Source organism: Diaphorina citri, unplaced genomic scaffold (assembly GCF_000475195.1).
Source record: "Diaphorina citri unplaced genomic scaffold, Diaci psyllid genome assembly version 1.1 scaffold348, whole genome shotgun sequence".
In the NCBI taxonomy this organism is placed as follows: domain Eukaryota; kingdom Metazoa; phylum Arthropoda; class Insecta; order Hemiptera; family Psyllidae; genus Diaphorina; species Diaphorina citri.
Window position 1 is genome coordinate 165,898 of NW_007377783.1, and position 71,082 is coordinate 236,979.

A 71,082-nucleotide genomic window follows, 5' to 3' on the forward strand; every position below is an offset into this window, starting at 1 on the left:
TTGCGTTCGGGACGATAAGACCTTGGCATTTTCAGTTCCCCTAAGGGGCAAACAGTCCCAAAACCAAAAGATGGATTATCTATGAACTCACAGATGGTTGAGGAGAGAAAAATGCTATCAGTGATCACAATTTGAGCAAAGAATTATTTACCAGTCCACTTTCCGAAGTGAAAATGACCACTTCAAACAAAGGCACATTGTTCCTGTCTGTTGTGGAACCGTTGAGGGTTTCAAAGAAATCATCAACAAATGGCCTCTTCTTGAATCGCCAGCCTGTATTGTATGTCCATTCAGGGTGCACTAGGAGATCTCTGAACTCAAGAAGTAATGTGTAGGGGGGCTGATAGTATGGAAATGGAACAGGGTCAGGCAGCAGCTTCTCTCGTGAAGGTTCTACTATCATCTGGAAAAAATAATTTCATTTCATTAGAATTATATTATTGGATTTACAATAATACCCAAAAGTAAGTAAGTATATGCCCACTTTACTATTAAGTGCCTCCCTACATACTCCCTATTTATCTGAAATTGATACCTATATACTTTCCTAGGAATCTAGGAAACCAATATAAGATAACTAGATGAATACTTACTTTGTTGTATGTGACCATTTGCTTCCATATTCTTTTACTGTATTGTTGTACAATAGGTAAATCCATGAATTCATCATGGATAATATTGCCATTGAAATATGCTAGCAGTGCTCCAGTACTTGCTCCAATCACTGTGAATCCAAGTTTCATGGATCTCCATTGAGCTTCTCGTTTGGCATCATCTTCTGATGAAGAAGTTGGTGGTGGAGATGGGGAGAGTGGAGACGATTTGAGTGTTGGAGGTGCTGGGGACAGTGGTGATGAAGGTATTGATTGAGCTGGAGAGATGGGAGATCCTGAGAAAAAAAAATATGTATTATTACTTTTTGGTTATGTCTTGTAACAATCAGTAATTTGAAAAATACCAAGTAGTTTTCATAAGAAAATATTATGCCTACTTTAGTTGTATTTTCCTTTCAGAATTTCCCTATGTCTGAAGCTTGTTGTCCCTCTTTTAATGAGTGTCTGTACTAAACCAAAGGAAATCCAAGAGAGTGTATCAGAATGAGGTAAATTTCCAAAAGGAACTTCATTGACTTCATGAATCCTCAGTTTAGGTAATAGCAATAGCATGCAGTGTCTAATGGAACACTCAAGTTAAGAAATGTTGTGCATGAATAGTACCTACCTGGATTAGTGACCAACCCAGCCCATTCTGCCTGAATAGGTCAAGACTTGTGAGGACCAAGGTAACTTGCCCATGATAGGAAAAGCATGCATGCAGATGAACTATTCCCAATGACCCCAACTGTATCCCTACTTACCTATGTGCTTGACTGTTTCATCATCCACACAATACAACAGAAATCCCACCACTTACCTTTGGTAGAGTTAAACCTCCTGGAGATGTCTAGAACAGATAGTCCACAAACCAGGGAAGATACTTGATACTTTGACAAGTCTTTTATACAGCTAGGTGTTGTTCTTGAAGACTGGAACACTGAATGGCAGACATTGGGTACCCTGCACAAATATCTTGTTGCCATCATATTGACTGAGGAGGATCACTCGGTGTGGGTGTGATTATATTACGACTTCATTTCACACTTGACTGTTGACCAATGAAATGATAATGAGGAGAGACAGTGATAAGGAATAAGGATAAGTGATAAGAAAGTTCACTGATAAAAAAAAAGTTGCAACTTTTGTTTTTGAAAAATCTCATTTCAAATTTTGAGGTTAGAAATCGCCGGTGTTATTGATTATCAGTTTAAGCAACTGTAGAAAAAAAATATACATTCTGATGATAATGAGGAGAGACAGTGATAAGGATAAGTGATAAGAAAGTTCACTGATAAAAAAAAGTTGCAACTTTTTTGTTTTTTAAAAATCTCATTTCAAATTTTGAGGTTAGAAATCGCCGGTGTTATTGATTATCAGTTTAAGCAACTGTAGAAAAAAAATCTACATTCTGGGGTCCATAGGTCCTAATATATCTTGGTAATAAATTCAAATCAAGAAGAAGAAAGTAAAATATATTAAGGTACATTTCGATAGTTGCCATTATAGAATATAGACCAGGGGTTCCCAATAAGCCTTGGCTGGCGGACCACTTCCGAAAATCAGGATCACTTCGCGGACCACCCCCCCCCCCAAAAAAATTCTGTAAAGAGGGTATAATAAATAGAATCAAAAAAGACCAATTAATCCAGATTCTTATTTATTGTTACATAACAAATATGTATCAATTGATACATGGTTTCATTGAATTAAATTGATCATATAGACAAGATAAACCTTTGGCCTTGACAAACAGAATGTGCCTAGAGGCATGTAATATGTCCCGATACATCAACATAAAAATGTCTGTTTTTAAAAATTCTGCAAATAATAAATATTACATCTGCAAGAATCAAGCCAAAGGCAAGTTTCCAGAGAGTTCAGCAGAATCCTTTCCAGAAATAGGCTCATCCTTATTAGTGGGTGGCCCAACGTCAAAAAAGCTGCATTTCGTCAGGAAAGCACCAAATTTGGCATGGACCTTCATTTGGACCATATAAACTGTCTACACCAAACACCTACCTACTTTGATTAGAGATTATGATTACTCAGTGAGCTACATGATTAGTTGTTTTACTTGGAACCTCCCTGACTCATTATGAGTCACCTTTTCCGTTTGAAGTACCTATGCACATTTAAGTTGACAAGATGCATCGCAAGCAATATTCCAAGATACTCAAGAGGAGTAGGTACACACAGAAATACTTGGATTAATTGACTTGATTACATAGAGCCATGGATAAGGGTCTCATGGCCTTCCATGATTTTGTTGCATAACTTTGCATCAACTTCCGTGTGATAAGAAAACTTACCATGTCTGATAAGTTACCATTGATAAAAAAGAATGTTGAAAGGTAGGTGGTGAGCCGTGAGACGTCATGATAACAATAATACTAGAATCGTAACAATAATAATTCGTATTGTTATAAAGGCCGTTTGTTCCCGCACTTTGAACTTTTCATGTTCTTCTTTCACTCGTTCCCACACGCGGCTTTTGGTGCGCGTGCAAAATGGTGTTAAGGCTCGTTCCCACTTATCTTTCGGAAAAAAAAAATCGTGTGGTGTGTAACAGTAGTGGGAACATTCTCATTTAAATTACATTGCCTACAGGACACTCGGGAAAAAGTCGGATGAAACTTACGACCAGTGGGAACGCGCCTTTAATATTGCTAAAAGCCACCTGACTAAAGATGCACCTTTTTAGTTCCTATAGATACGTCTCTTAGTTATAAGTTCTTTTTAATGTACCCAACTCTATGTTTGCAAACTGTGAGCGATTAATCAAGTAGTAACTTTGACCCATTATCCAATGGCCTATGATTTCGAATGCATTTTAACTATGAAATTTAATTCCATTTTTCAGACAATGGCGACTGTTGAGAGATTACTGAGTCAAGTGGCGCTCTCTGGTGACATCAAGATACGTCTCTTAGTTATAAGTTCTTTTTAATATACCCAACTCTATGTTTGCAAACTGTGAGCGATTAATCAAGTACATAGTAACTTTGACCCATTATCCAATGGCCTATGATTTCGAATATATTTTAACTATGAAATTTAATTCCATTTTTCAGACAATGGCGACTGTTGAGAGATTACTGAGTCAAGTGGCGCTCTCTGGTGACATCAAAGATCACAAGGTCACAGTAGTGGGGGTGGGGCAAGTGGGGATGGCGTGCGCCTTCAGTATACTTACCCAGGTACGAAAGAGGAAAAAATAATTTCAAGATCCCCAAAAAAATTATAAAAAAATTAAATTTACGGCATGCATGTTAACAAAGTTTGGGGGAAAATATGCCAAGTAATCTCTCAAACAAAAGATTAACCTCCAACCTATACTAACTTGACAAAGTCGAGGAACCTATAGAAAATAATTTTAGGATCCCCAAAAAAATTATAAAAAATTTAAATTTACGGCATGCATGTTAACGAAGTTTGGGGGAAAATATGCCAAGTAATCTCTCAAACAAAAGATTAACCTCCAACCTATACTAACTTGACAAAGTCGAGGAACCTATAGGTAGCAGTTTTTTTTTTTTCCAAGAGTTGAGCTAAAAAAAGTCTTTACGATACCTACTGAGTGACTTTAAGGATCAATACATATACACAATCATGAAGGACTTGAACTTAAGGTACCTGCCAAAAGAAAAGAGAAAGATCAGTGGTTAGGGAGAAAGAGCTCCTTCAGCAGAAACCTGGGACTTACGAAAAGGCAAGAAAAAAAAAAAACTTCCTCTGAACGCATATAATACTCACAGTATAGGTCCACACATATTTACATTACAAGTTTAATTTTCTTTGTTTTATCCTCCACAGAACATTTCCTCTCACATTTGCCTGATCGACGTGGATGAAAACAAAACCAAAGGCGAAATGCTCGACCTTCAACATGGGGACAAAGTAACACAATAAAGAGATAAGCTCCAGAAGAGTTGGGAGCTCACAATAAACATTTTTTGTGTTTGGTGCTTTGGTGTTGAGTGCAGTTTGTAAAAACTACCTTCAAGCAGAACAATTCGTTTTTACCTATTATTTTTATTTTACTCAACAAACAAAATTTGATTCTATGCTCATCAGCCAAAAAATAACTTACAATGCAATCAACATGGGTCACCGTTCTTGAAATCCCCGAAAATCGAAGCTGGAACAGGTAAGTTATTTCAAACGGAAACTCCCAGCCTGAAAATTGAAAACAATAGACATAGGTTAGCACAGAAATTGTAGATAGTAAGTACGTACATAGTTAGGTTAGGTTACAATGCAATGTTCAGATGACAGAATGTAATTTTCTAAATGTCTTTCTTCTTGTTATGACTGGAAACGTGGAAGTGGAAACTATCCTACGTCTGACTCAACGTATATCACCATTTATCACTGTTAAAGTGTTAAATATCTGTTAACTTATCTCTTATCTACTAATGATGATGATGATGAACAGGTTTTTGTATAGCGGTCACATGTAACTGCACAATATCCACTTCAGCTGGGGCTTGATGAACATAGAGAAGCGCTTACAAGGCAGCCGCTCTACCTTCCAAGCTAACTAGGTTGCCCAAAATTTAGCTTTAATAAGTTAAATAGGTTACACCTCAATAGTTTAGCACACATAGATCTGATTTTACTTATACAATGTACATGTACCTAATGAGAGTAATGAGTAATATCTAATATACCTATTATTTTTAAAACAATCAAATTGTCAACGCTGTACCGTCCCTTTCGAAGGTTGATTTTATCATTAAAACGGAAAATAAAAATTGAATTCTCGACCTTTTACAGTTATTTTTTCGGAGTTTTGACCTCAGATTTGGATTTTTCCCAACTTTTTACATAGGAATCGACCATTTATTCATAATTTTTACCCATTTGCAACTGCTCCATTGTTTTTGAGAACTTGATGCAGAATTTTAAGACTCCTTCAAAGTTACATTGGTATCACAATACCTACCCCTATTGGCCCTATCACATACCTACCCCTGTTTGTATATTTCAATGTTGAAATTATAATTGACTTTTTTGTTTGTAAAAATACTAGAAAATCGTTCAAGTTTTCCTATTTTTATTTTTAAAGTCCAACATTTAAGACCAACTTACCTGTATCAAAGTAGAAATGGCATGTATTTTGTTTGTATTATTGAGCAGAGTATATGTGAGAGAAGCAATGCTCAGCCCAATGGCCCAGGATGTGTAGCCTTTCAGACGAATAATTTCGTATGCACTATAGAGAACAGAGGAAAAAAAACTAGATTTTTTTTTTATTTATTTATTTTAATTTTCATCATTAGGTACTCCCATTTTTAAAGCTGAAAATTGTCCCATTAATACTCGTAAGTCCTAGATCTATCAGACGGTCCGAGTGTGAGTGGCCGGCATAACAAATTATCAAGGTGTATCTACACATAGTCGACGGCCGTCGATCGACCCATCCATCGCATCGATGTGAATTTATTGTGGAATCGATGTGGATGAACGGCCCTTCGACTATGTGTGGAGTAGTGTGGACACACCTTTAGGTTTTTAATTTTGTATGTAGGTCTACCTTACTGACTTCCTATTTGCCCTCAACCTTTCTCTCTCCCTTACCGTTACCCTCTCCCGTAAATAATGGAACTTAAAGGGGCAAAATTTAGATACAAAAGAACAAAAGGGTTCATAAATGCCCTATTTTGAACTGATTTTGGGGTTGAAATAATATTAGAGAGTTGAAATAATCGAGGTTCTACTGTACTTATCCATCATCCATCGCGTGGAATCGATGTGAATTTATTGTGGAATCGATGTGGATGAACGGCCCTTCGACTATGTGTGGAGTAGTGTGGACACACCTTTAGGTTTTTAACGACTGTGTGTGGAGTAGTGTGGACACACCTTTAGGTTTTTAATTTTGTATGTAGGTCTACCTTACTTGCTTCTTGCTTCCTATTTGCCCTCAACCTTTCTCTCCCTTACCGTTACCCTCTCCCGCCTACCTCTATTTTCTCACCTATTGACAACATCGGTGTGCAGTTTGCCAAATTCCTCCGTGCCCTCTCCCGCCTACCTCTATTTTCTCACCTATTGACAACATCGGTGTGCAGTTTGCCAAATTCCTCCGTGTCCCCTTCGGTCCCGATGGCCGGATTCACCTCCCTCAGATTCACTCCGGCTACGTTCACTCCGGACCAGACCGGCACACTCGAGTCTCCATGCTCGCCTATGATAAACCTGTGGCGGTCACAACAACATACAGCACAAAATATAATCTTACATAGAAAACGCAGGTTCTCGTTTCCTCACAATTTCCATCTCGTCAGGGTCACCAATTTAGCCAACACCTGAGAGCAGCCTAAGCGTTTCGTTCTTATTGGAACTCATCAGTTAGACATAGCTCTCAGGCGCTGGCCAAGAATTTGGAAGTGTTATTCGACCCCCTAAAGGATTCTAGGGGGGGAGTATTGTGGTGGTCCTGAGTTCTCGTTTCCTCACAATTTCCATCTCGTCAGGGTCACCAATTTAGCCAACACCTGAGAGCAGCCTAAGTGTTTCGTTCTTATTGGAACTCATCAGTTGGACATAGCTCTCAGGCGCTGGCCAAGAATTTGGAAGTGTTATTCGACCCCCTAAAGGATTCTAGGGGGGGAGTATTGTGGTGGTTTTGCAAATTTAAGATGATTTTGTAAACCAGAAAACCAGTCAGTTCTTCAATTAAACTGTCGGTCCTCACGAAAATCTCGATGTTTTCTTCCACACCTTCTAAAGTATAAACAGGATTGTTGTAAATGTCTTAGGTATGTATGTATGTTAATGTCAATCTAAACATGTCTTTTTTTTTAATTTAAACAGGTCTTGTATATTGTTCCATAAAATGTAATGTTATTACCAATCAAATACATAAGACCTTGTTTAGACTGCGAGAGTAAAGGGACTTTTCAGTCCTATGCTGGTAGTATAAACAAGGTATATTCTATTCTATTCTAATCAAAATTCTACTAACCCGTACACACTCTCCGGGGACAGACCCAACTTCTGGGCGAGGAGTACTCTGAACCGCATAGAATCCAGATTGGTGCCCGATCCGATGACACGGTTCTTGGGGAACCCGCTCAGCTTCCAACTGACGTAGGTGAGAATGTCCACTGGAAAATTTCAAATTGTAGTGATTTTTAGATTTTTTTTAGTAATAAGAAGACGCCGCGCCGATTAGGAACACGATTTATTTTAGTATGAGGTGTAGAATGCGAAGATGAAGGAGGGATTTTGAGTAATGATAAAAAACAAGCCTGTAATAGAGACCTCTAGTGAACCAGACGTTCCAAATTCCAGCCTAGTTAGTTTGGAAAGTAGCACGCCACACGCCTGCTTTGTGGGCGGTAAGTCCCGCCCAGAGCAGTTATTCTAAAATTCTATTTTAGTATGAGGTGTAGAACGCGAAGATGAGCAGGGATTTTGAGTAATGATAAAAAACAAGCCTGTAATAGAGACCTCTAAGTAGTGAACCAGACGTTCCAAATTCCAGCATTTCCAGCCTAGTTAGTTTGGAAAGTAGCACGCCACACGCCTGCTTTGTGGGCGGTAAGTCCCGCCCAGAGCAGTTATTCTAAAATTCTAAACAGATAAGGTTCGTTCTCGGAACGACTGGCTCTCTCCTATCTTAACCTCCTTTCCTCTTCGATATCATGACTTCTGTTGGTACAGTTCCCTCTATCGAACCTTTTAAAGGAAGAAGAAAAAATGAATAGCTTATCCCTAAATCGAATTCAGCTAAAAAAAAAAAAAAATCATACCTGGATTGCTCACAATGAGTAGCGTACATTGCGGACTGTACTTGACAATGTTGGGTATGATGCCTTTGAAAATGTTCACATTTCTCTCCACCAAACTGAGTCGCGATTCTCCCTCCCTCTGTCGTACTCCAGCTGTCACTATGACAATGCGGGATCCTTCACTCAGGGCGTAATCTGGAATAAGTTGGGAAAATGGGTACACTTAGCCTTGTGAGGACATTAACTCCTTTGAAAGAAGAGTGATCATTGGTGGTAAGCACCTACAAAAAAAAAGAAGAAAAAGGAAAAAAACTTCCCAAACCAAATTAACCGAAATTTCAAGTACCTACATGGATAGGTACCAACAAATTATTATCCAAATTAACTGGATCATTGACCAAATGATCAATGTTTGTGGCTTCATTGCCAAGACCGCTCACATTGCAAGTCAATAATACACAAAAGTAATTTTGTGAGTACCACCTAACTATGTACGTACTTACTATCTACAATCTCTGTGCTAACCTATGTCTATTGTTTTCAATTTTCAGGCTGGGAGTTTCCCGTTTCCGTTTGAAATAACGTACCTGTTCCAGCTTCGATTTTCGGGGATTTCAAGAACGGTGACCCATGTTGAAGGTCGAGCATTTCGCCTTTGGTTTTGTTTTCATCCTAACTATGTACGTACTTACTATCTACAATTTCTGTGCTAACCTATGTCTATTGTTTTCAATTTTCAGGCTGGGAGTTTCCCGTTTCCGTTTTTAACAGATATTTAACACTTTAACAGTGATAAATGGTGATAAACGTTGAGTCAGACGTAGGATAGTTTCCACTTCCACGTTTCCAGTTATAACAAGAAGAAAGACATTTAGAAAATTACATTCTATCATCTGAACATTGCATTGTAAGTTTAGTTATTTTTTGGCTGATGAGCATAGAATCAAATTTTGTTTGTTGAGTAAAATAAAAATAATAGGTAAAAACGAATTGTTCTGCTTGACAAAACGAATGTTTATTATGTTGTGAAATTTGTGAGTATGACGTATAGCGTATAATGTTTCCGCCAATCTTTGTTAACATATCGTAAATGTAGGTAGATATATATGTAGTCCTCCGATTTTTTTATTATTATTAAATTTTCTGTGGGGTCCTAAATTTACATATCATTTTTTCCTCTTCCGTACCTGGGTAAGTATACTGAAGGCGCACGCCATCCCCACTTGCCCCACCCCCACTACTGTGACCTTGTGATCTGTGATGTCACCAGAGAGCGCCACTTGACTCAGTAATCTCTCAACAGTCGCCATTGTCTGAAAAATGGAATTAAATGTCATAGTTAAAATGCATTCGAAATCATAGGCCATTGGATAATGGGTCAAAGTTATCACATAATTAACCCCTCACAGTTTGCACACATAGGTATAGTGTTGGGTAGGTATATTAAAAAGAACTTATAACTAAAAGACATAGGAGCTAAAAAGTTACGTCTTTAGCCAGGCGGCTTTCAGCAATTAAAGGCCCATTCCCACTTGTCGTGAGTTTCATCCGACTTTTCTTGCGAAAGAACACACCCTGAACTTTTCCAAATACTTCAAATTCAACTGATGTGATATCTGACATTGTGTCACTATTATCCACAGAACTTTCCGGTGGTATTGGAAATAATTTAGCGGTAAATTTACCGTGCAATTGTGCTACCTAGGGAGGACACCTGTTAGCTGAGATAGGAAATAGATAGGTAAATAAATCTACATACATATTTATCTGCAGTTATATAGGTAGGTACATATTAATTACGAGATATGTACTTATCTAAATCTCATAAATGGGCGAATCAGTCAGATCATTCTTCAGTTCTACCTTGAATGGTAATTAAATTAATCATAAAAATCCACACAATCAGCTATTCGTATTGAACGCACGCGTGAAAAAGCACGTAAACTCTCTTATAGCAATAAGTATTAGTATTCTATTATAATAGCTGCTTTCTTTACTTAGAACAGCCTTGATTTGATTGTGTGACTAGGTCAAATGATATGTTGGTATGTTGACTAATATATATGAATCAGACTAAGAGCATCTTGTGTGGTTCTCCAAAATCTGTGACTCAAATATATCAAATATTCAACTAGGTATTTCCCCCCTAAGGACCACAATGGACATACTTATGGACAACATGGAATGAATGAAAAGTGTTGTTGTGACCCTATGGTGTCGGTATTCCGCTCTCAAATTAATCAATTTAAAATATTTCAATCAATGGATTGTACATCGATGACTATAAGGTTATCTAATGGCCTAAATGCCTTGTTTTAATTCAAAGTAGAACCTCGATTATTTCAACTAATTGAGACCGAGGGTAGTTGAAATAATTGAAATTCCGTATAAAATAATGGAACTTAAAGGGGCAAAATTTAGATACAAAAGAACAAAATGGTTCATAAATGCCCTATTTTGAACTGATTTTGGGGTTGAAATAATATTAGAGAGTTGAAATAATCGAGGTTCTACTGTACTTATCCAGTAGGTATTGTAGGTAGGTACATAATTATGCAAATACATGATACTCATCAAGTCATCACTGCCTTACGTCAATGTTTATAAATATTTTTTTCGGCTATTGAACTAAAGCGGCGAAATTTATTTGACAAATTTTCGACGAAAAAAAAAAAGCATTACAGATTAATTTTATTTCTTCTTCTCTCTCCTTCTCTTCTTATTTTATTATTTGTTATTTAAATATTTTTGTTTACTTTTTCATACATATATCTCTAACACCATGTATACATAGGTGGTACCTAATACCCAACATTTTGGTCGCCAAAATTCTGTTAATCTATGTAGATGTATTTCGAAGGTGATCACGATAAACCCCGAATACCCCGATCATTGACACCTCTGTGGGTCATTGTCCTTTTGTAAATAAAAGTTCGTTTTGGTCGCCAAAATTCTGTTAATCTATGTAGATATGTATTTCGAAGGTGATCACGATTAACCCCGAATACCCCGATCATTGACACCTCTGTGGGTCATTGTCCTTTTGTAAATAAAAGTTCATTTTCATGCCATGGCCTCTTTGAGGGCCCGACGTAACATTATTGATTTTTTTCTATACTAGGTATTATACTTGATCGTATGATCGTTCTCTTAGTCAACATTCCTTGAAATTTTCTCCTTGTTTTATGGGATGGATTTAAGTAATGTCAGGTCAGTGTGTAACTGCTAAGGTTTTAAGTATTTTCATAGGTAGGTAGGTACCTATCTTGTCTAGGGTCCTAAAAGTTTCGTAAGAAGTGATTGAATAGTTGCATCAGACCTACCTAGGTGTGCATCTATACTAGGTATTATACTTGATCGTATAATGATCGTTCTCTTAGTCAACATTCCTTGAAATTTTCTCCTTGTTTTATGGGATGGATTTAAGTAATGTCAGGTCAGTGTGTAACTGCTAAGGTTTTAAGTATTTTCATAGGTAGGTAGGTAGGTACCTATCTTGTCTAGGGTCCTAAAAGTTTCGTAAGAAGTGATTGAATAGTTGCATCAGACCTACCTAGTTGTGCAATGTATAGGTCTTGCAACTTTTCTCGCAATAGTTGCATCAGACCCTAAAAATCGACTTGTCAAGAGTGGAAAAAGTTCACGCGACGACGCGACGTTATGGGGAATACACTTAGGTTGTGTTTAAACCTAGATTGCCAGCCTAGTTGGTTTGGTTGGTTAGGTAGCGAGCGCGTCTGCTTTGCAAGCACTAGGCCGCGGTTCGTTTCCCGCCCGGGGCGGATTTTATCCTGAACAGATAATTTTCGTTCTCGGAACGGCTGGCTTACTCTTATCCAGTCTTTCTTCGATTTCGGGATGATAAGACCTTAGCAGCTTCAGTTCCCTCTATCAAACCTATTTTTTTTAATCACCGTTTATATTTACAGATCCTGAAGGCTAAATGAAAATTACTTACCTGTCAATTTTAAAACTTTCAATTTATTTTAAAAAGTCGAAAAATAATCACCGTTTATATTTACAGATCCTGAAGGCTTAATGAAAATTAGGTACTTACCTGTCAATTTTAAAACTTTCAATTTATTTTAAAAAGTCGAAAAAATAAAACCAACACTTGACACTGATATTTTCCTACACTGGCAGCCGCTCTACCTTCCAAGCTAAATGGTTGCCCAAAATTTAGCTTTAATAAGTTAAATAGATTACTTACACGTCAATATTTTAGCACACATATACATATAGATCTGATTTTACTTATACAATGTACATGTACCTAATGAGAGTAATGAGTGATATATCTATTTTATTTTTAAAACAATCAAACTGTCAACACTGTACCGTCTCTTTCGAAGGTTGATTTTATAATTTCCGGTGGTATTGGAAATAATTTAGCGGTAAATCTGAGATAGGAAATAGATAGGTAAATATACATACATATTTATCTGCAGTTATATAGGTAGGTACATAATTACGAGATACGTACTTATCTAAATCTCATAAATGGGCGAATCAGTCAGATCATTCTTCATTTCTACCTTGAATGGTATAATTAAATTAATCATAAAACTCCACACAATCAGCTATTCGTATTGAACGCACGCGTGAAAAAGCACGTAAACTCTCTTATAGCAATAAGTATTAGTATCTTATATTATAAGAACGAGATCCATTCACAGTTCACAGTTCACATTTCATAGTTCACACACTGATCGCTCTATCTGTATTAGTATTCTATTATAATAGCTGCTTTCTTTACTTAGAACAGCCTTGATTTGATTGTGACTAGGTCAAATGATATGTTGGTATGTTGACTAATATGAATCAGACTAAGAGCATCTTGTGTGGTTCTCCAAAATCTGTGACTCAAATATATCAAATATTCAACTAGGTATTTCCCCCCTAAGGACCACAATGGACATACTTATGGACAACATGGAATGAATGAAAAGTGTTGTTGTGATGACTAGGTCAAATGATATGTTGGTATGTTGACTAATATGAATCAGACTAAGAGCATCTTGTGTGGTTCTCCAAAATCTGTGACTCAAATATTCAACTAGGTATTTCCCCCCTAAGGACCACAATGGACATACTTATGGACAACATGGAATGAATGAAAAGTGTTGTTGTGACCCTATGGTGTCGGTATTCCGCTCTCAAATTAATCAATTTAAAATATTTCAATCAATGGATTGTACATCGATGACTATAAGGTTATCTAATGGCCTAAATGCCTTGTTTTAATTCAAAGTAGAACCTCGATTATTTCAACTAATTGAGACCGAGGGTAGTTGAAATAATTGAAATTCCGTATAAAATAATGGAACTTAAAGGGGCAAAATTTAGATACAAAAGAACAAAATGGTTCATAAATGCCCTATTTTGAACTGATTTTGGGGTTGAAATAATATTAGAGAGTTGAAATAATCGAGGTTCTACTGTACTTATCCAGTAGGTATTGTAGGTAGGTACATAATTATGCAAATACATGATACTCATCAAGTCATCACTGCCTTACGTCAATGTTTATAAATATTTTTTTCGGCTATTGAACTAAAGCGGCGAAATTTATTTGACAAATTTTCGACGAAAAAAAAAAAGCATTACAGATTAATTTTATTTCTTCTTCTCTCTCCTTCTCTTCTTATTTTATTATTTGTTATTTAAATATTTTTGTTTACTTTTTCATACATATCTCTAACACCATGTATACATAGGTGGTACCTAATACCCAACATTTTGGTCGCCAAAATTCTGTTAATCTATGTAGATATGTATTTCGAAGGTGATCACGATTAACCCCGAATACCCCGATCATTGACACCTCTGTGGGTCATTGTCCTTTTGTAAATAAAAGTTCATTTTCATGCCATGGCCTCTTTGAGGGCCCGACGTAACATTATTGATTTTTTTTCTATACTAGGTATTATACTTGATCGTATAATGATCGTTCTCTTAGTCAACATTCCTTGAAATTTTCTCCTTGTTTTATGGGATGGATTTAAGTAATGTCAGGTCAGTGTGTAACTGCTAAGGTTTTAAGTATTTTCATAGGTAGGTAGGTAGGTAGTGTAGGTACCTATCTTGTCTAGGGTCCTAAAAGTTTCGTAAGAAGTGATTGAATAGTTGCATCAGACCTACCTAGGTGTGCAATGTATAGGTCTTGCAACTTTTGTCGCAATAGTTGCATCAGACCCTAAAAATCGACTTGTCAAGAGTGGAAAAAGTTCACGCGACGACGCGACGTTATGGGGAATACACTTAGGTTGTGTTTAAACCTAGATTGCCAGCCTAGTTAGTTTTTGGTTGGTTATGTAGCGAGCGCGTCTGCCTTGCAAGCACTAGGCCGCGGGTTCGTTTCCCGCCCGGGGCGGATTTTATCCTGAACAGATAATTTTCGTTCTCGGAACGGCTGGCTTACTCTTATCCAGTCTTTCTTCGATTTCGGGATGATAAGACCTTAGCAGCTTCAGTTCCCTCTATCAAACCTATTTTTTTTAATCACCGTTTATATTTACAGATCCTGAAGGCTAAATGAAAATTACTTACCTGTCAATTTTAAAACTTTCAATTTATTTTAAAAAGTCGAAAAAATAAAACCAACACTTGACACTGATATTTTCCTACACTACGAGTGAAAGATAAATGAAACTCAATCGGATTGTGTGTTTGTGACTTGTTGATTTCTGATACTAATAAAGACTGAACGCTACAACTGGCATGTCGCTAGGGCATTCACTCTTGCACGTACTCCGTGTGATGTTCAGTGGGCACATAGAGAGATCCAGTTTCAGCACAGGCGAAATATTTTGCATGAGTTCAAGGTCAAAATAGGAACGCAACTAATGCCACCCGTAGTAGCAGTTTTGTCACGTAGAATGCACCGGTTTGGGAGGGTGGAAGGGAAGGCTGAGCCTTGTGAGGATAATGAAATGTAAGGAAAGGAGTCAAATTAGCCAGCCTAGTTAGCTTGGACGGTAGCCCGTCCCCCTTGTAAGCATCAAGTCGCGGGTTCTATTCCCGCCCGGTGCGGATTTTATCCTGGCCGGATAAGGTTCGTTCGAGGAACGTCTGGCTTTTCCTATCCGTCTTCTTCGCTTTCGGGACGATTCCTACACTACGAGTGAAAGATAAATGAAACTCAATCGGATTGTGTGTTTGTGACTTGTTGATTTCTGATACTAATAAAGACTGAACGCTACAACTGGCATGTCGCTAGGGCATTCACTCTTGCACGTACTCCGTGTGATGTTCAGTGGGCACATAGAGAGATCCAGTTTCAGCACAGGCGAAATATTTTGCATGAGTTCAAGGTCAAAATAGGAACGCAACTAATGCAACCCGTAGTAGCAGTTTTGTCACGTAGAATGCACCGGTTTGGAGGGTGGAAGGCCGAGCCTTGTGAGGATAATGAAATGTAAGGAAAGGAGTCAGTTTAGCCAGCCTAGTTAGCTTGGACGGTAGCACGTCCCCCTTGTAAGCATCAAGTCGCGGGTTCTATTCCCGCCCGGTGCGGATTTCGTTCCGTCTATCAAACCTCTGAGTTGAGTTACATAGTTAGATACATCCAAGAAGCTTGCTAATCTCGATATTGAAGAACTTTAGGCACCAACTTTCAATATTTTTTTTTTTTTTGACGATTATCAAAGTAGGTACCAAGCACGTGTTTGAAGCTGGGAAGCGAGGCATATTTTTTCGGTTTTCGTTCAAAGTTACAGTTCCCTCTATCAAACCTCCGAGTTGAGTTACATTGTTAGATACACCCAAGAAGCTTGCTAATCTCGATATTGAAGAACTTTAGGCACCAACTTTCAATTTTTTTTTTTTTTTGACGATTATCAAAGTAGGTACCAAGCACGTGTTTGAAGCTGGGAAGCGAGGCATATTTTTTCGGTTTTCGTTCAATGTAAACGAGCCTTTTTATTGCCGGCAAACGGCAAATATTCACGGCCAGTTTCTCACATGTTTCTCACACATGAATCGGTGATTTTTTTCACGTGATCGATCAAAAATGATATCAGCCAATGAAATCATTTGTTCACATGATTCCTCTCTTTTCATTGGTTGAATTCCGAAATATTTGCTGTCTTCACAGAGGTCGCGGCTCATGCGAGTCATGCGGTCGCGCATGTGCAGCTGCAGTGTTCGAGTTCAAGCTGTTCAAGTCTTCAAGATTTCAAGATAAAATTTTCATTTCAGATTTTCGAGTCGTTGGCGTTGGAATTTCCAGGGAAGAATTTTCACGTCGATCGGTCGATCTCTTTTTCATCAGAAAGCCGTGAAGGTTCTCCAACTCGTGGCTTTTAGTTTTATTTGTTGTTTTTAACTTTCCTTAACTCCCATACATCAAAATGGCGACCAAAGTATCAGACATGGTAAGTTTTCTTATCACACGGAAGTTGATGCAAAGTTATGCAACTTTTTCAATTTTCATTCATTTTAGATTTTCGAGTCGTTGGAGTTTCCAGGGAAGAATTTTCACGTCGATCGGTCGATCTCTTTTTCAACAGAAAGCCGTGAAGGTTCTCCAACTCGTGCCTTTTAGTTTTATTTTGTTGTTTTTAACTTCCCTTAACTCCCATACATCAAAATGGCGACCAAAGTATCAGACATGGTAAGTTTTCTTATCACACGGAAGTTGATGCAAAGTTATGCAACAAAATCATGGAAGGCCATGAGACCCTTATCCATCTATGTAATCAAGTTAATTAGTAATCCAAGTATTTCTGTGTGTACCTACTCCTCTTGAGTATCTTGGAATATTGCTTGCGATGCATCTTGTCAACTTAAATGTGCATAGGTACTTACCTCAAACGGAAAAGGCTTCATAAGTGTATTTTGTTGGTGGTTGTTTGATGCCTTGGATTATACCTAATCGGTGACTCATAATGAGTCAGGGAGGTTCCAAGTAAAACAACTAATCATGTAGCTCACTGAGTAATCATAATCTCTAATCGCAGTAGGTAGGTGTTTGGTGTAGACAGTATAATTATTATCTTATCTTATAAGAACAAGTTAGGTAATATAGTGGGTGGCCCAACGTCACAATTTTGGCCAAAAGCTGCATTTATTCAGGAAAGCACCAAATTTGGTATGGACCTTCATTGGGCTGTAAGAAAACCTCTTTTTTAGCCGCCATTTTGGAGAAATCATTACGGTACGGGATTACGGTACATCCTAGAAGAAAAGGGTAAATGTATTGGCCTAAACTGGATTAAAAGAATAGAAAATTAATTTATTTGTCTTATTTAGCCGCCATCTTGTCCATCTGTAATATGGCTTCCTAAATCGCCAAAATATCCATTTTTTTTTAAAGTAGCACACCTGAAAACATGGAATTCAATATGCTATTCCAATATATTGGACTTTTTTTAAGGATTTCTCTATAATAGCAGCAAATCCCGAAAACGCGATCGACCCTTACGGGATTACGGTACATCCTAGAAGAAAAGTGTAAATGTATAATATGTAGGAAATAAAAATACAAACGAAACGAACCGAGCGCTTACAAGGCAGCCGCTCTACCTTCCAAGCTAACTAGGTTGCCCAAAATTTAGCTTTAATAATTTAAATAGGTTACACCCAGTGGCGTAGCGTGGTATAACTCCAAGTGTAGGGCGGACACTAATTTCTATCACAATATCTATCTAATAAGAATACAATAATTATGATTTCTGTGGACACTCAGCAGCTGACACAAGTGCATGAATATCAACATTCACATCTTCGGTACACAAACATAGAAGCTGGATAGGGACTCGTCCGTAAGTTTGGCTCTTTGTTTATTCTTCACAAACTTCATGGTGGAAAACTGTTATTTCTCAACACAAACTGTTATTTCTCATTTTCGTTCATTTTTTTAGGCAAGCCTTCGCGGGCCGCAAAAATGAGCTCGCGGGCCGCATGCGGGCCGCGGGTTGGACAAGCCTGTACTAGGGTATGGTCGAAGGTCGGGACTCCGTTGTGGACGGACGCCTACTAAGGCTCTCAGTCTTGTGAGGAAACTCAATGTCTCCATGGCAGACTTCAACTTTCGTCTCTAAATATATCAAATGTTATTCTGATTAAACCATTTTCCCCCTAAAGAGAACTGGAGATTTGAAAGTAGAGTACCACCCATCTACTTGTTTCAAGGCTGCCACTCAGCATGCTTTTCATTATGTCATCTCTCTAGGAATTATGTCAGCTAATCAACCATTCTTATCTCTCAAACCATTAGTCTAATATTTATCAACCAATAATTGTGAAAGATATTTCATTTTATAATACACACTACCATTGGGGCCATGAGCCTTTAATATTATTTTTTTAGAATCCCTTCAAAGGTATCCCAAACTGACAAAACATATGCCAACATATGTGAGGATTTCTCCCCAAAATGTTTATAATAGCTAGCGTGCCCAGAAAACATCAAAGTATAGGTACATGTGTGGATGATGATTTGATGAATAGTTAAAAGTAATTATAATAAAAACTAACTCAGTCATCATGTCATCAATTATAAATACCTACCTAATTATTTAAGAAAATATCTAAAAGTGATGCACCTCACTCCAGTTCCAGGCCTGTGATGTAATGACAGATTATGTCATGATGTGTAGTGTGTCAATGTCAGGTAGTAATAAAACCCATCCCATGTATCAGATAATAGTTCAAATTTTGATAATCTATTTTCTGTTTGTATAGAGTTTTACTGGGTGATGGTTTGAAGAAAAGCTTCTGAGTAGGTCTTGAATACAGCTTGACATCAGTCATGATTATGATATACATACAAAGACACACAGTATACTTCTTGTCATGCATCTGTCATTATTGTACACATTTTGAAAATTTAAAAGCCACAGAGTATGTTGACTGGTATTTAAGTCATTGTATTCATTCCCCTCTTTTGTTAGGTATAAATATATTCCCTCCCATAGGATAAGGGGTAAGGAAATGAAAAAGTGAGAGAAGTAGCTTTTTTACTTGCTGTTTTTGGTGTTACCATTGTTTTGGGCCCAAATAACTAGTGAGAAAATAAAAATAACAAATGTACATTCTATATTTTTCCCCATTGTGAAAATTTCATTTTTTAAGAAGTCCACACACAATGAATTACTTAATCATGGTATGCATTAATCATACATAGGTACATAGCTGAATCACCTTGTATCGACAATTCAACATCGATGACGAAATGTTGCTGTTAGTCATTTTTTAAGAAGTCCACACACAATGAATTAATCATGGTATGCATTAATCATACATAGGTACATAGCTGAATCACCTTGTATCGACAATTCAACATCGATGACGAAATGTTGCCGTATTTTAAAATCTAAATCCACTCGACCCTGAAATCTACTCAATCCACTGGGCTTTTAACAGTAGCTCTAGATTCCAAGCCTAGATAATATTGAGTCCCCAAGATTTCTCCCCAAAATGTTTATAATAGCTAGGGTGCCCAGAAAACATCAAAGTATAGGTAAGTACATGTGTGGATGATGATTTGATGAATAGTTAAAAGTAATTATAATAAAAACTAACTCAGTCATCATGTCATCAATTATAAATACCTAATTATTTAAGAAAATATCTAAAAGTGATGCACCTCACTCCAGTTCCAGGCCTGTGATGTAATGACAGATTATGTCATGATGTTCCTCTATCAAACCTATTTTTTTTTTTTTAATCATCGTTTATATTTACAGATCCTGAAGGCTAAATGAAAATTACTTACCTGTCAATTTTAAAACTTTCAATTTATTTTAAAAAGTCGAAAAATAATCTGGATAATAAAATGCAAAGTCAGCTGATTTCTTCTTCCATTTGCTAGTTCAAATGCTAATAATAATAAAAAAGTGGATTTGTTGAATTCATGATGTGTAGTGTGTCAATGTCAGGTAGTAATGAAACCCATTCCATGTATCAGATAATAGTTCCAATTTTGATAATCTATTTTCTGTTTGTATAGAGTTTTACTGGGTGATGGTTTGAAGAAAAGCTTCTGAGTAGGTCTTGAATACAGCTTGACATCAGTCATGATTATGATATATGTACGTACAAAGACACACAGTATACTTCTTGTCATGCATCTGTCATTATTGTACACATTTTGAAAATTTAAAAGCCACAGAGTATGTTGAGTTGTTGACTGGTATTTAAGTCATTGTATTCATTCCCCTCTTTTGTTAGGTATAAATATATTCCCTCCCATAGGATAAGGGGTAAGGAAATGAAAAAAGTGAGAGAAGTAGCTTTTTTACTTGCTGTTTTTGGTGTTACAACTGTTTTGGGCCCAAATAACTAGTGAGAAAATAAAAATAACCAATGTGCACTATATTTTTCCCCATTGCGAAAATTTTCAAGTCATTTTTTAAGAAGTCCACACACAATGAATTAATTATAGTATGCATTAATCATACATAGGTACATAGCTGAATCACCTTGTATCGACAAGACATTGACGACGAAATGTTGCCGTATTTCAAAATCTAAATCCACTCGACCCTGAAATCTACTCAATCCACTGGGCTTTTAACAGTAGCTCTAGATTCCAAGCCTAGATAATATTGAGCTATAACCTGCAACATCTGTATTGACATTAGATCTTGGAGAATCCAAGCCTAGATAATTGAGAACCTCTTCCCCATTGCCTCTGTGAATCGATATATTTAAAAAGTAATTATTTTGAACAAGGGCATAGATAATTGGCTGTGTGTTCGTCAGGTAAACGTAGACGTCATTGTGGAAAACAATATTTTGAACAATGTGAGTGCTGAGGAAAGGTGAGGTGAGGTGCTGGCTGCGAGATATAATATTCTGATTAGAACATAATTACCTAAGTACATATTAGCGTTATAAGGGCATAGATAATTGGCTGTGTGTTCGTCAGGTAAACGTAGACGTCATTGTGGAAAACAATATTTTGAACAATCTGAGTGCTGAGGAAAGGTGAGGTGAGGTGCTGGCTGCGAGATATAATATTCTGATTAGAACATAATTACCTAAGTACATATTAGCGTTCAGCGGCGTAGCTTGTGTGGAATGCTTGTAGTACTGTATTAGTAGTATTTTGTACATGGTAGAAGATATCGAAAAAAGACCCAGTACTTATTCATATTAATCATAGTCGTCATACTATTCATATTCATCATACTTAAATACCAAAAGGTATAGGTACTCCTTATTCATACTACTAAATGAAACTAAAAAGTCCTCAACAAACCTAAATAGTTTTGTAAGTTCACTTGGTGAAAATATGCAAGTACCCACAGAACTGAACTGACAGTAGTCACTCTGCAAAACCTCGAAATTCCCTCTTTGTTAAGGTGTGTCCAAACATAGTCGTACACTGCCTCGACAACATAGATTCACCTCTTTATCTCGTCGATCGGACAATGTGGCGACACAACTTTGAACTTTTTTTATGTACCTTTGTACATAAATGTCATCGATAGATTTTAAAGTGAGAATTATGAACAAGTAAATGTGCTCCTTTCTTATGTGCAATTTTTTACACTGATGATGCCAGCAATGGCGAAACATGTCTGCATGTTTCAATAAACAATAAAAAAAACCTCCTCCCAACTGTGAAGAGTAGAAGTTACTGGTGTGGTGTGCTTCTTTTAAAGATGAATATTCACAAAGTCACGTCAGAATCTATCAGCAAGTAAAGACAGACAAACTATGCAGTTATGCAAGTACATATGTGCTGTGTGAGTAATTTTGCTTTAGCTGTATTTTATTACGACTTTTTTTCTCACTCATCATACTATTTTGGACGAAAGGCGCCACCACACCCTAGTTGCATTAGATTATTTGAAATTTAATTCAGTCAAAGTTGGCTGAACCAATAAGATTGTAAGATTTCGCTGTGTTTACGTCCAAAGCAGAATCTCATTGGTTCGTCCATGTTTAACTGGATTAAATTTCACATAATATAATCGAATATAACTCCGCTCACTCACTCACTCCGATGGCGTATTAGGGATATGTGAATCCCGTGCCGACCAGTCTGCTTGTCTATGTTGTGTCAACTCCTCCCAGTCGTTCAGCCCCCATCTGTTGCAATATTACTCCGTTGCCAGTCCAAACTAGTCCAAAGAGAAATTTCGTATGATGACGGAAAAAAAGTCACATAATAAAATACAGCTTTAAGCAAGGTCTTCTGTAAACAACATGCATTGTATTCTGTTCTTATACCCATAAAATACACGAGACCTTGTTTAGACCGCTGGGGTAAAGGGACTTTTTAGTCTCATTCGAGCAGGATAAACAAGGTGTATTCTATTCTTTTGCTGATCGATAAATATGTCGCTTGTGATGTTGCAGGAGCTGGCCTCCGAGTTCCCGGATGTGGTGTTCCTGAAGGTGGATGTGGACGAGAGCGAAGACATCGCCATGGGATTCCCTCTTTGTTAAGGTGTGTCCAAACATAGTCGTACACTGCCTCGACAACATAGATTCACTTTTTAGTCTCATTCGAGCAGGATAAACAAGGTGTATTCTATTCTTTTGCTGATCGGTAAATATGTCACTTGTGATGTTGCAGGAGCTGGCCTCCGAGTTCCCGGATGTGGTGTTCCTTTCACTTTTTAGTCTCATTCGAGCAGGATAAACATGGTGTATTCTATTCTTTTGCTGATCGGTAAATATGTCACTTGTGATGTTGCAGGAGCTGGCCTCCGAGTTCCCGGATGTGGTGTTCCTAACAAGTAAATGTGCTCCTTTCTTATGTGCAATTTTTTACACTGATGATGCCAGCAATTGCGAAACATGTCTGCATGTCACAATAAAAAAAAACCTCCCCCAACTGTGAAGAGTAGAAGTTACAGGTGTGCTTCTTTTCAAGATGAATATTCAGAATCTATCAGCAAGTAAAGACAGACAAACTATGCAGTTATGCAAGTACATATGTGCTGTGTGAGTAATTTTGCTTTAGCTGTATTTTGTCAAGTCAACTGCCAAGGTGAGTCGTGTCAATTATTATTTACTCGAAAGTTTATATGGGTAAAGAGCGTCACTGATTTTCTAAATCCCCTTTGGGGGTGAGCTATTCATTTCTATCCAAAGTCACAACTTTGGGTCGGGGTTGTGTTTTTTGGGTCTCTAGTAAGCTATTCGCTTACGAGGTAGACGCACTACTCTCCAAGCATTTGGCTGACGCCCAAAAATGTCGGTATTTCGCAAAGTAAGTGGTTTTACTTGTAACTGATTGTCTATGATTTCCGTTTCTGTTTCAGGTGGAACAGTTCTCCGGTGCTAACTTTGACAAGCTGAGGTCAACTGTGCTTGCCAACAGAAGTTAAACTGCATGCTGCATCTCACATTCCATGTCATGTTTTTTATATAGGTACTTCTACCTTCTTTACTATGTTCAATATATATTTTTATATTTATAATTTAATGTAAAACAGCCACCGCCGACTTCACCTACTTATTTGAAACTCATCGCGAACAAAAACAAAACTTGCTACACCTGTCAAAATATTTCTTGGCGCCCGCCTACTAAATTGTTTCAATTTTTTGCGAAGCAACTCATGCATTGTCAAATTTCTCTTTTTTTTCCTCTTTCCGAACCATGATTCACAAAGTAATAAAATTGAAACGCTCATTTTTTCTCTTACCGATATATGATTAAAAAAATACTACGCTCAGCCTATTGCCCGCCTACTAAATTGTTTCAATTTTTTTGCGAAGCAACTCATGCATTGTCAAATTTCTCTTTTTTTTCCTTTTTTCGAACCATGATTCACAAAGTAATAAAATTGAAACGCTCATTTTTTCTCTTACCGATATATGATTAAAAAAATACTACGCTCAGCCCATCAATAAGGTAGTAAGTGTACAATGCATCCAATAAGCTTTGAGCTTTTATACTTAAGTGCCTGATTAAACATTGAATCCAAAGACAAAGAATCGCAGTACTCTTTACTTATACTCAAGGTTTTCACACATTGCTGTCTTTATTCTCGCGTTTTATTCTCTATATTTCTCTCCATTTCCGTACTTACATGACTGGTCTGCTTTATTTAGATACGTAAATTACGTGAGGTTACCAATCAATATCCCGCGAGATTTTCTTTTTTATCTTTTTTTTTCGGCTTGATATTTTAGAAAAATATTTTGTTGTTTTATGCCAGCCAAATCGTAATTTGGAAATATTGTTATCGTTCGAAATTTGTGATGAAAGGTCAACCTGTTTGTACGTCTGTAGTTTATCTCAACACACTTGCAGTCCAGTGAACTTTTGGTACTGTTTCTGAATATCTGAAGACTTTGTAACCTGAAGTTGAGGCTCAAATCAAACAAAATGTGATTGAAAGAAGAAATAAAAGCAAAGGTACAAACCACCATCACCACAATGTTTGTATTTTTATTTGTACCCACCTAGAATATTTTTAATTTTTACAGGCTGGTTTTCCTTCCCTAGGAAATATTGAGATGACGATATAGATGAGTAAAAAAAACAAAAAACTGTAGGTATTGGGGGAAAAACGAGACACAATCAATAATACATCTTAGCTGTAATCAAGTGGTTGTGTAGATGTGATACTTGGGGTTTATTTTCCTTGTGGGAAACTGATAACTGCTTCATTCTGTTTCTGCGGAGTAGCGGTCAGTTTCCCAAAAGGAAAAAAAAATACACCTACATAATTATTTCAACAGACCAAGGAGAAAGGAAATACCCATTTATTTTGAAGTAATTTTTTTACCTCTTAGGCATCAGCTCTCTTGTGTGAGAGACGATTTCATGTAAAGGTAAGAAAAATATGATAAACTTTTAAAACGCATCTCGAAAATGATAAAATGTTTCTCTTATCAATAAAATGGGAGGAAAACTCGTCATGCAGGTCAGTGACCCGTGATAACAGTCTTCATCAGGCCCATCTGCCTTCAGGTACAGGACATTTGAAAAGACGTTGCCGTCGTGAGTGTTTTGTTGCCGGCCAGGCTTCGTGTGAACGGATTTTATTCAAATCAGCTGAAGACGCCATCTTGTTTTTGAATATACGGCATCATAACAAAACACATTTTCCCAAAAATTTCCTTCTTTTTTTTTCGTTTTCCAATTTCCACAACTTCTTTCTACTCTTTTTTAATTTCCCCATTTCCTCGAGAGGATTTTAATCTTGAGTGTTAAAGTCAACTATGAACAAAACAATATGGTAGTTTTTCAACATTAGAGACAAAAGTTGAAGTCTGCCATAGAGTCATTAAGGAATTTGTCAAAGTTATAGAAGGTTTTATTTATTCTATAACTTTAACGAATTCCTTAATGTCTCCATGGCAGACTTCAACTTTCGTCTCTAATTATATCAAATGTTATTCTGATTAAACCATTTCTAGAAAATATCTACATAGATAAGAACTTAAAAACTAATTATTACTTAGAACTAAAAAACAAAGTCAACTATGAACAAAACAATAATAACTTTAACGAATTCCTTAATGTCTCCATGGCAGACTTCAACTTTCGTCTCTAATTATATCAAATGTTATTCTGATTAAACCATTTTCCCCCTAAAGAGGACTGGAGATTTGAAAGTAGAGTACCACCCATCTACTTGTTTCAAGGCTGCCACTCAGCATGCTTTTCATTATGTCACCTCTCTAGGAATTATGTCAGCTAATCAACCATTCTTATCTCTCAAACCAATAGTCTAATATTTATCAACCAATTGTGACAGATATTTCATTTTATAATACACACTACCATTGGGGCCATGAGCCTTTAATATTATTTTGATTATGTCACCTCTCTAGGAATTATGTCAGCTAATCAACCATTCTTATCTCTCAAACCATTAGTCTAATATTTATCAACCAATTGTGACAGATATTTCATTTTATAATACACACTACCATTGGGGCCATGAGCCTTTAATATTATTTTTTTAGAATCCCTTCAAAGGTATCCCAAACTGACAAAACATATGCCAACATATGTGAGGATTTCTCCCCAAAATGTTTATAATAGCTAGCGTGCCCAGAAAACATCAAAGTATAGGTACATGTGTGGATGATGATTTGATGAATAGTTAAAAGTAATTATAATAAAAACTAACTCAGTCATCATCAACAATGCCAACATATGTGAGGATTTCTCCCCAAAATGTTTATAATAGCTAGCGTGCCCAGAAAACATCAAAGTATAGGTACATGTGTGGATGATGATTTGATGAATAGTTAAAAGTAATTATAATAAAAACTAACTCAGTCATCATGTCATCAATTATAAATACCTACCTAATTATTTAAGAAAATATCTAAAAGTGATGCACCTCACTCCAGTTCCAGGCCTGTGATGTAATGACAGATTATGTCATGATGTCATAATGAATGAGAAAGTTGTTTGTATTTCTATTTCCTACATTTTTTATATTTACATTTTTTTCTCTAGGATGTACCGTAATCCCGTACCGTAATTATTTTTCCAATATGGCGGCTAAAAAGAGCTTTTGTGACAATAATCCCATGTATCAGATAATAGTTCCAATTTTGATAATCTATTTTCTGTTTGTATAGAGTTTTACTGGGTGATGGTTTGAAGAAAAGCTTTTTAGTCATCATGTCATCAATTATAAATACCTAATTATTTAAGAAAATATCTAAAAGTGATGTACCTCACTCCAGTTCCAGGCCTGTGATGTAATGACAGATTATGTCATGATGTGTAGTGTGTCAATGTCAGGTAGTAATAAAACCCATCCCATGTATCAGATAATAGTTCAAATTTTGATAATCTATTTTCTGTTTGTATAGAGTTTTACTGGGTGATGGTTTGAAGAAAAGCTTTTGAGTAGGTCTTGAATACAGCTTGACATCAGTCATGATTATGATATACATACAAAGACACACAGTATACTTCTTGTCATGCATCTGTCATTATTGTACACATTTTGAAAATTTAAAAGCCACAGAGTATGTTGGTGGCGGTAGCAGCATCAACCGGTATTCCAGGAGGTCTCGGATCCCCTGGACTCAATGGACCCGTCAGCACTGAAGACATCAAAGTGCCTGACAAAATGGTTGGCCTGAGTGAGTACTGGGCAGTTCCCCATTTTTTTTATTTATATATTTACCTATTTGACATAAATATCCAGTGTAATTAGGATAGTTTACATAATTAATAAGTAAATTGGGGAAACATCATAGTTTTGTAATTATTGGAAAGGGATAGAAGACAAAATGACATTGAAAACCGTTTGCAAGATGGACTGCATGCACATTACATACTTGTGTTTAATGAAGAATTCATGGATCCACCAGAATACTAGAAAAATTACAAGAAAGAAAGATTCGTGTAGGTACCTATCTTGTCTAGGGTCCTAAAAGTTTCGTAAGAAGTGATTGAATAGTTGCATCAGACCTACCTAGGTGTGCAATGTATAAATACCAAAAGGTATAGGTACTCCTTATTCATACTACTAAATGGAACTAAAAAGTCCTGAACAAACCTAAATAAGTTTGTAAGTTCACTTGGTGGAAATATGCAAGTACCCACAGAACTGAACTGACAGTAGTCACTCTGCAAAACCTCGAAATTCCCTCTACTTTTGTCGCAATAGTTGCATCAGACCCTAAAAATCGACTTGTCAAGAGTGGAAAAAGTTCACGCGACGACGCGACGTTATGGGGAATACACTTAGGTTGTGTTTAAACCTAGATTGCCAGCCTAGTTAGTTTTTGGTTGGTTATGTAGCGAGCGCGTCTGCCTTGCAAGCACTAGGCCGCGGGTTCGTTTCCCGCCCGGGGCGGATTTTATCCTGAACAGATAATTTTCGTTCTCGGAACGGCTGGCTTACTCTTATCCAGTCTTTCTTGGGGTATTTTATTTATGTGAAATGGAAATTTTTCCTAATCCAAAATATTCCACTGTGGTCACTTTTTTTATCCCCACTGCGTTAATCACACCAAGAAGTATCTACCTGGAAAAGAAAAGAAAAAATCTTTCTTCCTTAAAGTTGTAATAATGTTCTGTTGTTTTCTTTGTTCCCCAGTTATTGGTCGTGGGGGTGAGCAGATCACACGACTCCAGGCTGAGTCTGGGTGTAAAATCCAGATGGCCCCCGACAGCAATGGCATGCCTGACCGCATGTGTACGCTCACAGGGAACGCTCAAAGCATAGCCCGTGCTAAAGACCTGATTGGGTCAATTATCAACCAGCGAAGCCGAGACAAGGGACCACCTGGTGGGATGGATGACATGGGGGGCATGGGAGGAATGGGGGGAGGAGGAGGAGGTGGCGGTGGTGGTATGGCCCATGTGAGTAGTCTGAAAATTTAACTTTTTTTATAATTCTATGAAGATTTTAATGAGAAAACACAAAATGATAATGTACATGACTAGTCAAAACCCATTGCTTTGCTCTGGATTATAATTCTATGAAGATTTTAATGAGAAAACACAAAATGATAATGTACATGACTAGTCAAAACCCATTGCTTTGCTCTGGATTTCTGCTAGTAAATCCTTAAGGCATGGCCGTTCATGTCACTCATCCATTTAGTGGTCTTGCTCGACGTAGCTTAACAAAAACGAACCGGAAAATAGCCTATAACCTTCACAGGAGTGCAAGCAATAAGTTGACAAAGTTTCATAGCAATCGGATGAGTGGTTTGGCCAGGCATAAAGTTTGAACACACACACAAACATTCATTTTTATATATTAGATGAGGGGTGAACCTATTTTTATTACATAGGTATCTAGTGTTTGGTGATGGACCAGATTAAATCTGACTTAAAAGCACAACTGTTAAGGCCCTCTCTTCATATGCAATAAGTTCTGAGTTTAAAAAAAAAAAAAAAAAAACAAAAGAGAAGTTTTGTCTACAGGGCCCTGATGGGATTTTCCCCCCTTGTAGCAGGGTTGTGTTTTTCCAATACCTTTAATAGCATTTTATTTTACACTTAAGATATAAGCCTTTCCTTTTTTTTTCTAAATAAATAACCATGTACCTATAAATAACAAATTTTCCATTGTCTGTTTCTTATTTCAGCATGCCAAGAACCTTGTTTATGAGCTGATTGCAGAGAAAGAATCACAGGTTAGTGAAATACATACTTGGTCCACATGTTGAAGAAAAGAATGGTCTAGCTCTGTCCAAATTTTTGGGATAGAACAAATCATTATAAATAATGTTATAATATTTAAAATCAAACAAAGTTATCAGCCTTAAACTATTGCTTTTAACTCACCATACCAAGAAATCAAAGACGCAGGACATTATTATTCTTAATTCAAGACTCAGGACATTAAGTATTATTCTTAATTCAATTCTATTTATTTTTCCCCCACTTATAGAATTTCAACAATCGAGGCGGTGGCAACAGGGATAGACGGAACAATGACAACTTTGGCAACATGCGAGAATTCAATGAGAATGGAGATGGACGTGGAGGTATGGGAGGTAACATGGGAGGTGATCCAGGTCAGAAATGATACCATGTTAAGGTGGTCTCTTTCTGATCCCTTGTGTGTCACATCCATTTTAGTTTGAGACTGTTGCTTCTGAAAATTTAACCTTTTTTTTATAATTCCATGAAGATTTTAATGAGAAAATACAATAAGATAATGTACATGACTAGTCAAAACCCGTTGCTTCGCTCTGGATTTCTGCTAGTAAATCCTTAAGGCATGGCCGTTCATGTCACTCATCCATTTAGTGGTCTTGCTCGGCGTAGCTTAACAAAAACGAACCGGAAAGTAGCCTATAACCTTTCACGGGAGTGCAAGCGCAATAAGGACAAAGTTTCATAGCAATCGGATGAGTGGTTTGGCCAGGCATAAAGTTTGAACACACACAAACATTCATTTTTATATATTAGATGAGGGGTATGAGGGGTGAACCTATTTTTATTACATAGGTATCTAGTGTTTGGTGATGGACCAGATTAAATCTGCCTTAAAAGCACAACTGTTAAGGCCCTCTCTTCATATGCAATAAGTTCTGAGTTTGAATACCAACAGAGGCATGGAATAATGTGATAAGAGGAATTTATATTAATAAAATAAACATTTCTCTGTTTTGACAGTTATTTACCTGAACATTGAATGTTCCAATTTTTACCTCCTGGTTTGTTCACTAAATGTCCACAGCTTGAAATCATGATCCCCGGACCCAAAGTAGGACTCATCATTGGAAAAGGAGGAGAAATGATCAAACAGTTGCAAGAGAAATCCGGTGCTAAGATGGTGATTGTTCAGGACAACCCAGGCCAGGAGTCAGAAAAACCTTTGAGGATATCGGGAGAACCACAGAAAGTTGAGGTTTTACCTCCTGGTTTGTTCACTAAATGTCCACAGCTTGAAATCATGATCCCTGGACCCAAAGTAGGACTCATCATTGGAAAAGGAGGAGAAATGATCAAACAGTTGCAAGAGAAATCTGGTGCTAAGATGGTGATTGTTCAGGACAACCCAGGCCAGGAGTCGGAAAAACCTTTGAGGATATCGGGAGAACCACAGAAAGTTGAGGTGAGTGACATAGGATATTTTCATTATTGGTATGTCTGTAGGTCTGTAGTGTATTGATATTTTAAGGTTTAACCTCAATAAATGAAATGAAGTCAGCTCCCATAGCGTAGTGGTCACTGCACTCGTCTTGCACGCGGGAGACCCGGGTTCGATTCCGGGCGGGGTCAAGAAATTTGTATCATGCCAATGATTGACCGTGACTGGCTGTTGGAGGGCCCACTCAGCCTTGTGAGGAAAATGAGTAGCTATGACATGTAAATGCATATAGCAACCGGTGCCAGCGTGGTAGGTAAACATTGGATGTTGGGATTATTGAGATATTGGGAAAAATCCTACAATACTGCAGTGAGCACCAAGTGACATAATAACATAAAGAAATTGCAATTACATTTACAATAAATGAAACGAGAAGTTTTGTCTACAGGGGGCGTAGTGGTCACTCCACTCGTCTTGCGCGCGGGAGACCCGGGTTCGATTCCCGGCGGGGTCAAGAAATTTGTATCATGCAAATGATTGATTCCGTGACTGGCTGTTGCGCAGGGCCCACTCAGCCTCGTGAGAAAAATGAGTAGCTCTATGACATATAAATGCGCATAGCGACCAGTGCCAGCATGGTAGGTAAGCATTGGATTTAAGGATTATTGAGATATTGGGAAAAATCCTACAATGCTGCAGTGAGCACCAAAGTTGGGACATATAAACACAAAGAAATTGCAATTATTACATTTACAAAATAACACAGAAAATAGTTCCTGAAAAGTACTAATGCGTACTTACTTATATAGTAAGAAAGACACTGTTTAAGTTATAAAAATAAACCATCATCATCATTATTATTATTATCTTTCCTTTTTTTTTGTAAATAAATAACCATGTGCCTATAAATAACAATTTTTCCATTGTCTGTTTCTTATTTCAGCATGCCAAGAACCTTGTTTATGAGCTGATTGCAGAGAAAGAATCACAGGTTAGTGAAATACATACTTAGTCCACATGTTGAAGAAAAGAATGGTCTAGCTCTGTCCAAATTTTTGGGATAGAACAAATCATTATAAATGTTAGAATTGGCGGGGCGGAGCGCTACCGCGCTCCTTAATATTTAAAATCAAACAAGGTTATCAGGCTTAAACTATTGCTTTTAACTCACCATACCAAGAAATCAAAGACTCAGGACATTATTATTCTTAATTCAAGACTCAGGACATTATTATTCTTAATTCAAGACTCAGGACATTATTATTCTTAATTCAAGACTCATAATTTCTAGGCCCAAAGAGTTTTAGAACGGAGGCCAGCTAGACTTACTTCAGTGCCCAGTGGGCCGAATATTATCGAGACTCAGATGAAAGCTAAGGTGTTTGTTTAATTAAAGAAATTATATCATATAGATATCTGCCCAGAATTTCTAGGCCCACAAGGGTTTTAAACCTCCAATCACTGTGATGCAGGTTCTTTGTCTTACTGACACGGAAAGTTGGATTTTTTGAAAATAGGTTTGATAGAGGGAACTGTAGTGCTAAGGTTACTTATCGTCCCGAAATCGAAGAGAGAAGAAAGACAGGATAGGAGTAAGCCAGCCGTTCCAAGAACGAAAATTATCCGTTCAAAGATAAAATCCGCCCGGGCGAGACTCGAACCCGCGTCCCTTGTACTTTTTAAACAGAAAATTTACCGATTTATTGTATGATGTTTTTCATTGCAGAAATGGTACCCTTGTTTTAGAGAGTACTCCTACTTGAATAAAGACAGTGATTTTCTCAATCGCAATTTTTGTGAAGTTCGAATAAGTGCCTGCATCCAATTTCAATGAATTTCACTGTCTAAATCTACTTTTTTCTCTTCCTTTATGACTGGTGTTTTCATTCTTCTTCTTAACTTGTGCTTTCTTTATTATTTTTCCTGACGCTTTAGATTTTATTTTACACTTAAGATATAAGCCTTTCCTTTTTTTTTCTAAATAAATAACCATGTAAGTACCTATAAATAACAATTTTTCCATTGTCTGTTTCTCATTTCAGCATGCCAAGAACCTTGTTTATGAGCTGATTGCAGAGAAAGAATCACAGGTTAGTGGTCTAATGGTCTAACTCTGTCCAAATATTTGGGATAGAACAAATCATTATAAATGTTATAATAATTAAAATCAAACAAAGTTATCAGCCTTAAACTATTGCTTTTAACTCACCATACCAAGAAATCAAAGACTCAGGACATTATTATTCTTAATTCAATTCTATTTATTTTTTCCCCTACTTATAGAATTTCAACAATCGAGGCGGTGGCAACAGGGATAGACGGAACAACGACAACTTTGGCAACATGCGAGAATTCAATGAGAATGGAGATGGACGTGGAGGTATGGGAGGTAACATGGGAGGTGATCCAGGTCAGATGGAGGTGAGTGTTACAACTTCAATTAAAATAGGGTAGATAGATTTTTTTCTTAGAGGTTTGATAGAGAGAACTGTAACTGCTAAGGTCTCATCATCCCGAAATCGAAGAGAGAAGGAATACAGGATAAGATAAATTTCGCCCCGGGCGGGGATCGAACTTTGCGACCTAGCGCTTACAAGGCAGGTACGCTACCAACCAAGCTAACTAGGCTGGCAAGAAACAAAGCTTAAGTGTCAAGGTGTGACAAGCTATTGATACGAGAAGGTGAGACGTGAATTGAGAGATTATGCTGAATACTGAGTTTCAAGTTTCTTTTTCTCATCATAAAACTGCTGAGTATTAAATTGCTCAACAAATTCAATAGCTGTGAGCTACATTCTTTTCTAATCTTGCCCCTCATTTCTCCCCTTCTCATCCGAAGAGAGAAGGAAAACAGGATAAGATAAATTTCGTTCCGGGCAGGGATCGAACTTTGCGACCTAGCGCTTACAAGGCAGGTACGCTACCAACCAAGCTAACTAGCCTGGCAAGAAACAAAGCTTAAGTGTCAAGGTGTGAAAAGCTATTGATACGAGAAGGTGAGACGTGAATTGAGAGATTATGCTGAATACTGAGTTTCAAGTTTCTTTTTCTCATCATAAAACTGCTGAGTATTAAATTGCTCAACAAATTCAATAGCTGTGAGCTACATTCTTTTCTAATCTTGCCCCTCATTTCTCCCCTTCTCATCAGGTGTGCGTACCGAAAGCTGCAGTGGGCGTGGTGATCGGGAAAGGTGGTGACATGATCAAAAAGCTGCAGAACGAGACCGGAGCCCGCGTTCAGTTCGTGCAGATGAGAGTCTTCTCATCAGGTGTGCGTACCGAAAGCTGCGGTGGGCGTGGTGATCGGGAAAGGTGGTGACATGATCAAAAAGCTGCAGAACGAGACCGGAGCGAGAGTTCAGTTCGTGCAGATGAGAGAGGATGATCCGTCGGATAGGAGGTGTATGCTGAGCGGGAGTCCGGATCAGGTGCAGGAGGCGAGGGCTCGTATTGAGGAGCTGATTGACAGTGTCATGGATCGGATAGGAGGTGTATGCTGAGCGGGAGTCCGGATCAGGTGCAGGAGGCGAGGGCACGTATTGAGGAGCTGATTGACAGTGTCATGGTACGTGAATAGAAAATAGAATAGAATATACCCTGTTTGTACTGCCAGAATAAGACCGGGGCCCGTCACACAGTGGAAATGTAGTCGCCTGAAAAAACATACCTAAGAAAAAGATAAGACTCTCTGAAAGGCCGCTATATTAGACTCGTGTAGTCTTTGTCTGTCATGCCATGCCCATCCTGTAGTAAGTCTCTCATCAGATGAGGGCTAGCCCCTAACAGCTTGTTAACTTAACAGACCTGTTAAGCCTATACAAATCAAATGGAACTTAACAGGTCTTGTGGAGACTGAAAAGATATTGGTGAAATCCACTGTAAGCCTCGGAGTGAACTTTTTTGTGTATCACAAAACACCCACTTTTTTTATATATATAAAAAATTGTCCCAACAAAATGTTCTCATACCATCTCATTGTTTGGTTCAAGAAGCGAGACAGCGAGTCCGGACGAGGCAGAGGTCGCGGGTTCGATAACCGGGGCGGTGGCGGAAGAGATTTTGGCGGCAGAGATCGGGATGGGCGGCGCAATGAGTTTGGAGGCGGTCGGGGCGGTATGGACATCCTGGAGGAGACGGTCAGCATACCTGCCGGCAAGTGTGGAGTCATTATTGGAAAAGGTGAGTTATTTGTTTGGTTGTTTGAGGCGGTGGTGGAAGAGATTTTGGCGGCAGAGATCGGGATGGGCGGCGCAATGAGTTTGGAGGCGGTCGGGGCGGAATGGACATCCTGGAGGAGACGGTCAGCATACCTGCCGGCAAGTGTGGAGTCATTATTGGAAAAGGTGAGTTATTTGTTTGGTTGTTTGTTTTTGTTTTGTTTTTTAATCTTGTTACAGGTTTTTAGTGCTATACTTCGAGAATGGGGTGCAATAGGCCTACATACTGGACTCCGCACACAGGAATTTCGTCAGAAAAGACCCCTGTTTCAATGTTATGTAGTGTTAGACTTGATATTTTTTTTTGTAGCCAGCCTAGATACCTTGGAAGGTTGCCCACTTGTCTTGTAAATGTTAGGTCGCGAGTTCGATTCTCGCCCGGGGCAAACTTAATTCTAAACAGAGAAGGTTCTTTCTCAGAAGGGCTGGTGTTCTACCTATTCTTCCGGGACGATAAGACATCTCTTATTAAAATTTTCTACAAACTTTTTTTTTTCTTAATAAAACTTTTTTCTCATAAAAAAGTATTGATTATTTTTTATTCAATATCTTTCCCCCTCGCGAACCAGGCGGAGAAACGATTCGACAGATCAATCAGCAAACGGGAGCCCACTGCGAAATCGACAGGCGAGTTCCTCAGAACGGGGACTATAATAAGACATCCCTTGTCAAGTTCTCTCTACCAAACTTCTTTTTTTTTTCTCTCATAAAAAAGTATCGAAGTACGATTATTTATTCAATTCCTTCCCTCCTCGCGAACCAGGCGGAGAAACGATTCGACAGATCAATCAGCAAACGGGAGCCCACTGCGAAATCGACAGGCGAGTTCCTCAGAACGGGATTGAGAAGACATTCATTATACGAGGCACCATAGACCAAGTGGAAGATGCCAAGCGAGTTATGTCTGAGAAACTGGGCATGGTAAGTAAAGTACTAAGTAGCCCCATGCGTCCGTAGCGAAGCGTAGGTTAGACTTGAATGATGAATTTCGGCAAAGTACACAAAGAAAGTTGAATAAAAAAAAAAGTAAAAAAAAAATCTTTTTTGGAAGCCCTCAAAGACTGCGCTCGCTTTCTGTAGTTTGGAGGTTTGGTTAAATAGTTAAAATTGTCGATCGGTTTTTTCGAAGAGTAGGTAGGTCAGACTTGAATGATAAATTTCGGCAAAGTACATGAAAAAAAAAGTAATAATAAAAAAATATTATTTGGAAGTCCTCAAAGACTGCGCCCGCTTGCTGTGGTTTGGATAAGATAGTTAAAATTGTCGATCGGTTTTTTCCGATCGTGTTCCCGCACAGGCCGTTAGTTGTCTCTTCTCTTTGAGTCTGACTAATCCAGATGAGAAATATTATTTTAACTCTAAAGAAAGTTGAATAAAAAAAAAAAAAATCTCATTTAAAAATGGTCGATCGGTTTATTCCGATTGTGTTCCCGCACAGGCCGTTGGTTGTCTCTTCTCTTTGAGTCTGACTAATCCAGATGAGAAATATTATTTTTACTCACTTTCTTCCCTTGAGTGTTATGCATAGTTAACAAAACATTTCTTTTTCTTCCTGTTTGCAGGACATTTGCAGTCGGGGACCACCAGGTGGGGGCAATGATAACGGTCCCCCTGGGGGTCTGAGCGGGTATCCGCCCCTGATGGGCAGCATGGGAGGTAACGCGGGACCCAACGGGCCAGGAGGTCCATTCAACGGCCCAGGGCCGGGCGGTCCCGGGGGCCCTTGGGGTCCGGGCCCCGGGGGGCCAGGCCCTCAGGGAGGCGGTATGTATGGAGGCCCAGGGCCGCAGTCTCAACCTCAACAGCCGTGGCAGCAACCCAGCATGCCTGATCCTACCCCTGCCCCGGCCCCAGTACAAGTCAATCCTCAGACGGGACAGCCGGACTATAGTGCACAGTGGGCGGAATATTACAGGTGAGATATAATAGACATAAGGGTGGGTCGCGCCGACATACGGCCGAGTGTTGTATGTGCTGAGGCGCGAGAAAAAAATGTACAAGTTGGGACACACATCACTGCACTAAGTCCAAACGTGTGAGTGAGAACGAGTTATTGCTCGTACATAATATGTTGCACAGTATATTACACAGGAAAATTTACCGGCTTCTATTCTTAAAATTATTACGAATATTCAATGTTCCAATATGTATTATGTCTTTTTTATGTTCCAGATCTCTAGGGATGCACAAGGAAGCTGAGGTTATCGAACAAACGGCTCAATTACAAAAAGAAGTAAGTATACTGTATCACACACACAAAAAACCCACCTAGATTACCTAGGTCCTAGAGGGTTAGAGCCCGTTCCCACCTGTCGTTCGGTAAAAAAAAGAGTCGTGTCTAGTGGGCACACATTTAAATTACTCTTATTTCCCCCCTTACTTCTGCAAATATTGCAAGAAAGCTATTTTTTTCATTTTTTCCCCGCAGCAACAAGGCGGCATTCAAAGGCCGGGCGGACCAGCAGCCCCTGCGGCCGCTGCTCAGCCAACACCAGCCCAATCCAGCGGCCCTCAGCCAGCACAGGGCGGTGCGGCAGCTCAGAACGGAGGCCAGCCGGACTTCAGTGCCCAGTGGGCCGAGTACTACCGCTCGATAGGCAAGCACAAGGAGGCCGAGGCGATCGAGGCTCAGATGAAAGCTAAGGTGAGTGGAGTTTAGTTAATTTCTCCTAGAAATCATAGAGCCCAGATATAATTTCTAGGCCCAAAGAGTTTTAGAACGGAGGCCAGCTAGACTTCAGTGCCCAGTGGGCCGAATATTATCGAGACTCAGATAAAAGCTAAGGTGTTTGTTTAATTAAAGAAATTATATCAGATAGATATCTGCCCGGAATTTCTAGGCCCAAAAGGGTTTTAAACCTCCAATCACTGTGATGCAGGTTCTTTGTCTTACTGATACGGAAAGTTAGATTTTTTGAAAATAGGTTTGATAGAGGGAACTGTAGTGCTAAGGTTACTTATCGTCCCGAAATCGAAGAGAGAAGGAAGACAGGATAGGAGTAAGCCAGCCGTTCCAAGAACGAAAATTATCCGTTCAAAGATAAAATCCGCCCGGGCGAGACTCGAACCCGCGATCTAGCACTTACTAGGCAGACGCGCTACGAACCAAGCTAACTAGGCTGGTCGGAAAGTTATAACAATTCTTAATTTTGTTCTCAGCAGCAAGCGGCAGCGCAGCAACAGCACGTCCCTCAAATGTCACAGCAGCTTCAACCCGGCATGGGTTCGGGTCCCGGGGGAGCAGGAGGCTATAATGCTCCAGGCGGGTACGGTGGTTACCCCGGGGGCCCGGGAGGCCCCCAACCAGGTGGCTTCTATAACGGTCCAGGCGGAGGACCACAGCCCGGCGGTGGGTTCCCGGGAGGGTATCCCAGCGCCTATGGGTACGGGGGATCGCATGACAACTGAGACAAGGAACCAGTCCCCCCGACCCCAGCAGCCACTTCCGAGGTAGGACTTTGTCCGGTAAGTCAACATTTTTCGCTCATTTTTTTGACCTCTAAAGGGGGTTTTTTAGTTCCTAAATTATTTCTTCCTTGATTATTATTTTTATATTTTTTAATTCAAATTTAACTCAAAATCCTCAGTGAAATGTTTTTTTCCCCTCGAAAAGTATTTAAGTAGTACCTATGTACCTACCTATACCTTTCACCCCCTGAAAATATAAGTTGTCTGAAATATATTTCACATCGTCATCCAACTATGATGACTTGATGACTAATGGCGTTTTAACATCTATTTGTTGAAAATTTTTGCTTTGTCTTTGTGATAATTATAAGTAAGTTGTCAGAAATATATTTTACAGCGTCATCCAACTATGATGACTTGATGACTAATGGCGTTTTAACATCTATTTGTTGAAAATTTTTGCTTTGTCTTTGTGATAATTATAATTATAAAATTTATGTAATGGTTCCCGTTCCCCCCCTTTTTCTTTTCTTTCTGTCTTATGAAAACCAATGTGTACTTATTCTTCCTTTGATTTCTTATGTTCTCAAAATTTTAAAACTTATCTCGAAAAGTATTTAAGTAGTACCTACCTATACCTTTCACCCCCTGAAAATGTAAGTTGTCTGAAATATATTTTACAGCGTCATCCAACTATGATGACTTGATGACAAATGGCGTTTGAACATCTATTTAATGAAAATTTTTGCTTTGTCTTTGTGATAATTATAATTATATAATTTATTTAATGGTTCCCTTTCTCCCTTTTTCTTTTCTTTCTGTCTTATGAAAACCAATGTGTACTTATTCTTCCTTTGATTTCTTATGTTCTCAAAATTTTTATAACTTATCTTATCACTGCCTATTGAGATGTCGGAACTATCTGAATATTGAAATAGATCGGGTGTCGTTTTATATGCAATTTTTTGTCCCTATCTTCTCTTCATTATTGGTATTTTCCTTTAAACTTTTCTACTTGTGTAAACACATGTTTTATAAACACTTTTATGCATTCTTTTGAATTGTATTAACATTTCTGTTAAGAAAGGTTGGCTTAGAGAGCGACTCTGCGTTTTCAATGATCTTTCGGGGAGTCCAATGGACACAGGACATTAAGGTTAAATATTCCGAATTTTCCTTTACCCTCTTGGAAGTTTTAGTTTCGCTTTCGAGTCACCAAACGGTTCATTTATCAAATCTCTTCTTTGATATACAATGTTTTCGAGGAATATCACCATGCGAATTTCAGGTCGTTTTTACGGCGTAAGGGTGATTGTCCCATGGAAGCCATTATACGATCACTTACAAAGGTTATTCGCGCGAACTATAACTTACGAGTACTATTATAGCTTCTTGCCCATGGAAGCCATTATACGATCGCTTACAAGGTTATTCGCGCGAACTATAACTTGCTATTATAGCTTCCATAAGTTCTCACTATGAAAGCCTGTAAGTTGCGCTAAGCTTCAACGCCGTCGTTTGTAATTTCTTCCTAAAGTCAATAGCTCTTAAAATATCTCATATTTCCTACTTCTAGTTTGGTTGTCTATTGAATTTCATTTTTACTCTCAAGTCATGAGTTTCCCACTAGTACTACGTCATTATTACGGTATCAAGTTATTTGGAAAATTGGAAATATCTCACCCTTGATTATTCTTATTATCTATCTATTTATTTTACATTACTTTCGTTCCCAAATCACTCTTTCTACATAGCTTATGGTCTGATGGACAACCAACTTTTTATTCTAAAGCCATAGTAAAAAATGGCGCCCGATTATGGAACCTTCTTATTTTATGTATTTCCCTCTTACTCTCTCTCACCTTGATGTTTTCGTGAACTGATTTGGTTAAGTTCTTATAACCTCTGAATATGACTGATTGAACTTGAAATTTTCCAAAGTTTCTCTGTATGTATTTTCGGTAGGTAATACAACTTTGACTCTGTGTATAGATATTTTTGTACCTATATGAAATGTTTGAAATGAGCTTCAAATTAACACTGAACTGGTGGTGGGAAGAACATTGGTAAGTAATTGAATTATTTGTACATGCTGTTTGTCGATAATTGCAAATTGCCGATTGTATTACCATTTTCCTTCACACACTTGGAAGTTTTAGCTTTGCTTTCGGGTCACCAAACGGTTCATTTATCAAATCTCTTCTTTGATATACAATGTTTTCGAGGAATATCACCATGCTAATTTCAGGTCGTTTTTACGGCGGAAGGGTGATTGTCCCATGGAAGCCATTATACGATCACTTACAAAGGTTATTCGCGCGAACTATAACTTACGAGTACTATTATAGCTTCCCTGAACTGGTGGTGGGAAGAACATTGGTAGGTAAGTAATTGAATTATTTGTACATGCTGTTTGTCGATAATTGCAAATTGCCGATTGTATTACAATATTTAAACTCATTTTTTGCATGCGCATAGACGTTCTTAAATAGAAAACAAGATAAATGGGCCCATACCTAAAGGAATTAGGATTAAATCTGCGACTATCAACCATGACTTTTAGACGATATAATATTATTTCTGTTCACATACTTTTTGTTGAAATGCGAGTTTAGGAGACGGGAGTAGGAATTTTGTATTTTACTTAGAAAACCTTTTTGCATGGAAAGAGCTTTACACCTTTCTTGTTGATTTTCATTTTGTTATTTTACTATCTATTTTTGAACTGTTGAAATTTTGCATGTCATGAAAATACGGATATCCACGTAAAAAAGGCCTACAAATATTTTGAAATGGGAATTTTCCGGTGGGCGTTTTTATAATTTTCAGACAAGTTTTGCCCCAATGATCAAAAGATTAAACTGATTTCGTACTGAACCCCTGTAAATTGTAAATTTTATTTATTGTAAATACAAACCAAATTGGTATCTTACATTGTCAATACAGAGTTAGAGACAGAAAGAAGGTAAGTTATTTTACTATCTATTTTTGAACTGTTGAAATTTTGCATGTCATGAAAATACGGATATCCACGTAACAAGCTGGGCCCGTCCCTCCGGGAATTTTTTAGCCCGTAGTTTATTCGATCGTGATTAGAGAAAATCAGTACCTTAAATTATGGTAAAGTCGACTATCTTCGTGCATACCTGGATATGAAATAAACGAAAAACCCTGACCAAATACCTCTCTACGTTTTTGTGTTTTCTTTGAGACCTTAATTAACGCCGTCGTTTGTAATTTCTTCCTAAAGTCAATAGCTCTTATAATATCTCATATTTCTTACTTCTAGTTTGGTTGTCTATTGAATTTCATTTTCATTCTCAAGTCATGAGGTCATGAGTTTCCCACTAGTACTACGTCATTATTACGGTATCAAGTTATTTGGTTAATGAATTATTCACATTTTTATAAATATCTATAGGATTATTATTATTACAATATGTTTAGTTAAATTTTTTCCCTTCATCTATTGAGTATGTGTTTTGTATTTAAATTCTTGAACAAAGCGTTCTCTTTCTTAATATGAATGATAGCGTGGAGTATAAAATAATTGTTCAATTGGACTCTGCAATATGTTTAGTTAAAATTTTTCCCTTCATCTATTGAGTATGTTTTTTGTATTTAAATTCTTGAACAAAGCGTTCTCTTTCTTAATATGAATGATAGCGTGGAGTATAAAATAATTGTTCAATTGGACTCTGAAGTGTTGGATGTGCTGAGGCGCGAGAAAAAAATGTACAAGTTGGGACACACATCACTGCACTAAGTCCAAACGTGTGAGTGAGAACGAGTTATTGCTCGTACATAATATGTTGCACAGTATATTACACAGGAAAATTTACCGGCTTCTATTCTTAAAATTATTACGAATATAAGTTCTAATATGTATTTTGTCTTTTTTATGTTCCAGATCTCTAGGGATGCACAAGGAAGCTGAGGTTATCGAACAAACGGCTCAATTACAAAAAGAAGTAAGTATACTGTATCACACACACAAAAAACCCACCTAGATTACCTAGGTCCTAGAGGGTTAGAGCCCGTTCCCACCTTATAGCTTCCATAAGTTCTCACTATGAAAGCCTGTAAGTTGCGCTAAGCTTCAACGCCGTCAATTCATGCTGTCCAGTCTCAATATTTTTTTCCAATAATGAAAATTGCGTGGAGGAAAATTCATTTTATTTAATAAAATTGTTATTTGACGTGTACTGTATTCCAAAGTTGATCGTAAGATCTATATGCTCCACTTTTCAATACCCCTTTCGAGAGTCAGTATGGATTCATGCTGTCCAGTCTCAATATTTTTTTCCAATAATGAAAATTGCGTGGAGGAAAATTCATTTTATTTAATTGTTATTTGACGTGTACTGTATTCCAAAGTTGATCGTAAGATCTATATGCTCCACTTTTCAATACCCCTTTCGAGAGTCAGTATGGATCTTGAGTTTCAATGTTAGCCTCCCAGCTTGACCTAAATATTTTCTAACGACCAATTCGCAATTAGTTGATTGGGGGGTTTAGGTAGTTCATTGGACACTAATATATTTTGACAAAGTCTGCCTATTCTAATGATTATTGATTCTCAAAGGACCCATATTTCAAGGACGCTTCGTTTTAAGCTCGTATAAATCAAGTTGAATTTCGAGATTTATTTGCCCAACACTTAAACCATTTGTTTACTTGAAAATCAAAATAACGGGTGTCTCGAATTTGGTCCTTTGGGAGATCCTTTTTTTTGCTATTGTGGAACACTTAAACCATTTGTTTACTTGAAAATCAAAATAACGGGTGTCTCGAATTTGGTCCTTTGGGAGATCCCTTTTTTTGCTATTGTGGTTTATTTTGAACGTATTCTTTTCTTACCCATTCTATTCAGATAACTAGGCCCGTATCACAAATAGGAAAAAAATAACCCTAGTAAATTACATGTTTCCGATTTGTGATACGACCAACAACTCTTAGAAATTTGGGTACCTGTATCAAGAAAATTGATTAAAATCAAACCTAAAAGATCCGTTCTTCCCTTGAGTATACATTGTTGGGAATGTTTCCGATTTGTGATACGACCAACAACTCTTAGAAATTTGGGTACCTGTATCAAGAAAATTGATTAAAATCAAACCTAAAAGATCCTTGGCGGTGATGCCCTTGTACTTTTTAAACAGAAAATTTACCAATTTATTGTATGATGTTTTTCATTGCCGAAATGGTACCCTTGTTTTAGAGAGTACCCCTACTTGAATAAAGACAGTGATTTTCTCAATCGCAATTTTTGTAAAGTTCGAATAAGTGCCTGCATCCAATTTCAATGAATTTCACTGTCGAAATCTACTTTTTTCTCTTCCTTTATGACTGGTGTTTTCATTCTTCTTCTTAACTTGTGCTTTCTTTATTATTTTTCCTGACGCTTTAACACTACAGACAGTAGGTCGTTGGCGCCATATTTATTTATTTTTAACCACTCACATTTAAACCCTTATTTGTAGAGTTTAAAAATTTCTCTAATTCATGAGGGGATTTTTTTAACTTAGTTGTTTTTTTATTATGTGTGATAAATAGGTACTGTTTATTTTTGTTTCTTCAGGGCCAGATGACCTTTTGGCCAGTTCCGATGAATTTTCTGAAAATTTCTCTAATTCATGAGGGGATTTTTTTAACTTAGTTGTTTTTTTTATTATGTGTGATAAATAGGTACTGTTTATTTTTGTTTCTCCAGGGCCAGATGACCTTTTGGCCAGTTCCGATGAATTTTCTTCTCCTCTTGCACGTCTCCCCTTCCCTATTCAAACTGTACATTGTTGCACATACCTTCGACAAAAAGAAAGAATACGAAAACGCCTTTGATTTTTTTTTTTTTTTTACATATCGATTTGGTTTGAAAATTTGTTAATTTGACTCGAGCGAAGAAGACATATTGACTGTTAATGGCGTGAAGGAACCCTGGAAACATTATTGCTATTACTATGGTCAACTTGGAATCTTATAAACAATAAGCTATGAATCTAGGTTGTGGAAATTGCCTACCCACCTGAGGGTTAAATCTTGAAAGAAGTGTTAGACACCAGTAAATTTAATTTCTAAACAGTGCTTAACACTTCTTTCATCTTATGTAAGTGTGAAAAATACTACTTATGTAGGTACCCATGATTTTATTGGACTTGCAATTAACATGCCTACTTACATATTTGAAATTTTGCTATCTATTTGATTATTGGATCTCTTTCTTGTGCATTTTTTTGCTATCGCCATGTACATTTTATGTAGTTTTTCTCTATTCTTTAAATTTTATTAATTAGCTACAATCACTTCGAGAAGGTTTTGTACATTTTATGTAGTTTTTCTCTATTCTTTAAATTTTATTAATTAGCTACAATCACTTCGAGAAGGTTTGAGATAATACCATCATGCGTGTAACACATCTTTAATTTTATTTCTTCGATTTTAATTTAAAATGCTATACTGTGAATCGCCATGTACTTACATTTTATGTAGTTTTTCTCTATTCTTTAAATTTTATTAATTAGCTACAATCACTTTGAGAAGGTTTGAGATAATACCATCATGCGTGTAACACATCTTTAATTTTATTTCTTCGATTTTCATTTAAAATGTTATACTGTGAGTTGATATTTTGTTCAAAATATGTGTGATATTATTGGAATTTTTATAAAAATGCAAAAGACGAAATAGTACATTTGGTGATGTGGTAGGTAAGTGTTCACAGTGCCCTATGTCTTTGTAATTAACACTTATACCTTCTCTTCGAGCGCCCATATAAAATTGAACCTTTGTTGACATTTCCCCCCTTTTTCTTTTCTTTCTGTCTTATGAAAACCAATGTGTACTTATTCTTCCTTTGATATCTTATGTTCTCAAAATTTTAAAACTTATCTTATCACTGCCTATTGAGATGTCGGAACTGTCTGAATATTGAAATAGATCGGGTGTCGTTTTATATGCAATTTTTTGTCCTTATCTTCTGTTCATTATTGGTATTTTCCTTTAAACTTTTCTACTTATGTAAACACATGTTTCATAAACACGTTTATGCATTCTTTTGAATTGTATTAACATTTCTGTTAAGAAAGGTTGGCTCAGAGAGCGACTCTGCGATTTCAATGATCTTTCGGGGAGTCCAATGGACACAGGACATTAAGGTTAAATATTCCGAGATGAAACAGCAGACTTGCTTATGGAAATGACAGCTGTGTGGGGAAGTGGGATTTGGACACCTATAGGACGATGACTGGGGAGAGAGGAAAGCCCTGTTGTAAGCAAAAGTGTCTACTGACAAAGGTAACAGTGGTAAGTCAAAGCAAAATGGTAAGTGGGTTCTCTGCTATGATTTCAATTTCTCCTGTACATTTTTATATATTTTTCGTCCGTTGCGTATGTTTTGTATGTGTTTTCAGGTTCGCTCGAAATTGTAATAGACAAACATGTAAACTCTGTGCTATGTGCTGAACCCCCTGTTGCAATGTTATTAGGTTTTTAGGCACATGCATTGTCTTCTCTTCAAATGGACTCGGACTTTAATACTATAACTGTTTTTTGCTTCTATTTCTCTTTTTAATTTTCACATTATATAGATTTTAAATTTAGGATTTGTAAGGTTTTTTGTCTTCATTTATTTGATAGAATATTATATGCCCCTCTATTACATTATTTCTGTGCTATGTGCTGAACCCCCTGTTGCAATGTTATTAGGTTTTTAGGCACATGCATTGTCTTCTCTTCAAATGGACTCGGACTTTGTGCTATGTGCTGAACCCCCTGTTGCAATGTTATTAGGTTTTTAGGCACATGCATTGTCTTCTCTTCAAATGGACTCGGACTTTAATACTATAACTGTTTTTTGCTTCTATTTCTTTTTTTTTTTAATTTTCATATTATATAGATTTTAAATTTAGGATTTGTAAGGTTTTTTGTCTTCATTTATTTGATAGAATATTATATGCCCCTCTATTACATTATTTTTCTATTGTATTGTTTATATTTTGCTAGCGGTACATTTCATCGTGCGAGTATTTCGTAGCAAGTGTTTGGAGATGACTCTTGTGACGTAATCCTGCTACATGTGCTGCTAGCGATACACATGAACATTATTTACCTCTCCCCCTTTTTCAACTACCAGATTTATTTGTTATTTTTAAGTAAATTGCCCTTATTATGTCTAAAATAGAGTGTGTAGCATTTATATGTTTAGTAATATTTTTATTGTCAGTCAATATTTAAGTAAATTGCCCTTATTATGTCTAAAATAGAGTGTGTAGCATTTATATGTTTAGTAATATTTTTATTGTCAGTCAATATTGAAAAATAACCTTCACATAAATAATTTAACAAATGTCTTCTAAGTTTTATTAGAAATTTTGTCAGTCCTGATATTACAAAGCTTTCATTCTCAACACTTTGTTTTGTAGAAAGAGTGACATGGTGGTGATGCATTATTTTTGACATATCCTATTGCTGTTTAGTGACATCTAATAAGGACAAATTTGACATATTATTAAACAAGAAAATTGGAAATATCTCACCCTTGACTATTCTTATTATCTATTTATTTTACATTACTTTCGTTCCCAAATCACTCTTTCTACATAGCTTATGGTCTGATGGACAACCAACTTTTGAAATTGGAAATATCTCGCCCTTGATTATTCTTATTATCTATTTATTTTACATTACTTTCGTTCCCAAATCACTCTTTCTACATAGCTTATGGTCTGATGGACAACCAACTTTTGTAAAGGAATTAGGATTAAATCTGCGACTATCAACCATGACTTTTAGACGATATAATATTATTTCTGTTCACATACTTTTTGTTGAAATGAGTTTATTATCATTCTTGATTTGATTTTTTGAATTTACTTTCATGTAATGATTTAAAATCAAGACTAAAGCCCGTTCTCCCTTTATTCCCAATATAAGGCTCAAGTCACCCATCCATTTATTGGCCTTGCTCGGTGTAGCTTAACATAGGTGACGCTTTTTTGCATGCGCATAGACGTTCTTAAATAGAAAACAAGATAAATGGGCCCATACCTAAAGGAATTAGGATTAAATCTGCGACTATCAACCATGACTTTTAGACGATATAATATTATTTCTGTTCACATACTTTTTGTTGAAATGCGAGTTTAGGAGACGGGAGTAGGAATTTTGTATTTTACTTAGAAAACCTTTTTGCATGGAAAGAGCTTTACACCTTTCTTGTTGATTTTCATTTTGTTATTTTACTGTTATTTGGTTAATGAATTATTCACATTTTTATAAATATCTATAGGATTATTATTACAATATGTTTAGTTAAAAAATTTTCCCTTCATCTATTGAGTATGTGTTTTGTATTTAAGTTCTTGAACAAAGCGTTCTCTTTCTTAATATGAATGATAGCGTGGAGTATAAAATAATTGTTCAATTGGACTCTGTATTTCCTTGGTTATACCCCCTTTTTTTTTTCATTTATATATTTACCTACCTATTTGACATAAATATCCAGTGAAACTAGGATAGTTTACATAATTAATAAGTAAATTGGGGAAACATCATAGTTTTGTAATTATTGGAAAGGGATAGAAGACAAAATGACATTGTTTTTAACTCACTTTCTTCCCATGTATGTATTTTTACTCACTTTCTTCCCTTGAGTGTTATGCATAGTTAACAAAACATTTCTTTTTCTTCCTGTTTGCAGGACATTTGCAGTCGGGGACCACCAGGTGGGGGCAATGATAACGGTCCCCCCGGGGGTCTGAGCGGGTATCCGCCCCTGATGGAAAGATTCTAATATGAATCTATTAACAATACTAGTATAATGATACCATGTTAAGGTGGTCTCTTCCTGATCCCTTGTGTGTCACATCCATTTTAGTTTGAGACTGTTGCTTCCTTGGTTAATCAAATAAATCTGTTACCTATGAAATTTATTTTTTATATCGAAAACATAGGGAAAAGTGGTCCTACTGGTGTGATTAAAATTGAGAACTCAAATGTACCTAATACCAAATTGACAAACAAACTTATGAGTAGATTTATAATTTTGCATAAGATATAATAAAAATTATAGGGGCTCTTCTTTTAGTTCTTAGATTTTAATATTGTTCATTGTTATTACATAAATTTCCATATTTTTTTCTTTAGTTATTAAATCTAACGTCGGACACAAATGTTATTTCTATATAGGTACTCTGTAATTTCTTCAATTTCATATTAAAACCCCTTTGATTTCCTGTTTTTTGTGTATTTCTAAATTTTGCTGTTTTCTTGTTCCTCTTGTTTTGCAATGTCTGTTATTTTCCACAGCTATTTGATGTACAGTGGAACATTGAATCATGATGTCAGGTAAGGGGAAAGAATTGTTTTTCATTTTGTTTTAATTTCACTTTGGTCTCCTTTTATGTCGATATTTTTGTTTCGCCCCCTTCCCCCATGATTCTTATAGTGTAGAAACATAGAAATATTTTCTTCCAATGTCCAGGACAAATGGAGTGCCTACACATCTGCGGGTTGCACCTATCTCTTTTAGCTTTTGTTTTTCCTGGTATGAATTAAAAGTCAGATGTGACGAACTTTATTCTTTGATTATTTTCTTCATGAATTATGATACTTTCAAACTTTACCTTATCTACTGTTTATTTTTGTCTCTTCAGTTTTTCCGTTTTCATGGATTGCCACATAACTAGTATGTAAGTTTATGCGTCTGAAAAATCGGTAATTTTTCACTGGAAAAAAAGGACCAAAAATAGAGGAATTTCAAAGAATAAACATCATTAATTTCTTCCCGAGTTCATTTTGTTGATGAAAATTTCAAAGTAGGACCAAAAATAGAGGAATTTCAAAGAATAAACATCATTAATTTCTTCCCGAGTTCATTTTGTTGATGAAAATTTCAAAGTACGCCCCTGATGGGCAGCATGGGAGGTAACGCGGGACCCAACGGACCAGGAGGTCCATTCAACGGCCCAGGGCCGGGCGGTCCCGGGGGCCCTTGGGGTCCGGGCCCCGGGGGGCCAGGCCCTCAGGGAGGCGGTATGTATGGAGGCCCAGGGCCGCAGTCTCAACCTCAACAGCCGTGGCAGCAACCCAGCATGCCTGATCCTACCCCTGCCCCGGCCCCAGTACAAGTCAATCCTCAGACGGGACAGCCGGACTATAGTGCACAGTGGGCGGAATATTACAGGTGAGATAATAGACATAAGGGTGGGTCGCGCCGACATACGGCCGAGTGTTGTATGTGCTGAGGCGCGAGAAAAAAATGTACAAGTTGGGACACACATCACTGCACTAAGTCCAAACGTGTGAGTGAGAATGAGTTATTGCTCGTACATAATATGTTGCACTGTATATTACACAGGAAAATTTACCGGCTTCTATTCTTAAAATTATTACGAATATTCAATGTTCCAATATGTATTATGTCTTTTTTATGTTCCAGATCTCTAGGGATGCACAAGGAAGCTGAGGTTATCGAACAAACGGCTCAATTACAAAAAGAAGTAAGTATGAGTGTTGGATGTGCTGAGGCGCGAGAAAAAAATGTACAAGTTGGGACACACATCACTGCACTAAGTCCAAACGTGTGAATGAGAACGAGTTATTGCTCGTATATAATATGTTACACAGTATATTACACAGGAAAATTTACCTACTTCTATTCTTAAAATTATTGCGAATATTCAATGTTCTAATATGTACATATTATCTTTTTTATGTTCCAGATCTCTAGGGATGCACAAGGAAGCTGAGGTTATCGAACAAACGGCTCAATTACAAAAAGAAGTAAGTATACTTTCAAAGTAAATTTGTATCCTTATCGTAAATTCTAAGGACCCCATACCTTTTGGAAAAGTTATCGATTTTTCGATTACGTATTTCCATTCTTATTTTTGTTGAAATTGATTTATACAGAAGGTGAGTATTGAATATTATTGTCATGTAGTGCCTTTTTATTATGAACCAAAATTCATGCTCGTTCCCACCTGTCGTTCGGTAAAAAAAAAGTGTCGTGTCTAGTGGGCACACATTTAAATTACTCTTATTTTCCCCCCACTTCTTCAAATATCGCAAGAAAGCTAACTTTTTCATTTTTTTCCCCGCAGCAACAAGGCGGCATTCAAAGGCCGGGCGGACCAGCAGCCCCTGCGGCTGCTGCTCAGCCAACACCAGCCCAATCCAGCGGCCCTCAGCCAGCACAGGGCGGTGCGGCAGCTCAGAACGGAGGCCAGCCGGACTTCATGTTCCCACCTGTCGTTCGGTAAAAAAAAAAGTGTCGTGTCTAGTGGGCACACATTTAAATTACTCTTATTTCCCCCCTTACTTCTGCAAATATTGCAAGAAAGCTATTTTTTTCATTTTTTCCCCGCAGCAACAAGGCGGCATTCAAAGGCCGGGCGGACCAGCAGCCCCTGCGGCCGCTGCTCAGCCAACACCAGCCCAATCCAGCGGCCCTCAGCCAGCACAGGGCGGTGCGGCAGCTCAGAACGGAGGCCAGCCGGACTTCAGTGCCCAGTGGGCCGAGTACTACCGCTCGATAGGCAAGCACAAGGAGGCCGAGGCGATCGAGGCTCAGATGAAAGCTAAGGTGAGTGGAGTTTAGTTCATTTCTCCTAGAAATCATAGAGCCCAGATATAATTTCTAGGCCCAAAGAGTTTTAGAACGGAGGCCAGCTAGACTTCAGTGCCCAGTGGGCCGAATATAATCGAGACTCAGATGAAAGCTAAGGTGTTTGTTTAATTAAAGAAATTATATCAGATAGATATCTGCCCAGAATTTCTAGGCCCAAAAGGGTTTTAAACCTCCAGTCACTGTGATGCAGGTTCTTTGTCTTACTGACCCGGAAAGTTGGATTTTTTGAAAATAGGTTTGATAGAGGGAACTGTAGTTCTACGGTTACTTATCGTCCCGAAATCGAAGAGAGAAGGAAGACAGGATAGGAGTAAGCCAGCCGTTCCAAGAACGAAAATATGTTCAAAGATAAAATCCGCCCGGGCGAGACTCGAACCCGCGATCTAGCACTTACTAGGCAGACGCGCTACGAACCAAGCTAACTAGGCCTCGTCTGGTAAGTAAGAGGACTCGGTTTCGAATCCTAACTGAGAATAGATATTATTTTCTTCGCACTATTCAGTCAATGAATCATATCCTAAAACAGGTACATAATTCACTCAACTTCCTGTTAGGACCTGCCTTATAACTCACTCACTTTTTTTTCTTCAAATAATCAAGGTGTTTTTTTTTTTAAACTATAACTGTAAAATATGTTCCCCATAATCTGTCAAAATATATAAGACCTTGGTTGGACTGCGGGGGTAAGGGAACTTTTCAGTCCTATCCCAGCAGGATAAACAAGGTATATTCTATTCTATTTAGTCTTTACACTTCTCTACTTAGGATGCTCAATAATTTATTCTGGCGCAATAGGACTGCAAGTCCCTTTAGCTCTTACCTAAGTCTGTGTGAGTTACTTCAGTATGACATTCTGACGAGGAAAACGCAGGACAGAGGTTAAAGTAGTCGTCTGGTAAGTAAGAGGACTCGGGTTCGAATCCTAACTGAGAAGAGATATTCTTTTCAGTGAACTATTCAGTCAATAAATCATGTCCTAAAACATGTAGGTAATCCACTCTTCAACTTCCTGTTAGGATATTCCTGAGATATGGAAATGAGGATCGTAATAGTTGATCAATTCAAATCCAAGAACGATGATAGAAGTTTTTTTTTCCAAGATGAGTGTTTCACCGCTGTTTTCATTTCGTAGCAATGAAACAACTGCTAAATTAGACGCGTGTGGTCTGTGTCCTAGCATGCCCGTCCCGTAGTATGCATCAAGTGGGCAAAGACATACATAATACTTCCTATTTAGATGCTGGCTCAACACGAGGACACCAGAATATTTGTTGAAATATTTGCAATCGAAAAAAAAGAGTACAAATTTTCGTCGATGGTGGGATTCGAACCCAGGACTTTCTGCATGGCAAGCAAGCGCGTTACCACTGGGTTAACTCTTACCTGTACAGTCAAAGCTAGCAGCCACTCTACCCCCCTGCTCCACATAGAAGCCTATCAAATCCAATCTCATACTGGGACACGGGCCCCCTCCCTCTTCCCATTGGAATATCGGCCCTGAGGCCCCATCCCGCCCCAGTTGTATCGCCCCTACGGATAACTTTAGCCAGAAGCCGGTCCACTTGGCTGCTGCGATGAGATGAGGAAGGAGTAGACTATCACACTCATGTTTCTCACCTGAAACCGAGGGTGGAGGAGAAGTAATAAATAAATAAATGTCATTTATTGGTGTTATTATTTCACAATCTCCGGGTTGAGAGTCAGTGGTCTTGACCACTCAGTCCCGGAGGTAGGAAACTCACTGCAGCATAGTAGGTTTTTCCAAATATCTCAATAATCCAGAGCTCAATGTTTACCTACCATGGCACCGGTCGCTATGCGCATTTATATCAAATAGCTACTCATTTTCCTCACAAGGCTGAGTGGGCCCCGCAACAGCCAGTCACGGAATCAATCATTTGAATGATGCAAATTTTTTGACTCCGCCGGGAATCGAACCCGAGTCTTCCGCGTGCAAGGCGAGCGCAGTGATCACTACGCCATTGGAGCTGACTAATAGGCGTAATCTTACCAGCAAGGTCTGTCCACATTAACGCCAAATACTCGTTCTTGTTATACCCAATGATGAGATCGGGCCTAGCGCTTATAAGGCAGACGCATTACCAAACAAGCTAACTAGGCTGGCGAGCGTTTCCGATAACCTCAGAGACTGCAAAATATTCAGAGGGTGTTGGGTTCAACTCACTCCACGTAAAATCGGCATCTCGTAAATCTTGTTATACTGTGAGTTGATACTGTGATTTGATCCAAAATATGTGTGATATTATTGGAATTTTTATAAAAATGCAAAAGACGAAATAGTACATTTGGTAATGTGGTAAGTGTTCACAGTGCCCTATGTCTTTGTAATTAACACTTATACCTTCTCTTCGAGCGCCCATATAAAATTGAACCTTTGTTCTCCTAGTCGGAATCCATTCTTATTCCACTCAAAATCTGCCGTAGGTGACTCGTTGGCAATTCTCCGTACGAGGTTCACTATACTGTGAGTTGATATTTTGATCCAAAATATGTGTGATATTATTGGAATTTTTATAAAAATGCAAAAGACGAAATAGTACATTTGGTGATGTGGTAAGTGTTCACAGTGCCCTATGTCTTTGTAATTAACACTTATACCTTCTCTTCGAGCGCCCATATAAAATTGAACCTTTGTTGACATTTCATTCGTTTTGTTAGGAGTCTCTTGTTGATCTTTCGGTTATTGTATTTCTATTTTACATGTTTCCCTTGATCTTATATCTTTATCATTATTGCTATTGCTTATGTCAGTGTTTGTTCTACAGGTTCATTCAATCAACGAGATTGAAGAACTACAACTTGAATTGCAACTGTTGAAAATATTAGCTTCACTTGTATTACCTTGTATCACTCTAGTGTCTCTTAACTGTTATTTTGATATCATTGATGATAATTTTAAACAATTATGTACAACCTGATTTTGCCTAGCTTCATTTGTTACCTTGTATCACTCTAGTGTCTCTTAACTGTTATTTTGATATCATTGATGATAATTTTAAACAATTATGTACAACCTGATTTTGCCATAATAGACTCTTGAGTGGAAGGCAACCACTAGGCGAGGTTAACGCCTTAGGCGTTCTCTACCACCTAACCCTTAGAGCTCCATTATTATGTGGTCAAATTCTCAAATAATTGAGGATAAAATTCCATACCTCGGCTGGGATCGAACCCACGCCCTCCTGTTTACCAGGCGAGCGTCTTGACCACTACGCCACCGAGGCAGGTTTATGCTTCATTTGTATTACCTTGTATCACTCTAGTGTCTCTTAACTGTTATTTTGATTTCATTGATGATAATTTTAAACAATTATGTACAACCTGATTTTGCCATTGTTGACATTTTTGTATTGTTGGTTATTTTTTTGCATTCCATTACGTGTATTCGTTGTTCATTTGCCTCATATTACCATTTTGTGTTCAATCAAATTGTCTTTACACTGTTCTCCTATCATTGTTGCTCTTGGTAAATGCCTGTTATGCTCTTGTATTTTCTGTACTTGAATGTAAACCTGTACCTTACTTATTCAAAGTACCAACCAAGCTAACTAGGCTGGCGAGCGTTTCCGATAACCTCAGACTGCAAAATTTTCGGAGGGTGTTGGGTTCATCAACTCACTCCACGTAAAATCGGCATCTCGTAAATCTTGAATGTCCACTCTGTCTCCTAGTCGGAATCCATTCTTATTCCACTCAAAATCTGCCGTAGGTGACTCGTTGGCAATTCTCCGTACGAGGTTCATATCACAGGCAATACTCAGGTTGTTGGCCTCGGTGAGAAATATAGTACGGGCCTCTCTTTTAAGCGAGGCTCGAATGAGCAAAATTAAAAATTTAAAAGACAATTGAGATTCGACTCAATTGACAATCGACTCAGTCGAATCTCAATTGTCTTTTAAATTTTTAATTTTAATTAATGAAGATTCTTATTAAATAATTATTCCTCGATAATTATTTTAGTTTTATTTTGATTTTCATTTTGTTATTTTACTATCTATTTTTGAACTGTTGAAATTTTGCATGTCATGAAAATACGGATATCCACGTAAAAAAGGCCTACAAAGATTTTAAAATGGGAATTTTCCGGTGGGCGTTTTTATAATTTTCAGACAAGTTTTGCCCCAATGATCAGAAGATTAAACTGATTTCGTACTGAACCCCTGTGTAAATTATGGAAAATACTCGTATCTTCGTGCATACCTGGATATGAAATAAACGAAAAACCCTGACCAAATACCTCTCTACGTTTTTGTGTTTTCTTTGGAGACCTTAATTTAATTCCTAAGCACTATTTTTTTAAATAAATATTAAGGACAGATGCAGATGTTGCAGTGACGTCTTGTAAGTCCAATTTCGATCGTGTATTTTCGTTACGAAGTTATGCGCTTATCACGTTTGAAATGGAGACAGTTTTTCTCATAAATGTCACTAGTAGGTAAATGATGTCAAAGGGTACTTAGTAACAAAACGTTCTGAACATACCTTTGCATCTCCTTCTTAGATGTCAAGTTTCTCTCCTTGAGATACTTGTTGATACTGAGTTGTCCTTTGTGGGCTTCCATAGAAGGGTACTTAGTAACAAAACGTTCTGATCATACCTTTGCATCTCCTTCTTAGATGTCAAGTTTCTCTCCTTGAGATACTTGTTGATACTGAGTTGTCCTTTGTGGGCTTCCATAGATTTCCTTTTCCCATCTGTAAATGTTGGAAAATTTCTGTTACTGATATGTACCTACGAGTAATTCAGACAAGCATTTTTCATTAAAACTAAAAGGGTACCTCCATCTCTCTTCCCTAGGTCGTGCTACCATCGTGTAAGATTTCCAGTCGTATGATTTTCCCAAGGATACAAAATTAAAAGGCTCGCCTAGTTAGCTTGGTTGGTAGGCGGTTTCGATTCTCGCCCGGGGCGGATTTTATCCTAAACGGATAATGTTCGTTCTCGGAAAGGTTGGCTTTCTCTTATTCTGTCTTTTTTCTCTCTTCGTTTTAGGGACGATAAGACCTTAGCAGTTATAGATCCCTCTGTCAGACCTCTTGGAGAAAAATAAAAGGTTTTTGCGAGAACTTACTTTCTATATAAGAACAGACAGATTAGAACGGCAACAGCAAGCACTAGCGGTACCAAGCGGACAAACAAGGCAACATTGCGTTCTGATCCCAACCAAGGGGTACTTAGTAACAAAACGTTCTGATCATACCTTTGCATCTCCTTCTTAGATGTCTAGTTTCTCTCCTTGAGATACTTGTTGATACTGAGTTGTCCTTTGTGGGCTTCCATAGATTTCCTTTTCCCATCTGTAAATGTTGGAAAATTTCTGTTACTGATATGTACCTACGAGTAATTCAGAGAAGCATTTTTCATTAAAACTAAAAGGGTACCTCCATCTCTATTCCCTAGGTCGTGCTACCATCGTGTAAGATTTCCAGTCGTATGATTTTCCCAAGGATACAAAATTAAAAGGCTCGCCTAGTTAGCTTGGTTGGTAGCGCGTATACCTTGTAAGCGCTAGGCGGTTTCGATTCTCGCCCGGGGCGGATTTTATCCTGAACGGATAATGTTTGTTCTCGGAACGGTTGGCTTTCTCCTATTGTCTCTTTTCTCTCTTCGTTTTAGGAACGATAAGACCTTAGCAGTTATAGATCCCTCTATCAAACCTCTTGGGAAAAAAAAACAAAAGGTTTTTGCGAGAACTTACTTTCTATATAAGAACAGACAGATTAGAACGGTAACAGCAAGCACTAGCGGTACCAAGCGGACAAACAAGGCAACATTGCGTTCTGATCCCAACCAAGACAACATGGCGCCTGAGAACCGGTCCTCCATCAGATGAGTGAATATTGAAGCCCGGCCTAGAACTAAAGCACGAAAACTATAACTTCATTTATTTTTGTATGTGAGACAGTCGTTAAGGCTTAGACGAGGGTTTTAAACCTGAAGTTTTAGACGATGAGATAACAGCTCTATGTTTAATGTGCTTGTAATAGAATTGGTATAACAAACAAACAAAAAGTAAAAAATCTGCCTCATAAGCGCTAGGTCACAGGTCCGATTCCGGCCCGGGGTGAACTTCATCCTAAACAGATCAAGTTCGTTCTCGGAACGGCTGGTTTTCTCCTATCCTACTCTCTTCGATTTCGGGATGATAAGGCCTGAGCAGTTACAGTTCCCTCTATCACAAGCTTCACCATATTTCCTACCTACTACATTTCTTACCGTGTAATCTGGTCCAGTTTGTAGTCCAAGTTAGATTGAGTTATAACTTCATTTATTTTTGTATGTGAGACAGTCGTTAAGGCTTAGACGAGGGTTTTAAAGCTGAAGTTTTAGACGATGAGGAAACAGCTCTATTTTTAATGTGCTTGTAAGAGAATTGGTATAACAAACAATTAAAAAGTAAAAAATCTGCCTCATAAGCGCTAGGTCACGGGTCCGATTCCCGCCCGGAGCTTCGCCCTAAACAGATCAAGTTCGTTCTCGGAACGGCTGGTTTTCTCCTATCCTACCCTCTTCGATTTCGGGATGATAAGACCTGAGCAGTTACAGTCCCCTCTATCACAAGCTTCACCATATTTCCTACCTACTACATTTCTTACCGTGTAATCTGGTCCAGTTTGTAGTCCAAGTTAGATTGAGTTGATGATGAAATACTTGACACTCCCATACGCCTTCATGTGACGTGTTGATATGAGTGATCTCGTCCCTCTCCGACTGAAAAGCCAAGTCGAGAAATCAGAAAATCAGGGTGGAATTTCAGATTATTTTTCCCATTAAAAAAATAACACTAATAAATAATAATAAAAACTAGGTACAATAGGTATTGAGGGTTTAACGTCATTGTACAACTGTTGAGGTTTTTAGTGATGGGGCTTTTACCCTCCATTGGGCGCCAAGCTATCCACCTCCTGACATTAACCTCACTCCACCAGAGAGGGGCCGGAAAAAGCCAGCAGCACGCGGTTGCCCAAATGGTCTCCCATCCGGATACCAACCACGTGCAATGTTGTTTAACTTCAGTGATCCTTGAGAACTGGTGCATTCAAGATGTTATCAACGCTAGCTCCACTACGTTCATAACATAGGTGATATGACTGGGTCACATGTGGCCCGCCACAACATTTTTGTGGCCCGCGAAGCTTTCATGGTGGGTCTCCTCGGGCTTGATTTTTGCTCTTTTATTATGGACTGGACTCCGAAAATGGTGCATCCACCCTCATCCCCTCAAGAAAATCCTAGATACGGGCCTGCTCCCTTGTGTATTTGGCCCGCGTAGTACCTGCCAATGTAGCATGTGGCCCGCATACACTTTGAAGTTGGAAACCCCTGCTCACAACTCTACAATGTCATAACATAGATACTCCATCCCATCAAGAAAATCCTAGATACGGGCCTGCTCTCTTGTGTATTTGGCCCGCGAAGTACCTGCCAATGTAGCATGTGGCCCGCATACACTTTGAAGTTGGAAACCCCTGCTCACAACTCTACAATGTCATAACATAGATACTCACATGAATAGCAACATATTTGTCCCTCACATAGACTCTCCCATTGAGTAGCCACCTAACCCCTCAAGAAAATCCTGGATACGGGCCTGCTCCCTTGTGTATGTGGCCCGCGAAGTACCTGCCAATGTAGCATGTGGCCCGCATATACTTTGAAGTTGAAAACCCCTGCCCACAACTCTACAATGTCATAACATAGATACTCACATGAATAGCAACATATTTGTCCCTCACATAGACTCTCCCATTGAGTAGCCACCTCTGTTGTAGCCCCCTGTACACACTCGCCAGGACCCCACTATTACACACAAGTTTCCAGCGATCTCCGACCCGCTTCGTGAATGTTCGTGTGGCATTCGTGACTATGACGGAAACAACCGAGACACTCCACTATTACACACAAGTTTCCAGCGATCTCCGACCCGCTTCGTGAATGTTCGTGTGGCACTCGTGACTGTGACGGAAACAACCGAGAGGACTTTCCGAGTCTCGGCCGTATCCGGAAACACGAGACACGTGTAGACACCGCTGTCTTGAACGTGCACCCGTGTCAAATCTGTGGAACGTGATTTTTTTCAGTAGGTTTGATAGAGGGAACTGTTGCGGCTAAGATCTTATCGTTCCGAAATCGAAGAGAGAAGAAAGACAGGATAGGAGAAAGCCAGCCGTTCCGAGAACGAACATTATCCCTCCAGTATAAAATCCGTCCCCCTTCTTTATGAGGATAGATACATAGTTGGGAATTGTAACTGCTAAGGTCCCGAAATCTAAGAGAGAACGAAGACAGGATAGAAGAAAGCCAGCCGTTCCGAGAACGAACCTTATCTGTTTAGGATAAAGTCCGCCTCGGGCAGGAATCGAAACCACGGCCTATTAAAAAAGAAAGTACTCGATACCGCTTTCGCATTACTTCAAGGTACATTCTTTTACATCCATGCCTATCCAAGAACGGAAAAGTTTAGTTAGAAAAATTCCGTCCTGCCCGGGTTTCGAGCCCAGCACCTTCGGGTTGAGAGCCAGAGCTCTTGACCACTCAGCCACAGAGGTGAGTTTATAAGTGTAAGTCTATAAGTTTAGTAGTGTTTATTTAGACTGTCAGCTTAGAACAAGTTGTTCCATATACTAACAGTTCAATAGAACGCCTCTTTATTGATATGATTTTGTACAGTATTATTCTTACCTGACTTTTCACAATCAGTGACGTCACAAAGGTCTCTTTGCACCCTAGGATCTTTAGTATAACACCAGGGACCTCCCACATCTCGTGAAGGATTACGACAATAGTTCTGAGCCAGCTTCACCGATCTGGTGGGTAACCAAGCTAACTAGGCTGGCGATCGTTTCCGATAACCTCAGAGACTGCAAAATATTCAGAGGGTGTTGGGTTCAACTCACTCCACGTAAAATCGGCATCTCGTAAATCTTGAATATCCACTCTGTGTCCTAGTCGGAATCCATTCTTATTCCACTCAAAATCTGCCGTAGGTGACTCGTTGGCAATTCTCCGTATGAGGTTCATATCACAGGCAATACTCAGGTTGTTGGCCTCGGTGAGAAATATAGTACGGGCCTCTCTTTTAAGCGAGGCTCGAATGAGCTGAGAAGTGTCTGAAATATGGAAAAAAGCCTGTACTAAAGAAATTTACTAGAAAAATTTATACTCGTTTCTCGATTGCAAATATTTCAACAACTTACTTTCTGGTGTTTTCGTGTTGTATTGACCCAGCACGTAAAACGGAAAAACGTATTGTGAACGTAAACGTATTGTGTCTCTTATCGCCGATCTGATGAGGGACATACTACGGGATGCGTCTAATGCTCTAATGTAGCAGTTGTTTCATTGATAGCAATCTTCATGTGAGTTTAATTACAGTTAGTTGTAAACAATATTTCCACTTACATGGTGATATTTCTCCGCACTTGAACGTATTGCACCGTCCCACTTGACTATTTGATCCGTCACAGGCCGCACCGAATATATTGGGTTTAGGGTGATCACACTTTCTGTATCGAATACCCGAGCCTCCCCCACAGGGGACACTGCATTGCCACGGACCCCAACCTCCCCAGCCACCACTACGAGGGGCTCCGTCGATATCTGCAGGAGACAAGGAGACGATTATAGGAGAGAGATGATTACAACAGGAGACAACAACAGAAGAGTTCGTATCGGGTACACTAATAGATTTAGTCAGAAGACTAGCAATCGCTTCAATCCAGTGGAGCCCACGAAGGTGAAATAAAGAGGAAGATGCCTGTAGTTTTTATTTTTTTTTTAAATAAATAATGATAATAAAATAGATTTGATACATTTATGTAACTCTTTAAAGGACGACGCACACTTATCCAGTACGGATACAGTCCGTCTTCATGCTGGATAAGATTGGCGGTTTGAGTCCAATAAGATTAGTTTCTCCTATCGTGTCCTTCTTATTCACGAAACAAATATTACCTACCCACAGTGGCGTAGCGTGGTCTAACTCCAAGTGTAGGGCAGACACTAATTTCTATCACAATATCTATCTAATAAGAATACAATAATTATTTAAAGTCAATATTTAAGGGTAATGTAAAAGAATGTACCTTTCATGCAAAAGCGGTTCCAAGGTACAATATTTTTGAGCTAAAAAAAGAAGTTCGCTAGGTTGACAAATCGGACTAAGTACTTACTCAAATTTCAGCACACTCCATTTCCAATCACTCAGTATAGGCGCGTTCAAATGCACTGAAGACTTGAGCATAGATCCATTCAGAGCATTGACTCTGTGTACAAGAACCGAGCTGTTACTAAATGAGACCATCAAGTATTCATCTGCCATGGGGAATTGAAATAGGCCCAGTTTGAATTCTCCTAGGAAAAATCCATTTAAATTAAACAAAATTAAGCTAGTCGAATATTTTAATTACAGTCTTATTAGCTTGACAGGTCGATCCCCTCAAGGGGCGAACTTTATCGTGAACAGTTAAGGTTCGTCCTCGGAACGGCTGACTTTGTCCTATATCCTTCTTTCTCTATTCGATTTTGGGAAGATAAAACCTCAGAACAAAAAGCATTATTGTTAATCATAAGAGAGATTTTGGAGACTTCTAGCCTTGGAGGAGAGAGATTTGTAGCCAAAAGCAAATGTCAGCTCAAAGCAATCACCCTAGGGCTGATTGGGAGGTTGATGAAAAATGCCGACCCCGTCTAAACACTGGAGAAGGCGAAGAAGAAGGAGGTGGAGGAGAGAAATTTTGGAGACGTTACGACCTAATGTCTTTTAGAGCTAGACAGGATTTGAGTGGTATTTACATACCTGTTGATCTGACGTGTATGAAGAAGGAATACTTCTCTCTAGGACCTTGCTGGACAGACTTGGCTTTCCACATATCAACAGGATAGCCTACATGAACGCTACGCCACTGCCTACCCATGATCTAACTCCATACACAAAATGCCCAACTCCATAGACAAAAGGCCCACTATGAGGCTTAGGTGTTGGGGCAATTGCCCCAAGGGATGGGTTAAGCTTATATGAATCTTTTTTTCTTCTTCTTCTTCTTACTTTTTCACTTGCCTGAGAAAAACTCCTATGATTCCAAGGCAGACAGGGATTGCCCGCAGCGGACACCCATTGAGTTCCATTATAATCCTGAGCCATATCGTCCATAATACACTCTGGTCGTACTGCCTTAGGTACAACAGCCGAACCTGAAGCGAGTCTGTGTGAGTTACTTCCGTATGACATTCTGGCGAGTGGAACACAGAAGAGAGGTTAAAGTACTCGTCTGGTAAATAAGAGGACTCGGGTTCGAATCCTAACTGAGAAGAGATATTCTTTTCAGTGAACTATTCAGTCAATGAATCATGTCCTAAAACATGTAGGTAATCCACTCTTTAACTTCCTGTTAGGATCTTCCTGAGATAAGGAAATGAGGATCGTAATAGTTGATCAATTCAAATCCAATAACGATGATAGAAGTTTTTTTTTTCCAAGATGAGTGTTTCACCGCCGTTTTCATTTCGTAGCAATGAAACAACTGCTAAATTAGACGCGTGTGGTCTGTGTCCTAGCATGCCAGTCCCGTAGTATGGATCAAGTGGGCAGAGACATACATAATACTTAAGGCGGTCTCTTCCTGATCCCTTGTGTGCCGCGTCCATTTTCATTTAGGACTATTGCACTGTACATAATACTTCCCATTTAGGTGCTGGCTCAACACGAGGACACCAGAAAGTAACTCGTTGAAATATTTGCAATCGAAAAAAAAGAGTACAAATTTTCGTCGATGGTGGGATTCGAACCCAGGACTTTCTGCATGGCAAGCAAGCCCGAGGGTCGAAGAGAAGTAATAAATAAATAAATATCATTTATTGGTGTTATTATTTCACTCACTGCAGCATAGTAGGTTTTTAGTCCGTCCTTCCTTTATTATTACAATAGTAATAAAAAGGTATAAGGGACGGACTATTGTCTATTGTATTCGCTTCGGTGTCGTCCGTCTGTCTCCATGGAAGGACTTATCCAAACCTGGTCGACCTATATATCAAATTAAAGGTCTTTTTACCAGGATCACGAAAATGGTGGTGCAAATTTTGTCCAGAGAACCATAGAGCCAAAAAACCAAAAAAACTTGTTTTTGGGGGATTTTTTGACTCCGCCGGGAATCGAACTCGAGTCTTCCGCGTGCAAGGCGAGCGCAGTGATCACTACGCCATGGGAGCTGACTAATAGGCGTAATCTTACCAGCAAGGTCTGTCCACATTAACGCCAAATACTCGTTCTTGTTATACCCAATGATGAGATCAAAGTAACCCCCTACGCCACTGGCATTAGCAGTGGACAGAACTATATGCAGTGTATCGTAGGAGGGGGGGGGAGGAGAGGAAACAAATGGAAAGCAGTAAGGAGAAAGGAAAGAGTAGCCAACAGAAACCAACTTTCAAAACCCCTGAAAAATGCGTATTAGAAATTAGGTACCTATTATCCTTATGACCGAAGGTATTTTTATTGAATATAATTTTCAGTCTCATTCTGACAGTATAAACAGAGTATACTCTTACGCCTAACCTCTTCTGGGCTTTCAACTTAGCAACGAGTGTCCATGATAAAGTAAGTCTAATTAGGGATACACTCTATTCTGTTTTGCGTATCGTAGGAGCGGGGGTCCCAAACTTTAAGTAAGAAGCGTAGGCCACTGGTACGCCAATCGGGAAGGATGTATTTGTTTCGTGATCCGAGACTGGAGCTTGTAACTACCAGCGTGCATTGCTCTGTTGATATATTGGAAGAAGAGGGATGTGTTATTATTATGATTACTTTTAGATTAATTCATTCAATTAAAATTTATTTCAGTAGCCTTCTTTTTTTTAAAAGAGGTTTGACAGAGGGAACTGTAACTGCTATGGTTTTATCGTCCCAAAATCGAAGAGAGAAGGAAGACAGGACAGGAGAAAGCCAGCGGTTCCGAGAACAAACATTATCCCATCAGGATAAAATCCGCCCCGGGCGGGAATCGAACCCGCGGCCTAGCGCTTACAAGGCAGACGCAGTAATATGTACTAAAGAAATTTACTAGAAAAATTTGTACTCGTTTCTCGATTGCAAATATTTCAACAACTTACTTTCTGGTGTTTTCGTGTTGTATTGACCCAGCACGTAAAACGGAAAAACGTATTGTGAACGTAAACGTATTGTGTCTCTTATTGCCGATCTGATGAGGGACATACTACGGGATGGGCAAAGGGCATGCTACGACACAGACCACATGCGTCTAATGCTCTAATGTTGCAATTGTTTCATTGATAGCAATCTTTTTTTTTAACCTTCATGTGAGTTTAATTACATTTAGTTGTAAACAATATTTCCACTTACATGGTGATATTTCTCCACACTTGAACGTATTGCACCGTCCCACTTGACTATTTGATCCGTCCGTCTCTTATCGCCGATCTGATGAGGGACATACTACGGGATGGGCAATGGGCATGCTACGACACAGACCACATGCGTCTAATGCTCTAATGTAGCAGTTGTTTCATTGATAGCAATCTTTTTTTTTTAACCTTCATGTGAGTTTAATTACAGTACAGTTAGTTGTAAACAATATTTCCACTTACATGGTGATATTTCTCCACACTTGAACGTATTGCACCGTCCCACTTGACTATTTGATCCGTCCTGAGTGGTCAAGAGCACTGACTCTCAACCTGGAGGTGCCGGGTTTGAATCCCGCCTAGGGCTGAAATTTTCTGACCGAACTTTTCCGTTCTTGGATAGGCATGAATGTAAAAGAATGTGCCTTGAATTCATGCGAAAGCGGTTCCAAGGTACAATATTTTTGAACTAAAAAAAGAAGTGCGCTAGGTTGACAAATCGGACTAAGTACTTACTCAAATTTCAGCACACTCCATTTCCAATCACTCATTATAGGCGCGTTCAAATGCACTGAAGACTTGAGCATAGATCCATTCAGAGCATTGATTCTGTGTACAAGAACCGAGCTGTTACTAAATGAGACCATCAAGTATTCATCTGCCATGGGGAATTGGAATAGGCCCAGTTTGAATTCTCCTAAGAGAAAAAGTAAAAAGAGAGTGCAAATTATATTTTATTTAAATACAAAAGAAAGCATCTTGCCTCTACATACATAAGTAGTCTCAGTGGCCGAGTGGGTATCACACTAGGCTTGCACTCCGGAGGTCCCGGGTTCGATTCCCGGGGGAGTCGATGTTTTTTTCGGCTCTGTGCTTGGATTTCGGGGTACACTCAGCCTCGTGAGGACAATTGAGTAGCGACCAGTGGCGGCATTACCAGAGTAAAAAGAAAAATTATAGATATGTCAGAGATAGTAAAAGAGGCTCTTAGTAATGCTGTGACATCCACAAAAATTGTGAAGAAGCTCTCAGCTTTATTTATATCAGTAAGATGACAGTAAATTGTTATTTACCTGCTGATCTGACGTGTATGAAGAAGGAATACTTCTCTCTAGGACCTTGCTGGACAGACTTGGCTTTCCACATATCAACAGGATACTTCTGATCAAATAAGTCTGTGTGAGTTACTTCAGTATGACATTCTGACGAGGAAAACGCAGGACAGAGGTTAAAGTACTCGTCTGGTAAGTAAGAGGACTCGGTTTCGAATCCTAACTGAGAATAGATATTATTTTCTTCGCACTATTCAGTCAATGAATCATATCCTAAAACAGGTACATAATTCACTCAACTTCCTGTTAGGACCTGCCTTATAACTCACTCACTTTTTTTTCTTCAAATAATCAAGGTGTTTTTTTTTTTAAACTATAACTGTAAAATATGTTCCCCATAATCTGTCAAAATATATAAGACCTTGGTTGGACTGCGGGGGTAAGGGAACTTTTCAGTCCTATCCCAGCAGGATAAACAAGGTATATTCTATTCTATTTAGTCTTTACACTTCTCTACTTAGGATGCTCAATAATTTATTCTGGCGCAATAGGACTGCAAGTCCCTTTAGCTCTTACCTGTACAGTCAAAGCTAGCAGCCACTCTACCCCCCTGCTCCACATAGAAGCCTATCATATCTAATCTCATACTGGGACACGGGCCCCCTCCCTCTTCCCATTGGAATATCGGCCCTGAGGCTCCATCCCGCCCCAGTTGTATCGCCCCTACGGATAACTTTAGCCAGAAGCCGGTCCACTTGGCTGCTGCGATGAGATGAGGAAGGAGTATACTATCACACTCATGTTTCTCACCTGAAACCGAGGGTGGAGGAGAAGTAATAAATAAATAAATGCCATTTATTGGTGTTATTATTTCACAATCTCCGGGTTGACAGTCAGTGGTCTTGACCACTCAGACCCGGAGGTAAGTAGGAAACTCACAGCAGCATAGTAGGTTTTTAGTCCGTCCTTCCTTTATTATTACAATAGTAATAAAAAGGTATAAGGGACGGACTATTGTATTCGCTTCGGTGTCGTCTGTGTGTACTCTGTCTGTTCCCATGGAAGGACTTATCCAAACCTGGTCGACCTATATATCAAATTAAAGGTTTTTTTACCAGGATCACGAAAATGGTGTTGCAAATTTTGTCCAGAGAACCATAAAGCCAAAAAACCAAAAAAAACTTGTTTTTGGGGGATTTTTTGACTCCACCGGGAATTGAACCCGAGTCTTCCGCGTGCAAGGCGAGCGCACTGATCACTACGCCATCGGAGCTGACTAATAGGCGTAATCTTACCAGCAAGGTCTGTCCACATTAACGCCAAATACTCATTCTTGTTATACCCAATGATGAGATCAAAGTAACCCCCTACGCCACTGGTATTAGCAGTGGACAGAACTATATGCAGTGTATCGTAGGAGCGGGGGTCCCAAACTTTAAGTAAGAAGCGTAGGCCACAATGATAATAAAATAGATTTGATACATTTATGTAACCTTTTAAAGGACCACGCACACTTATCCAGTACGGATACAGTCCGTCTTCATGCTGGATAAGATTGGCGGTTTGAGTCCAAGGGTAATATTCGGGTTAGGGTAATATTGGAATTTATGACGAGCATTCCATTCATGCTTAGCACTGATTCACGTTACCTGGAGGGACACAGTTCAAAGTCCACGTAACTCGAGAGTTAGGAAGAGCTGATGATATACTCATGTAGTAATAGATAAGAGGTAACTCCTTGCTTGGGTTCCACTGTAACAGCAGACTGTCACTCTTGCTGATATTCAAGCTCTGCTCGGAGTACCTGAAAAAAAAAGATAAATTAATGTTTGTCAAAAAAAAAAAAAAAAAAAAAAAAAAAAAAAAAAAAAAAAAAAAAAAAAAACCAAACTTTTATTTCAGTAGCCTTCTTTATGAGGTTAAATAGTTGGGTAACTGCGAAGGTCCCGAAATCTAAGAGAGAACGAAGACAGGATAGAAGAAAGCCAGCCGTTCCGAGAAGGAACCTTATCTGTTTAGGATAAAGTCCGCCTCGGGCGGGAATCGAACCCACGGCCTATTAAAAAAAGAATGTACTCGGTACCGCTTTCGCATTACTTCAAGGTACATTCTTTTACATCCATGTCTATCCAAGAACGGAAAAGTTTGGTTAGAAAAATTCTGTCCTGGCCGGGTTTCGAGCCCAGCACCTCTAAGTTGAGAGCCAGAGCTCTTGACCACTCAGTCACAGAGGTGAGCTTATAAGTGTAAAAAAAAAGAATGTACTCGATACCGCTTTTGCATTACTTCAAGGTACATTCTTTTACACCCATGCCTATCCAAGAACGGAAAATTTTGGTTAGAAAAATTCCGTCCTGGCCGGGTTTCGAGCCCAGCACCTCTAAGTTGAGAGCCAGAGCTCTTGACCACTCAGTCACAGAGGTGAGCTTATAAGTGTAAGTCTATAAGTAGTGTTTATTTAGACTGTCAGCTTAGAACAAGTTGTTCCATTATACTAACAGTTCAATAGAACGCCTCTTTATTGATTTGATTTTGTACAGTATTATTCTTACCTGCCTTTTCACAATCAGTGACGTCACAAAGGTCTCTTTGCACCTTAGGATCTTTAGTATAACACCAGGGACCTCCCACATCTCGTGAAGGATTACGACAATAGTTCTGAGCCAGCTTCACCGATCTGGTGGGATAGAGGTCGTCATTTTGAAACTGCTTGTCAATCTGAAACGAGATGATTTTGTTTGGGTTTAACCGAAAACTTGTTAAGTTTTGATACATATTATATTTGTTAAAATTAATTTAAAAAAAAAGAAGAAGAAGACTTAACAGGAAGAGAGAAGAAAAAATTATCAGTTCTTAACATAAGCTAATTAGATTTTCGGACCTCAAATGGAATCTTACATTTTGAATATGTTCCCTATGGTCAATCTAGCAAATGCTGGAGGTGAGGGTTCAATTCCCATTCACACATGTTTTTATGCGTACCTATCCCCTCTCAAAGTTGTCCTCCAATCACTCAGTTGTTTTTATGATTGCACGCCGAATTCGAAGCAAAAAAATTGAAAAACTTCGACTGTGCAGGAAAGTTTGAATCGGGACCTCAGTACCTATCCCCTCTCAAAGTTGTCCTCCAATTACTCAGTTGTTTTTATGATTGCACGCCGAATTCGAAGCAAAAAAATTGAAAAACTTCGACTGTGCAGGAAAGTTTGAATCGGGACCTCCGAAATGAAACTCAGAAGGTACTACCTTACACTTACCTTATGTGGGGACTGTGATAGCCAGGATTGACAGGCTCGGCCTGATCTAGTGCTTGATTTTAATCCGAAGAAGTCTGTTCCCAGTCCGGAAATCTTACAGGCTAGAATAAAAAAAAAAATACTTTTTATTCGATTTTATAAAAATTTAATAAATTAAAAATGTTTGGCTGGACTTGAAGTGGCTAGACATTTAGGCAAGATATTGTTTGATATCACGGGAGAATCCCGTTCTGAGCATTTTCTTGATCAAAAGATTGGTCTGGCCATCCAGAGAGGGAACGCTTCTTAGGGTCTCTACCGGAGCTCGGAGGGGAGAAATTTCAGTGAATTTTTCAAATAGGTATCACTAACCTGCAGACTGACAGAATCTCGGTTTACAGTACTCCTTTTTCACTTGAACTTTGTGCGATGAGTTCAAAGTCGTATTATGTACAGTCCACTTCAACTGGGAAGTCCGATGACCTTTGGGTGCGCACTCGTCAAAAAATAGCTTGTTGATTAACAAGTAAGCATGTGAATAGTTGATCCCATGGGATTTTTCACGCCAAATCGAATGGTGAAACTTTTAGAACTGTCCGACTTACAGTTGAGAAGTTGCGGTTCCCCTCCATGCGCTTTCTATCTTCTTTTTACATTCTATGAAATTTTTACATTCTATTCTATCTGGGGGCGGGGGTATGTATAAGGGGCCACCCTTATCCTCCCCGCGTCCTTCTGAGGGGTTGGGTGGACTAGTGGTATGTGCTGTCTTAGCCTAAGTTCATATTTGTTTTTTACTGTCACTGTTCTTATTCTTATGTTAAACATTTGAAAAATAAATAGAGCACAATCATTACTATTATAATCACATTGGCCAGCCTCTAGTTAGTTTGGAGGGTATAAGATTAGTATTTTTTACATTCTATGAAATTTTTAGATTCTATTCTATCTGGGGGCGGGGGTATGTATAAGGGGCCACCCTTATCCTCCCCGCGTCCTTCTGAGGGGTTGGGTGGACTAGTGTATGTGCTGTCTTAGCCTAAGTTAATATTTATTTTTTACTGTTACTGTTCTTATTCTTATGTTAAACATTCGTTCCTGGATCGGCTGGCTTTCCTCTTTCCTGTCTTTCTTCTCTCTTCGCTCTCCGGGACGAAGTACCTAAAAAAAATGAGTTAAAGTCCCTCTATCAATTCTAAAAAAAAGAAACATTTGAAAAATAAATAGAGCACAATCATTACTATTATAATGACATTGGCCAGCCTCTAGTTAGTTTGGAGGGTAGCGCGACCGGTTGGGATTTTATCCTAAACAAATAAGATTAGTTCCCAAAACGGCTAGCTTTCTCCTATCGTGTCGAGCGCCCGGTTCGGATTTTATCCTAAACAGATAAGATTAGTTCCCAAAACGGCTAGCTTTCTCCTATCGTGTCCTTCTTATTCACGAAACAAATATTACCTACCCATGATTTAACTCCATACACAAAAAGCCCAACTCCATAGACAAAAAGCCCACTATGACGGTGTGTTTATGTACTGGGCTGAGATAGGCCATTCTCGGCCTTTCTTGGCGTGTGGAAAATGATGTGGTAACTTAACACAGAGCCTTCATGAGCGTGTAAAGTAGGCGGGAAATTCGAAATTTTGATTTTTTTTTCCGCAACGCGTACAATCTGAATTCATTTTTTACTTTTTATCTCTAGTTTGCACGTTTATATTATACTTTTCATTTAAATTAGATATTACAAACAAGCGAATTACAAAGCAAACAAAAATAAATATAAAATAAATTTTAAAAATTGCCGCCGGGACAGAGTTTAAACTTATGGTCTTGTAACGGCTCCCTCGCAGCCTCAGGGACACTGCCCGTATTATCGCTATTTCAACCTTGGTTACTATTCTTATTTCTTATTTCCATACCTCATCATCCGTCAATTGAAGTTCGGATCCGTTATGTTGCACTATGAGTTCGAGTCCTACATTCATCTCCCTCCTTTATATGTATATTTATGGTTAAGTGAAATATGTAATAAATAGGGAGCTATAATTAATATTTATGTGGTTGGGTGAAAGAGCTCGCGTGATTGAGAACTCCGCCACAAAAACTAAGTGAATATGAATCAAGCAAAATACCAAACAGCCCATTTTTTTTTTTTTTTTTTTTTTTTTTTTTTTTACGGAGGTTTGTAGAGGGAACTGCAACTGCTATAAGGTCTTATCGTCCCGAATTCGAAGAGAGTAGGAAGACAGGATAGGAGAAAGCCAGCCTTTCCGAGACCGAACATTATCCGTTCAGGATAAACTCTGCCCCGGGCGGGAATGAAACCCGCGGTCTAGCGCTTACAAGGCAGACGCACTATCAACCAAGCTAGATTCGTAGTGGCA

At 38.4% G+C, this 71,082-nt stretch overlaps 5 protein-coding genes and 6 long non-coding RNA genes across 11 annotated transcripts in view; 4 read left to right on the forward strand and 7 right to left on the reverse strand.

The window, feature by feature from the left end:
- Positions 1-9,007, reverse strand: part of LOC103507882 (L-lactate dehydrogenase-like) — a 26,532-nt gene extending 17,525 nt beyond the window's left edge. Inside the window, exons 1-5 of the mRNA XM_017443521.2 lie at positions 8,923-9,007; positions 8,357-8,530; positions 7,567-7,708; positions 6,648-6,797; positions 5,688-5,835 (exon numbers count right to left, since the gene is read on the reverse strand). Of these exons, the coding sequence (XP_017299010.1) occupies positions 5,688-5,835; positions 6,648-6,797; positions 7,567-7,708; positions 8,357-8,530; positions 8,923-8,983 (675 nt within the window). The 5' untranslated portion in view covers positions 8,984-9,007. The remainder of the gene's footprint in view (positions 1-5,687; positions 5,836-6,647; positions 6,798-7,566; positions 7,709-8,356; positions 8,531-8,922) is intronic.
- On the forward strand, positions 7,735-8,132 carry LOC113466870. Its single transcript, XR_003391140.1, has 2 exons — positions 7,735-7,800; positions 7,991-8,132. It is a non-coding gene; the product is annotated as an uncharacterized LOC113466870 (long non-coding RNA).
- A 546-nt stretch (positions 9,008-9,553) lies between the features above and the next one.
- On the reverse strand, positions 9,554-15,163 carry LOC113466867. The gene is made up of 2 exons (XR_003391137.1): positions 14,885-15,163; positions 9,554-9,648 (listed from the first exon to the last, which is right to left on the reverse strand). It is a non-coding gene; the product is annotated as an uncharacterized LOC113466867 (long non-coding RNA).
- Positions 15,164-23,252: 8,089 nt separating this feature from the next.
- LOC113466871 lies at positions 23,253-23,947 on the forward strand. Its single transcript, XR_003391141.1, has 2 exons — positions 23,253-23,285; positions 23,560-23,947. It is a non-coding gene; the product is annotated as an uncharacterized LOC113466871 (long non-coding RNA).
- A 3,296-nt stretch (positions 23,948-27,243) lies between these two features.
- LOC103507883 (far upstream element-binding protein 1) lies at positions 27,244-45,929 on the forward strand. Its single transcript, XM_026822636.1, has 13 exons — positions 27,244-27,358; positions 28,321-28,586; positions 30,628-30,798; positions 31,718-31,765; positions 33,058-33,195; positions 34,046-34,252; positions 34,766-34,955; positions 35,757-35,914; positions 36,556-36,908; positions 37,166-37,226; positions 37,422-37,637; positions 38,153-38,443; positions 45,811-45,929. Exons 1-12 carry the CDS (start codon positions 27,244-27,246, stop codon positions 38,399-38,401), a joined length of 2,172 nt encoding a protein of 723 aa, XP_026678437.1. The 3' UTR covers positions 38,402-38,443; positions 45,811-45,929.
- Positions 42,057-50,999, forward strand: LOC103507884 (collagen alpha-1(I) chain-like). The gene is made up of 7 exons (XM_026822637.1): positions 42,057-42,121; positions 42,312-42,372; positions 48,099-48,163; positions 48,707-48,745; positions 49,299-49,583; positions 49,839-49,899; positions 50,769-50,999. Exons 1-7 carry the CDS (start codon positions 42,057-42,059, stop codon positions 50,997-50,999), a joined length of 807 nt encoding a protein of 268 aa, XP_026678438.1.
- A 2,515-nt stretch (positions 51,000-53,514) lies between these two features.
- Positions 53,515-54,580, reverse strand: LOC113466876. The gene is made up of 3 exons (XR_003391147.1): positions 54,372-54,580; positions 53,992-54,064; positions 53,515-53,891 (listed from the first exon to the last, which is right to left on the reverse strand). It is a non-coding gene; the product is annotated as an uncharacterized LOC113466876 (long non-coding RNA).
- A 1,128-nt stretch (positions 54,581-55,708) lies between these two features.
- Positions 55,709-56,219, reverse strand: LOC113466877. Its single transcript, XR_003391148.1, has 2 exons — positions 56,123-56,219; positions 55,709-55,745 (listed from the first exon to the last, which is right to left on the reverse strand). It is a non-coding gene; the product is annotated as an uncharacterized LOC113466877 (long non-coding RNA).
- Positions 56,220-58,915: 2,696 nt separating this feature from the next.
- Positions 58,916-67,745, reverse strand: LOC103507885. Its single transcript, XM_026822638.1, has 5 exons — positions 67,735-67,745; positions 67,112-67,266; positions 60,454-60,651; positions 59,949-60,161; positions 58,916-59,109 (listed from the first exon to the last, which is right to left on the reverse strand). The coding sequence occupies exons 1-5, from the start codon at positions 67,743-67,745 to the stop codon at positions 58,916-58,918; spliced, it is 771 nt and encodes a 256-aa protein (XP_026678439.1).
- A 314-nt stretch (positions 67,746-68,059) lies between these two features.
- Positions 68,060-69,111, reverse strand: LOC113466879. Its single transcript, XR_003391150.1, has 3 exons — positions 69,071-69,111; positions 68,720-68,820; positions 68,060-68,180 (listed from the first exon to the last, which is right to left on the reverse strand). It is a non-coding gene; the product is annotated as an uncharacterized LOC113466879 (long non-coding RNA).
- Positions 69,112-70,540: 1,429 nt separating this feature from the next.
- Positions 70,541-71,082, reverse strand: part of LOC103507886 (hepatocyte growth factor-like) — a 5,459-nt gene continuing 4,917 nt past the window's right edge. Inside the window, exon 5 of the mRNA XM_026822632.1 lies at positions 70,541-70,683. Within this exon, the coding sequence (XP_026678433.1) occupies positions 70,606-70,683 (78 nt within the window). The 3' untranslated portion in view covers positions 70,541-70,605. The remainder of the gene's footprint in view (positions 70,684-71,082) is intronic.

What these genes read in the sequence shown, in the direction of transcription:
- LOC103507883 (XM_026822636.1), top strand. Translation starts at nt 27,244, where the DNA reads ATGTTGGTGGCGGTAGCAGCATCAACCGGTATTCCAGGAGGTCTCGGA. An exon ending in TGTCTGAGAAACTGGGCATG is followed by an intron (nt 35,915 to 36,555) that starts GTAAGTAAAGTA and finishes TCCTGTTTGCAG; the next exon opens with GACATTTGCAGTCGGGGACC. An exon ending in AGGCTCAGATGAAAGCTAAG is followed by an intron (nt 37,638 to 38,152) that starts GTGAGTGGAGTT and finishes TTTTGTTCTCAG; the next exon opens with CAGCAAGCGGCAGCGCAGCA.
- LOC103507884 (XM_026822637.1), top strand. Translation starts at nt 42,057, where the DNA reads ATGAATGATAGCGTGGAGTATAAAATAATTGTTCAATTGGACTCTGAA. An exon ending in GAAGTGTTGGATGTGCTGAG is followed by an intron (nt 42,122 to 42,311) that starts GCGCGAGAAAAA and finishes TTTATGTTCCAG; the next exon opens with ATCTCTAGGGATGCACAAGG. An exon ending in CCCCCCGGGGGTCTGAGCGG is followed by an intron (nt 48,164 to 48,706) that starts GTATCCGCCCCT and finishes TATTTTCCACAG; the next exon opens with CTATTTGATGTACAGTGGAA.
- LOC103507885 (XM_026822638.1), bottom strand. An exon ending in TTTGAACTGTGTCCCTCCAG is followed by an intron (nt 60,652 to 67,111) that starts GTAACGTGAATC and finishes TGTCTCCTGCAG; the next exon opens with ATATCGACGGAGCCCCTCGT. An exon ending in GTGCGGAGAAATATCACCAT is followed by an intron (nt 60,162 to 60,453) that starts GTAAGTGGAAAT and finishes TCCATATTTCAG; the next exon opens with ACACTTCTCAGCTCATTCGA.